The 71,333-nt window shown below is 32.3% G+C and overlaps 6 protein-coding genes across 17 annotated transcripts in view; 3 read left to right on the top strand and 3 right to left on the bottom strand.

Annotated features, from left to right (window-relative positions):
• Positions 1-1,157: 1,157 nt before the first annotated feature.
• On the bottom strand, positions 1,158-4,551 carry LOC145724793 (amidophosphoribosyltransferase-like). 2 transcript variants are annotated; one of them, XM_081973223.1, is made up of 9 exons: positions 4,351-4,551; positions 3,081-3,329; positions 2,749-3,019; positions 2,441-2,690; positions 2,202-2,383; positions 1,961-2,143; positions 1,684-1,905; positions 1,509-1,629; positions 1,158-1,447 (listed from the first exon to the last, which is right to left on the bottom strand). In XM_081973223.1, exons 2-9 carry the CDS (start codon positions 3,314-3,316, stop codon positions 1,287-1,289), a joined length of 1,626 nt encoding a protein of 541 aa, XP_081829349.1. In that variant the 5' UTR covers positions 3,317-3,329; positions 4,351-4,551; the 3' UTR covers positions 1,158-1,286. The 2 variants fall into 2 exon arrangements, with proteins under 2 accessions (XP_081829349.1, XP_081829350.1); XM_081973224.1 differs by having other exon boundaries at positions 2,202-2,380; positions 4,351-4,549.
• Positions 4,552-6,049: 1,498 nt separating this feature from the next.
• Paics (PAICS bifunctional enzyme) lies at positions 6,050-12,234 on the top strand. Its single transcript, XM_081973232.1, has 7 exons — positions 6,050-6,239; positions 8,266-8,469; positions 8,533-8,790; positions 8,841-8,966; positions 9,765-9,951; positions 10,195-10,441; positions 11,894-12,234. The coding sequence occupies exons 1-7, from the start codon at positions 6,221-6,223 to the stop codon at positions 12,134-12,136; spliced, it is 1,284 nt and encodes a 427-aa protein (XP_081829358.1). The 5' UTR covers positions 6,050-6,220; the 3' UTR covers positions 12,137-12,234.
• Positions 12,235-12,369: 135 nt separating this feature from the next.
• On the bottom strand, positions 12,370-29,723 carry LOC145724802 (RNA-binding protein 1-like). Of its 8 annotated transcripts, XM_081973238.1 has the most exons (6): positions 25,124-25,232; positions 21,250-21,627; positions 18,953-19,175; positions 17,062-17,172; positions 16,116-16,485; positions 12,370-12,966 (listed from the first exon to the last, which is right to left on the bottom strand). In XM_081973238.1, exons 2-5 carry the CDS (start codon positions 21,368-21,370, stop codon positions 16,437-16,439), a joined length of 504 nt encoding a protein of 167 aa, XP_081829364.1. In that variant the 5' UTR covers positions 21,371-21,627; positions 25,124-25,232; the 3' UTR covers positions 12,370-12,966; positions 16,116-16,436. The 8 variants fall into 8 exon arrangements, with proteins under 8 accessions (XP_081829364.1, XP_081829362.1, XP_081829363.1 ...); XM_081973236.1 differs by lacking the exon at positions 16,116-16,485; XM_081973237.1 differs by lacking the exons at positions 16,116-16,485; positions 25,124-25,232 and adding an exon at positions 24,461-24,626.
• Positions 29,724-29,902: 179 nt separating this feature from the next.
• Positions 29,903-59,702, top strand: C3G (C3G guanyl-nucleotide exchange factor). Its single transcript, XM_081973222.1, is given in 24 exon segments — positions 29,903-30,338; positions 30,341-30,370; positions 38,222-38,350; positions 39,267-39,447; positions 39,508-39,669; positions 39,742-39,844; positions 39,908-40,028; positions 40,093-40,225; positions 40,288-40,425; positions 40,684-40,853; positions 40,975-41,140; positions 42,530-42,786; positions 43,290-43,433; positions 43,604-43,627; positions 45,122-45,184; positions 45,681-45,900; positions 45,958-46,225; positions 46,288-46,435; positions 48,559-48,727; positions 48,786-48,926; positions 48,980-49,201; positions 49,264-49,542; positions 51,235-51,366; positions 51,449-59,702. Coding segments are annotated over 24 exon segments (3,615 nt in total). The 5' UTR covers positions 29,903-30,253; the 3' UTR covers positions 51,579-59,702.
• On the bottom strand, positions 30,418-37,751 carry LOC145724801 (uncharacterized). 2 transcript variants are annotated; one of them, XM_081973234.1, is made up of 5 exons: positions 37,705-37,751; positions 31,183-31,587; positions 30,987-31,130; positions 30,768-30,934; positions 30,418-30,597 (listed from the first exon to the last, which is right to left on the bottom strand). In XM_081973234.1, the coding sequence occupies exons 1-5, from the start codon at positions 37,734-37,736 to the stop codon at positions 30,500-30,502; spliced, it is 846 nt and encodes a 281-aa protein (XP_081829360.1). In that variant the 5' UTR covers positions 37,737-37,751; the 3' UTR covers positions 30,418-30,499. The 2 variants fall into 2 exon arrangements, with proteins under 2 accessions (XP_081829360.1, XP_081829361.1); XM_081973235.1 differs by lacking the exon at positions 37,705-37,751 and adding an exon at positions 31,782-31,937.
• A 1,462-nt stretch (positions 59,703-61,164) lies between the features above and the next one.
• The window catches only part of LOC145724795 (beta-1,4-glucuronyltransferase 1-like), a 13,347-nt gene continuing 3,178 nt past the window's right edge, over positions 61,165-71,333 (top strand). For 2 of the 3 annotated variants that reach the window (XR_014177084.1, XM_081973225.1), the window contains exons 1-4: positions 61,165-61,230; positions 66,353-66,710; positions 67,363-67,617; positions 71,143-71,333. The exon at positions 71,143-71,333 is cut by the window's right edge and continues 8 nt beyond it. Coding sequence is in view for 2 of the 3 variants with exons in the window: in XM_081973225.1 (XP_081829351.1) it covers positions 66,532-66,710; positions 67,363-67,617; positions 71,143-71,333 (625 nt within the window). In the remaining variant the exon portion in view is untranslated. The remainder of the gene's footprint in view (positions 61,231-66,352; positions 66,711-67,362; positions 67,618-71,142) is intronic. The other variant, XM_081973226.1, reaches the window with a different exon arrangement.

Genomic DNA, 71,333 nt, shown 5'->3' on the forward strand with positions numbered 1-71,333 from the left:
AACTGGTAGGTACCTAAGAACCTACTACTTTCCAAGAGGTACATCTTCCAACAAACCATTCAAATGTTCTTGTAAAAATTGTAAATACCCTTTACCATTGAGTCTTTCGTCTAGCACAAAATGCCCTATGAGGTTATTTCCAATAATACTAGCCCACACAATTATCGTAAACCTTTGCTGATGTTTAGTTTCAATAATGGCGTGTGGGTTTTCCTCATCCCACATCAATACCTCCACCTACCAGTGCATAAAAAAGTGGCTCCAGAAGGTGCCATTGATTTTCCAAAATAATCAATAATAAAGTGGTAAAAAATTAAAATAAAAATTTGACTTTTTCGGCTTTTGTCGGATATCTCCGGAAGTAATGGAAATTAAAAAAAAAATGTTGGAAAGCAACTTTGCTTCCATTTAATTAAAGCTCTATCAACTATAATTTCTGAGAGAGCAATGCTAATGCATCGAATTTGTAACACCCTGTATACTTTGTATATTGCTCACTTGTATACTTTACCACTAGCAGTTTTTTTATACTACTTTAGAATTAATTGTGTCTACAGTGTTTTAACGTTAAGATTGCAGTGACGTTTCAGGTTTAACCTAACCTAACTTAACGGTTTGGTTTTATGGATTAGTTGACATTTACTCTATTTTTTATCTCTGTGATATCACTTTTTTTCTGCTCTTTTTGGTATCGTATTAATTTTTTAGAGGTTTTATTACTTGTCAATTTAGTTGCGCACGTCCATAAAACAGAGTACTAGAAGCAGAATAAATTGTCACTGCACTAGTTTGGAAAAATAACCATTCTTAAAACTAAATGTACCTAGTAGGTAGCATGTAGTCATATGGGACAACTGGGATTTAAAAAAAGATTTTTTAATTTAAAAGTAAATTTTATTAATAACAAGTATAAGTATCAATAACGAAATAAATTATAATATAACAAAAGTTCTTATGCAATACGAAGTTATACAGTTAGTATAATAAATAAATTATTTTTTTTATGTTTATAATAATTTAAGTAGTAATTTTTTTGGCAATAGTACCTCGTTGTGACTTGCGAGAAGTATATTGCGTTTATAATATTTTTACGATAAAAATATCTTATCTAATATGATCTGCGCTGTTTTTGGACCAAATCATAATTCATAAAAATATTTGTACTTTTGACACTCCATTGCTTTTTATCAGATTTTATATATTTTTTGTAACACTTGTAGTATAAATACTTACTTAATATCTAACCAGAAATATCACGTAATATACGTAATTAATTATGTCACGTTTTACCAGTCTAATTCAGGATTTTTGATTGGATCTCCGCCTGGATAGACACCATTTAGGCAAGCAGTACAATGTCCAACTTTTGAATTGCTTTTGGTTTTAATGTCCGACCTTACAGCTTTAATCAGACCTGGTAGACTAAGGTATTCCAAACTATCAGCACCTAAAAGCACAAAAAAAATTATTAATACTTTTACTTACTACTATATCACAATGAAACTTACCAACATATTTAGCCAGTTCTTTCGAGTTCAGTTTGTTAGCAATCAATTCTTCACGAGTGGGTATGTTGATACCCATATAGCAAGGGTATTGTAGAGGAGGACTGGCTATTCTAATGTGTACCTAAAATTAGCAAATCGTTGTACAAACAGCATTTTTAAAACCGTAGCACAATACCTCAGTAGCACCGGCATTTCTCAACAATTTTATGATTGGTCCAATCGTGTTTCCTCTAACAATTGAATCATCAACTAAAATTATCCTTTTTCCTTTAACCATCCCCGATAACGCTCCAAACTTCTTAGCAACCAGCAATTGACGCAGTCTGTTAGTTGGCTGTATGAAAGAGCGACCAACGTACCGGTTTTTGCATAATACCTCACCAAAAGGAATTCCACTCTGTAAATTTGTTTTCTCAATATTTATAAGTCGTTGTTTATAGGTAATAGTTTACCTGTCTGGAATATCCATGAGCTGCCGCATTTCCAGATTCTGGAACTGCACTAACAATATCAGCTTCTACAGGATTTTCAATGGCCAATTGGCGGCCGCATTGTAATCTCACAGCGTACACCATCTGTCCTTCAAAGATTGAATCAGTTCTGGCAAAGTACACGTATTCAAATATGCAAAAAGCCTGTAATAATTAAGTGGAGTGCTTCTATGTCTTAACAGAGATAAGTGTAATGACTTACGGAAGCCCTATTATCTGGTCTGGGTACTATATCTATAGTTCTAATACCGTGACGGGACATTTCAATGATTTCTCCTGGATACACCTCTCTAACATATTGTGCTCCTATTGACAAGAAGCCGCAAGACTCTGACGATACCACCCAACCTTCAGCTTCATTCTCCTTGCAATAGTCGGATACTGCTAGAATTCATTAATTTGTATTCGCTTCTATGATTAGGATGATTAGGCAACACTCACGTTCATTGAAAGGTACAATTTTGCCCAAGCACAACGGTCTATTACCGTAAGGATCCCTGATAGCGTAAATTTTGTTCTTTAACATAATGACTAGAGAATAACTTAAAGGAGCCAATTGCATAAAGTGTCTAATTCTCGCAGGCCAATCTGGTTCTCCAGTTGGTTCTCCTTCTGGTGGGTTTAAGCACAAAGCTTGAGTAATCAGTTCGCTGTCGGAATGAGTGGACAACCCAACTCCATGTTCTAATACCTTTAGAAAAGTTACTCAATAAAAACCAAGTCTTTGAAAAGGATTTAAAAACTCTTACTTGTCTTCTAAGACTATCACAGTTAACTAATTCGCCGTTGTGTGCTACTGCCAAAGCTCCATGGGCCGTGTGAACAACAAAAGGTTGGCAATTGACTTCTTCGGAAGCAGCTGAAGTAGAATACCTGGTGTGACCGATTCCTATGTTGCCTTTCAGCCTTCTGATCGACTCGTCTGTAAACACATTGCTCACCATTCCCATTCCTTTCACTACGTTAAAGTGTTTAGAAGATTTTCCTTCGCTTGTAACTATACCCGCTGATTCTTGTCCTCTGCAAAATGAGTAATAAACTAATAACCAATCGTTCAGTTATACAAAAAAGTTAACTTTACCTGTGTTGTAAAGCTACAAGCCCCCAAGTAATAATTTGGGAAATTTCCAAATGGGTTGGCCATTCTCCAGTGCCAATTGCACCAAATACACCACACTCATGAGTTAAGCCTGATAAGGTTTCTCCTCTGTTTTTACGTTTGGAGTGTCCTACTGTACCTTCGGACACATCGTAGGTTATTTGACTGGTAGACAGGCGTTGTTCTAGGGTGTCAATTTGAGAACTGCAACCTGCCATTATTTAGTGTGACCTGCAATAAAAAATGTCAGTGATTTATGATCTGTGAATCTATTGTTTGTTGTCTGCAAAGTAAAAGATGAACCTAGAAATATTGACACAAATTATTTATAACTTATATCTTTAGTGCTGCTCTTAAGAGCAAGTAAGAAAAACATGCAAACTTGGCACAATATTCCTACTAGTGAATGGAAACATACGGAATTTATCAAAAAAATATTTTTGAACTGATAAAATTTACATATTATTGGTTGCAGTTGAACTAAGATCCGTTTGTTTGCTTTAATATTATTCTCTGTATTAGTGCAAGTTCAGATAATATTTAAATCTATAAATTTTACCAGCATCTTCTGCTGTCTCTTACATGTGTGATAATGCCCAAAAGTTCAAACTTACTCATTTTATATTAAATAATTGAGATTTTTTACTTCATATTACTGATACCAACTGATTTTTGTGATTCGCTTTCAGATTCTTTCAGAGCATGCACCACTTCTGCTATTAATATATTGAAACTTAGAACATTATAGCTAAAGAAATCAATATTATAATAAAACAGTTTTTTTTGTAAAATTATATTTAAATGTACTGTTATTTTAATGTTAGTAAAGTAAACAGAATTATATTACAGTTTTAGATAAAATGGATGTACTTAATGTATTATTATTTCATAGATTTAAGTTGTAACTGATTTAAAAAACTGTGATTTTTTTAAGCTCTAAGTAAATGAAATATATGTAAGGTATCACAAGGTACCTTCAGTCTATAGAACCCATCAATTTAAAAAAGTTTAAATTATGAAATTATATGTAACGTTTTCATATGTTTTTATCATTTTTTATTTCTACAATTGGCAAAGTCCTTAATTTGAATTTTACATTTTTGTACATATTGCGTATATATCTGAAATATCTTGGTAGTCCAAAACTTATTTATTATTTATTTTGTCGACAATCATTTTGTTCACTTTATTTTCAATTTTTATTATTATAATGAATAAATGAATAATAATATAATAAAAAACGTATCCTTACCTTTGTGATCCTAATACTGACGATACTATCCTGCTTTTAATATAATTAATATCACTTAATTTCAAACAAGCGTAGGTGGAATATAGCAATATGAGAAAGTTGATGTTGAGAAATTAAGAGCAATATGAATTCAGGATATAGGTATCTTCTTCTGGTCGTTCCACAACTTGAATAAGCCAACGTTGGATAGAATTCTTCAGTTTATAGGATTCAAAAGTTTGCATAATTGTTATTTATTGTAAACATATAAACGATTCAGTGATAACCCCCTGCGGTGTTTTTCTACTGATGGAGCCGAATCAATTTCGAAATAAATATTTGAGTTTTCATCAGCTGCCTGTTTATGAGAACATGTAGGGAGATAGGTACGTTTCACAATCGTAATAAATATAAAGCAGATTCTATGATATTTTGATATTTACCAATTGACTTTTGTTTTCATTCGCGGTTGGTAACAAGAAAAGACACGACTATTTGCAGGAATTATGATGAAATATACTTAAAAGTTATACTCAAATAGAAATAACAAAGATCAGTTTGTTCTATGAATCCAAAATGTTTATGCAACTTCCAGTTACATATAGTTGATACAAAAAAATGCTAATTTACCAAATTTACAAGAACAGTTTTGTTAAAAAAAATTTGTTCAAGTTAAAGTTAAATGTATTATTTTTATGGTATATTTATTGTAACAAAGTAGTTTTTTCTGATTTTCAATCGGAATTCACCATTTTTTCCGCATTTAGCCGGATTTGAACAGCTACACAAGTTCTCCTAAATTATCGACTCGGTTTTTAGATTTTAATGGTTTTTCCTTTTCTAGTATGTTTTGCAATGGCTTATGGACCACAATGTTTTATTATTTGTTTCTTACTGAACACTAAAGCAATTAACGCCTTTTCTTTCTTCAACGTTACTCCTCCAAGTTCAGCAGATACTATACATTTCACTCTCAACAAATCAGTGTGAATTATTCTAAAATCGTGCGAAAAAGTACACTTTTTTTAATAATTTTTAGTTCAAAAAGTTCTTCTTTTTGAACTAAAAAAACTAGGGCAACAAAGTATTTTTTGCACTATGCAATATTTGCTGTGCTTTTGTCATCAAACAAGTCGATTTTATAGAAAATGTATGCAACCCATGCAGAAAATTATTGTTTGCACTTACTTGTTAAACAAGTATAACTACTTTAACTTGATGTTAGTTAAATCACTTTATTTTACCTATAGGGGCTGTTTTTGATTAAAAAAAAAAGTTAGAAATAAATTAAAAATACATTTTTGCTTACTGAACTACTACTTTTATTTATCTAAATATGTAAGTATTAATAATACATTTTTGTTATGAAAACTTAAATGGAAAATAATACAATAAGTGGACTTAATAATCTAAATTGGTAAAAATAACTGTTCCTTGCGTAACGTCAACTCGTCATGAATTTTTACAAACAGGTTCTGTTAAAGTTGATCAGCCTTCAAACGACTAAAACCGTCATAAGTAAGTAGAATCAACATCAACAGACCTATATTTTTCAATAATATGGTATCAATAACCATTGGGTAACTTGTTATTCGTCATGCAAAATAATTTTATTAACAAATTTGTTTGTTTGAACTGTTATTATTCTGGCTGGTACAAAATCACGCATGCGAGCCTATAAAAATGTAATGACAAGATAAAAGTTCCAGTTGAAGTAAACACATGAGGTTAGGTTGTACTGGTAGTACTGCCGGTACGAAGTTTAGTTATAGGTTAGAACATAATAAAACCTGAAAAAATTAACCTACTTTTCAGGTACTGAAATATTGTGTACAGTGCATGTCCTATTAGTTTCTGCGGAATTATCTGAGTGTATTGTTATATCAAAACAATGACGGAAATCAAGCAAGGTGAGAATATTTCTGAATTCAAATCTTACTCAATAGGTACTGAATCTGAGGTGGTACTAGTAAAAAAAAATATTTTTGTAATGTACTGGTGTTTGTTTATTTAGCTGTGAAAGTACCATATAAAATGCAGTCAGTTTACAACACAAAGTGTTGAAACTGATTTTTTACTGTGTTTTTTTATACATATAATAAATTAAATGGAACAATACCTTCATGGTATTACCACGTATTTGTTTAAAAAAATATATATTACGTTTTTTTTCATGACCTTTGAAATAAGAAAAAGATGATTTTTTTTATATATTAAGTAAATATTTTAGTTTACCAGGAAAATTTGACCGGTAAATTACCAGTAAGTTACTGGTAAATTACAAATACTGTGTTTCTGGTAGTTCAAACTTTGACACCGCTTTTCTCCCTGACTGTATCAAATTTTGTAGTGTTTTTTCATGTTATTGGATAGAAAATTTAATGAGGATTCCAAAAATATGCTTAAAACAGTCATTTTCTTACTCCAAGTGGGTTTTACAGGCAATTTTGTTTCTGTTCTTTCACTCAGTATAAAAACTTTGACACCGCTTTTCTCACTGACTACCAAATTTGGAGTGTTTTTCCATGTTATTAGATAGGAAATTTAATGAGAATTCCAAAAATGTGCTTAATCCAATCACTTTTTTTATTCCAAGTGGATTTTACAGGGCAATTTTGTCCCCGACTCCGTGTTCAAATTTGAGACCACTATATCAACTGATTTAAATATTTGTTGCACCAAACCAGTTTTTCCTAAATAACACGAAAACACTGAAAGTTACAAAAAAATTGCAAGAGACCAAAAATGTTCCTAATCAACTCCTTAATTCAACACCGTTTTTGCTTTCAGTTTACAGAGTGTGCAAGAAAATTATGGTGGTTCACAATTTTTTTCATCCTGTACGCAATTTTTAAGATAGAATTTTTTACTCTACACCATGCTCAAAACGGCCCTTCTAAGTGGTGGAACCACCCTGAATTCCCAAAAATAACTGAGTTACAAGGTGTTCAAATTTCAAACCACAATTTCAGCTGATTTGAAAATTTGTTGCATCAAACTAGTTTTTAAATAACTTGAAAACGCTGAGAGTTACGTGAAATTTCAAGAAACCAAAAATGTTCCAAAATCAACTCCTGAACTCAGAACTGTAAGCTTCCAATATACCGGATGTGCATTAAAATTATTGTGATTGACTGTTTTTGGTCACCCTGTACGCTTCAACAACTTTTTGCTCAACACCACTGGAAAAAGAAGCTCATAAGGGTTAATTTGAGTGGTTCAACCTCCCTAAACTCCCAAAAATAACCGACTTACAGGGTGCTCAAATTTCAAACCACATTTTCAACTGATTTGATAATTTGTTGCATCAAACCAGTTTTTGCTAAATAACTCAAAAACTGTAAGTGTTACGAAAAATTTGAAAGAGAGCAAAAATGTTCGTAAAGAACTGCTAGACTCATTCCTGGGAGTTTCACAGTCCGTCAGTGCCGCTACTATACAGGGAGTGCATGAAAATTGTAGTGATTCAGATTTATGACTTTTCAAGCTAATGAGTCTGACAGGAAAATGGTCAATGTTTCAAGCAATCTTTAAAAAAATGTTGAGAAATTTGGTGATTACTCGAGTCCATTAGTTTCCCATTCCTCTCGGTCGTCTAAACACTCACAATGGAACACCCTGTATTTGATTTGCTTATTTGAAAACGCTCTTATTTTTGTGATTTAAAAAATATACCTATATTTTCATTAATTTTGGTGTTTGGAAAATTTCGATTACGGTTTTTTTTTTCTTAAAAATCGAAAATAAAGAGAAACAGTTTTGTATAGTTTTAAAACTACTAACTATTTGCACTAAAATTTATGATAACGCCCGCCATAATGCCCTAAGGTTGTTATAAACACTATAATCTACACCGTTTCCAAGGATTATGTATTCATAACGTATAGATAAACATTTTTTGAGTCTTTCCTAAACGTTTTGATTTGAACATTTCAGTTGGAGAGTACAAATTAGGTAAACTACTAATCGAAGGCAAAACCAAGCAAGTATACGAAATTCCTTCAGAACGAAATCACTGCCTGTTGCTTAGCAAAGATCGTATTACTGCCGGTGATGGAGTGAAAGCTCACGATCTTAAAGGAAAAGCCGTAGTCTCGAACAAAACCACATCCAAAGTCTTTGAAATACTGAACTCAGTAGGTAAGATTATTAGTTTTTACCAGTAGTACCTTTAGAAAGTAAGCTGGGATGTGTTCTTCTTAGGTGTTCCAACATCATTTGTAAAAGTAGCTGCAGAGACAGCTTTCATTTCAAAAAAATGTGAAATGGTTCCAATAGAATGGGTAACAAGACGTCTGGCAACCGGTTCATTTTTGAAAAGACATCCGGGTGTTCCAGAAGGTTACAGATTTGCTCCTGTCAAGTGCGAGACTTTCTTCAAAGATGATGCTAATCACGATCCACAGTGGTCAGAAGAGCAAATAATCAGTGCAAAGTTTCGATTTAATGGAAAATTAATCGGTAAGTTTAATCTACTACTTTATTCACTGTTACATTACGTACAATTTTAGATTCAAAGGAGGTAAATTACATGAGAAGGGTTGCAGTACTAGTTTTTGAGATATTGGAAAAAGTCTGGCAGACCAGAGATTGTGCTCTTATTGATATGAAAATTGAGTTTGGAGTAGACGATGATGGTAAGTGTATTGTGCTTAGAGTTATATCAAACTTAAAAATAGTCGTAGTAGGAATGTAATCAAAGAAACTTAGTGGAAGTGAAGTTTTGATTCCGCATAGTCTAAAGTCTCAAAACTATATATTTTATTTTCAAGTTACTAGTTTGGACATTTTTCCTGAATCACCCTGAATCTGATTTCAGATTTGACAAAATTTTGACACGTTTTGATTTTTTTGTCTATATTCCTGAGGTTGTAAAAGCTGGTTATGAAATTTTGAAAATTTGGTAAATTAAAGTTGGATAGTTGCAAATATTGAAATTGTATGTGTGTGTGACAAAATTGAGTTTTTTAAAGCTTTTTGTATACTATTACTTGTTTCTTTTGGTTATAAATAACACGAAAATTTCCATTTTGCAATAAAGTTCTTCTAATCGTATTTTTTCAATAGAACTGAACAAGGCATACAAACAAGCTTCTATATCATGTTTAAACCGAGTGACCTGCAATTACGCAGACCGATAAAAAATCAATTATAATTATTGCGACCCCCCGTTGGCATCATATCTGTAAAAGAGGATCTTTTTAAGCAATACTTGATAAAACTTTCCAGTGGAATTTGAACTTTTCTATACATTTCATATTGTAAGAAGATCAATAAACTAATTAGGGGTTAAGCAGATTAACAATTCTTGTCTTTAATAATGCAAGTGCATGTGCACAGATAGAATAATATGTTGATCCACATGTGCATTTTTGAAAACGTAATAATATAGATACTTCCAAAATAAAAATTTTTGACAAATGATGTGGTTTAAGGTAATATTCTTGTGGCTGATGTAATCGACTCAGACAGTTGGAGACTATGGCCTTCAGGAGATAAGAGACTGATGGTAGACAAGCAAGTCTATCGCAATCTTACTACCGTAACCGACAAAGATTTAGATACTGTTAAACGTAATTTCGAATGGGTTGTGGACCAATTGGATCACTTAATTCCCCCTAGGTATGTGTATATTTGAAATATCGCTTCAATTGTTTATTGTTTGGTATCTTTAAAAATATAAAAATTACCAAAAACTGTTCCCCAAAATGGAAAGAGTCAGTGTAAGTCAGAGTGTTACAACAGAAAATTTGTTGTCATATTTTTTATTACTGGCATAAACTTTCTATTTTATTATGTCTACAAGAATTGAAACTAACTTTTCGATCCAAGACACAGCAAATGATTTGATTAAATATTTTGCAGTAATCACTTGGTCGTAATCATTATGGGCAGTCTTAGTGACAAAGATCATTGCCACAAAATTAGAAAACATTGTCAAGACCTGGGATTAAACGTCGATATAAGGGTGTCATCTGCACATAAAACTACAGAAGAAACACTCGAAATTGTTAGCGGCTACGAGTCACTAAATATCAAGCTAGTGTTTATTGCGGTTGCTGGCAGATCTAATGGTTTGGGACCGGTTATATCTGGAAATACTGATTATCCTGTAAGTACTTGAAATTTCTAGAAAGTAGAATGTTAATTAGATATTTTGATATTGTAAAGAGTCGTTTTCTGACTTTAATTTTTAAATCAAGTATTCCAACTATGGTTGTCTTTATTAGAAATGGAATATTCTCATAAACTTATTTTTGAAAAAAAAACCAAGAAAATTTAAGGAATTTTAAGAGAATTCAAGAAAATGATGAAGAAAAAGGCTAATCAAAGCATATCAAAAGCAACAACTCATGGAATATGGACCAATTGGAAATTATAAAATGTCAAGTAGATGTGTTTCTTGGACTGTAAGTAGTCTTTACAGTGCCATGGAGCCAAATTTGACAGTTTTGACGTTAACGAACACTTTTATATTTTTCTTACGTCACGTGACAGCTGTCATAACTGTCGAAACCCGTTTACCAGTGACCGAAAACTATAAAATTAAAGATAGTTGCTATTTTGAAGAGCTGCACTGGAAATTGTGTTTAAAACTCCATTGAAGCCAAGAAACACTTTTATACTTTGCTTGCGTCACATGACAGCTGTCCTAACTGTCAAAACTCACTCAGCAGTGACCTGAAAGTATAAAATGCCAAATAGATGTAGTGTAGTGTTTTTTTGAGGAATTGCACAAATTTGTCAGTTTGATATAGTCGGATTTTGATCCATAAAACTATAAATATAAATTACAGTCTGATTTTATTCAAGCGGAAACACTATTTTGGATCGGTAATTTTGCGTCACAGCTGCGTGATTTTTGACAGCTGACGTAAAAAACATATCAGTGTCTGTTAATGTTACAACTGTTAAATTTAACTCTATAAAGCTATAAATACAACTTGCAATGCAATTTATGTCAAAGTTGAGGCTTCATTGAGGTGTAAATAGAAGTTTAACTCTATAGAATTACGAATCACATTTTGCGGCGTGTGATTCATAAAAGGACGCAACTATTTGTTTAACGAGTTTTGACAGCTGTCAGGTGACTATAAGCCTGTCATTGAACGTCAGAGCTTGTTCAGTTCGTCAAAGTAGTCCACGTTTTTCAAACCACACAAATTTGCCGAAATGACTACTGAGTTCAGAGTTATGGCTTTGGCATCGATGATTTGAATGTAATTTTTAAGCTTTTTCAAATGAAAAAGGCGTTTTAGAGTCTAAAAAATTGATATTTTTTTGGTATTTGGAGTGAATTTAAAACGCCAATATCACTGATTCAAATTTAAATTTTTGCATTTTATTTTTGGAATTTACATGAAATTTTATCAATATCGAAAAGTAGTAGTCCATATGCCCACAGTGGAGTAGTGAGTGTATTGGTTTTTTATTTCTCTTCTCCGTTTCATTAGAAGAGAAATGAAAAACAAATACACACATAAAAATCATTGCATTTTATAAAATATTGAAATAAACTTCAGCAAAATTAACTTTCAGATTGAATTAATTTTTTTTGGTTTAGGTGATCAATTGTCCTCCAGTGAAAAAAGACGATATGGATCGGGATATTTGGTCGAGTTTGAACGTTCCTAGCGGCTTAGGTTGTACTACTGTGCTCTATCCAGAAACTGCAGCCTTAGCGGCTGCTCAAGCCATCGCTTTGAGCGACTACATTGTATGGGCTAGATTAAGAGCGAAACGATTGAATCATTTGAAGAACTTACTGAAAGATGATGAGTTAGCGGACCACGATAATGTTCACTGAATATGTTTTAGAATAATGTTGCATTCCACGCCTGTTAATAATAAGTATAAAATATTGTTTTGCAAAACTCATTTACTAAATAAATCATAATTTAGATACTTCGTCTACTTTCTCTTCCACCAGATTTGTTTCGCAAAATTAAGTTTCTATTTTAAGATTAGATATTCAGTAAATAACACTCTGCATTTAACTTGGACAGATATTAAAAGGGCATGTAGACTGAAAATGCATGGTTCAACAATAGCATTATATTGTTTTATCAAATATGGTACGAAACTCATCTAAACTATAATCAAACTTCTATACCTACTACAGGTTAGTGAGTTAAATTATAATGCATACCGGATAAAAAGTAAGAGTATATCCAGATCGTATAGACAGTATCCTAAACTTAATTAATAATAGAACTGTGAAGTGTATGAATACTATAAATAATAAATGTAAAATATGGTAAAACTAAACAGGAAATACATACCTACAACTTGAAAAGATAAAGTTTTAGCTGCTTATATTTAACTGATTTTCCGTAAATGAACTTATTTTTCTTTGAATTTATTACTTAATATACGAAAAAAAGTTATGTATCAGAAAAAAAACATTTTGTACTTATATTTATTAAGATAGAAAGAAAGTAAATTTGTAGTTTTCATAGTCAAGTGTAAAATGTTGGTGTTGTTTAAAAAACCATAGTCCTTTCTCTACTATACCTAATTTATAACGAACGTATTGTCATCTAACGGCGGTCACGAGATTCACTTCGGCGGTCACGTGAATATGACCGGCGTCCACGTGATCGGGAACGAGATCTGGATCTTCTCGGCGATCGTGACCTACAAAGCGTAACTGGTTAAAGAGTCACTCCATGTTTTTATGTTTTATACATTTACTAAAATACACGTAGAAGTTTTATTAAAGTGGATCATTAAGATTTCTTTTCAGAAAATATAGCAAAACTTGCTAAAAATCATAAAGATATAAGTAGGTTTAGATAAGTCTTTAGTTTGTCTTTTTTTGGTTTCAGATTTTACATAAATGTAGATGTAGTAGAATCTCTATGACTCACTTTAATAAGACCATATAAGAGACTTAAAAACTGCTTTAAAACATGCACTAACATGAAAATAATAACAGTAATGGATCAATAGTTAAACGGAATTAGAATAACTTGTTCAACTTATGCAATAAATAATGATTAAGTAGTTTCAAATCAAATATTTAATAAAAATCCGCCTTTAATACAGTGAGTTCAAGTTTTCATTGGGATTACCCGATATCTTAGCAGTTCTTGAAGAACGGTTTTATCAATACTGTGCTCAGTTTGGTTTGTCAAAAAAATATAAATACTTTTTTGTAAACTGTAAGAACTATAAAGCAAAAACTAAAAAATATATAAAACTTTAACCCCCTGTATTTCTTTAACGAAGCTTTTCTCGAATATAGTTTATAATGCAAACTCATATTATTTTTTGATTCTCTATCGCTCTCTGAAGTTTCCGCTATGGAAACTGGACCACCCTGTATATTTCTTTACTCTGAATATTTTCTTGTGATGGTCCTGTTTGTACTACAATAGTTCTTTTCCAAATGCTTTACGCTTAACAGTGTTGTCGACGAGGGGTAGATCGCCGAAGTATTTTGGTGTACACACTCGAGGTATTATGAGGCACTTTTCCAGTATTACAAATCATTTTGAGGTATTTTTAAGGTATTTATAAGGCATTTCATAGAATTTTGAGGCATTGACTGTATATTTCAAAATGTTTTGCGATATTTTCATTGGAATTTTGAGCGAAATAAAGCCTAAATAAAGGGAATTTTGCGATATTTTAAGGTTAGTAAGTTTTTAAAGTTTAAATCACTATTTAACGGTCACGTGATTAATTTTGACAAATATCAACTGGCCTTTATAATGGTGCAAGCTCAGAATTGCATTATCAACGTCAAGTGACGTGTACTTTGCAATTTAATTTTTTACAACTGTCCAAATTTTATTTGTCAATTTTTCAAAGTTTAAACTGCGTTTTGAAGGTCACGTGACTATTTTTGACAATGTCAACTGGAGTTTACAATGTTGCAAGCTCAAAAAATTGAATTATCCAAGTCACGTGACGTGTATTTCGCGATTTAAGTTTTTACAACTGTCTAAATTTTATTTATCAATTTTCCAAAGTTTAAACTGCGTTTTGAAGGTCACGTCACTGTTTTTGACAATGTCAACTAGTTTTTACAGTGTTTGTGCTCAAAAATTGAATTATCAAAGTCACGTGACGTAGTTGTTACAATTTAAAGGCATCATCGGTCAGTTTAAATAATTTAAGGCATTTCAAGGTAATATGAAGCATTTTAGGCAGCTTTAAGGCATTATTACTACAAGGCATTTTGAGCAATAATAAAGCATTGTGAAGTATTTTAAAGGCATTTCAAGGTATTTTGTATGCAAAAAGGCATTTTGGTGTACCAAAAATTATCGGCCGTCTACCCCTCGGTTGTCGACGAGCACACTTATTTTAGGTATTCTCCATATTAATAGAAATATCTACAAGTATAAAAACCAAAAATTAAGACAGAAAATAGAAACAGAAACACGGTTCAATTTCTTCGAAAAATTCGTAATTATCAGTTTCATCTTTTTAGAAATTTAAATAAATAACTGTAGTTGTAGTGTTTGAAAGTACCGTAGTTTTCGTTTAACAAGAATCAATCGTGTTATGCAAAAACCAAATGACTTTATTAATTACTGAGATATCGACTTACCCTAGCATACTAACAAAAACAGGACAATGTAAATAAATTTGGTTCACCTAATCACTTGCAGCTTATTCTTGCAAAACGACGTTATCAATACTTTTTCTAGTTTGTATACCATTTTTTATCATTAATTGCACTGTAATTTTTTGACAGAAGATTTCAAAACTAAAAAGGTGTTCCAAAGTAAATGAACTGCGCGCCACCTCAACCCAGTAATTTTTGGGTCATTTTCAAACTAAACAGCAGATTTTGATTCAGTTTGGACTATAATTAAGCTTGATTGTCTGATGGGAAAAGCCTAGACTTTAGTGCACTATAACTGTACTCTACAGGGTGTGAAAAAAGCGCGTTAAAAAAAATTACATTTTTGAATAGTCTCTAATTAAACAATATTTGTTTTGGTTTCATTTTAACACAGTGAAGTGCTGTTTGTGCCTATTTCTCGGGACGTTTCCCAATTAGCGTCCTGTGTCTCAAGAAATATCGACTTGAGATTAAAGACATCAATTGGGAAACGCCCAAAAACGTACTGAGATATTGACCTAAACATAGCTTTTTTCCACTTTGCATACCGCAGTTATACTACATTGAAGTAAGTTTTTCAAAAAGCTAATAAATCAAGTCCAATAACAGTTAAAACCGCATTTAAGTTTAAAACTGTTCTAAATGATTAAATCTAAAGAGCCTACATAAAATAGCAAAGAATAACTAGATACTAGTCGGTTTTCTAGAGTGCAAATTGTATCAAAATTTTAATTGCTTTTCCTGTGGGAGTGAAGAAAAAACTGTATAAGAATTTAACTTTATAATTATCAACAATTAAAATCCCAAATATGCATTTGCGTCAACAAACAAAAAATTTTGTTTTAACTTGATCCATCACAAACTCACAAACACATAGCTTGATTAAACTGATATGAATAATAATCAATACAGTGTTAAGTCTCCATAAAGTTTTAAATAACCACACCAGGTACGCATTTCCCACAACAAATATAATTGTTGCAACAAAAATCCACCTCAACCTGGATCAAAATTTTCCTTTTTTTTAAGTAGTGTTTTGACATTCGAGTACATGCACAATTGGTTAATTTACTTTTTCTACTACGTCAGGGTAGTAACAAAAGTTTAAGAGCATCATAACACTACCATTAAAAGATTCTCCATAAAACTACAATATACGAAAGAATAATACATTCTTTATCTTAAGTATAGCCCACCAGACATTTACTTTGAATAGTAGTTGTTGTAGTAGTAGTAGAAAGCAGAAAATTAAAGCTGAAATTTCGGTGGTCAGTTGTAGTATTGTCGGATGCAGCGTTGCCACGATGATAGGAGCGAGATTCACGTGTAGTCGTGCAGCGTTGCAAATGGCGACAATGTGGGTGCAGCGTTGACCGAACGGGGAGGACGTTTTTTCAAAAATCGAAATACCGGCTGCGGCGCTTTAGAATTTGGTTTATGGGCGGTTTCACGCGATGTTTTTATAGATGATGAGGTGTTGTATTTTTCATAGAAATCCATGGGGACAGTAAGGAGGTGATGTGTTGTCTCAAGGGGGGATGAGTTGGTGGTAGAACAGCGCCATCGCTGACGATTTCCTGTAACGCCCACAAACCTGTTTACCTCCGTTCTTTCAAACCACACAAGCAGTTGTCTTCTTATAATTACCCTGTTTTATATTCACTAACTAAAATGATTGAATGAATGAAAATACAAAACTGTACTGGGTAAGGGTAAATATAAGAAAACCATACACATTTTGGCAAGTTTACTGAATTTAGATAATAGTGAGTTAATTTTCTCACAAAACCAGAACTTTTATTAAACATTTCAGAGAGCAGTATAGCTATAAGTATGTATTAAGAAGAATCACTATAAATGACCCTGTGAGGAATCCAAATTTGTAAAGAACTATCAAGTTAGGGATATTAATTAGAAATACCCTTCTAATAAATTGTTACATCATCGAGTTTTACTTTGATTTTCATCAGACATACTGAAAATCAAACTACATTAAGATTATTCACATAATAAACTTGCCAATGCAATAAACAGTTTCAATAAAACTGGATTTCAATAATAATAAATAAATCAAACATTCTTAAGTGTAAATAACAAAGTGACAAAAAAATAACAACTCTTGAAATAAAAGAAAAAATAGAAAAAATACTGACCTGTCTTTGGGGGAATAACCTCGCCTTCTGCCGCCTCCACCGCCACCGCCACCTCCTCTGCGAGATCTGCCACTTGACATTTCCACTCTAATTCTTGCACCACAACAGCGTCTGTAACAATATGTAACAGGTAAGTCAGATATTAATCCAATATGAAATATGTTTTTTGTCAATTTCCAGATGTGCAAGTCTAAAATAGGCTATAAATGTTTTATCTAGGTTAACATGTATGCTAAAACTATAAAAAAAAATCCCACTGTAAACATAGGCAGAAAGACCAAGTGGTCGATAGCCTTTTTTCTATTGAAAATAACGATTATTTATATATATATGTTTTATCTAGTAATTCAGTTCTTATATCAATTTGAGACTAATCAAGTTAGTAATAAAACCAAATGTCTCACTATAAAAGCTGTTATGTAGCACCATGGAAAACTGTATAAGTTCTGATTTAAAATGAGTATTTGTTTGGATTCTAGCTGGTTTTACTTTGTCGAAAGTGTAACCAACTTTGTTTCCTCAAATTAAGGCAAGAAGAATGAAATAAAAATTGTGCAATTTACTGAGGAGTGGGTGAGGAACACTTGGATATTCATTATAGTAGAATATAATGTAGGTCAGTTTTTTAATCATAACTTTTTGTTGCTTCATATGCTTTCAGAGAAATAAACACCTAATTTTATGGAGTTTTTGCTAGAGGTCATTTTTTTATTGTCACCCTGTATATTCTGTAGACTGTATTTATTCAATAAATTGTGTTACAGTGTCTAGTGTTTATTTTAAATTTTGATAAACAGCTTCTCAATCACTAAAAGGTAAAACAGTTTTATTTAATAATATTTTTTTTGTTTTATTGGTTAATCCATGGTAAAGCACAATACTAAACTTGTCAGTAAGTAGGTATAAATCTACAGTATTTACACAACATTTTTACTGAATTTTAAACTAATCTGGCAGATTTTGCTTTACTTCGACAAAAGATATATTATTATAGAATCTAACTTTATATGTTTTTTATAAAACAATACAATTTACTTGATTTTTAAAAACATTGACATTTGTAAACAGGTCTTAATTACTAAAATGGCATCTAAAAATACCTTGAGGCTTGAGGTAAATTCAAGTTTAGATTAGTGTGATTTAAAGAAACCATAAGCAAAAACCATCATTGAAAAGTAAGACCAAAACAGCTGGAAGTAACTGGAACTAGTAAATTAACTAGAGACTTTGGTAATGAGACTATAAGAAACTTGCTGAAACATTTGTCTAATTAAGCTAAAATCATCCCAAATAGATTCATAAAATATGAGAAGCCAAAAAATATTTTGTACTTATTTTCATATTCTTATCCTTTTGTCTAAAATCTGACAAGATTCATACAGTTTTAGTTTTATTACCTACTTAGCCAAAAACTGGAATACAAACCACTTTTCTAAAGACCACTTTTATAGATTCAGTTTAACTTTACTCTTCTATTGTTTAAACTCTAAAATTAGTATTGAATTGAAATCTAACAGTTAAACATCAGAGTGATATTTAATTGTAATCTATAAAACAGGCTTTAAGAATATAAGTAAGATAACCTCTTACTAGGAGTTTTACACCTTTATCCATTTTTTGCTTAATTTAATTACTTGAGCAGCTCTGTCTGAATTCACAACTGTAGAAATGAATGTGTTAGGCTGCAGTATAGTTGGTATGGTAATAGGTACTTATGTTGAAAACCAGCTTAAAATATGTATAAGTACCTAACCTAACTTAAGGGTTTAAGTTAAAACCTAAACCTAAAGTATACAACAATAAGCAGATGAACTAACATAAAAAATAAAAACTAAAGTTTTCTTGTATTTTATTTTTATTCAACAGTTTTTGGTAGCTCTGAAATACTTACGTTCCATCCAGTCCTCTGACAGCATCTTCAGCATCTCTGGAATCTTCAAATTCTACAAAAGCAAAACCGGGAGGATTGCGGGCCACCCAGACATTCCTTAAGGGGCCATATTTGCTAAATGCACTTTCTATTTCATGTTTACTGGCTGAGGATCCTAGGTTTCCTACATACACTTTGCAAGAAATGTCCCATTCCCTATAGCGAGACATGTCTGCTGTTTGACCTGCAAGAAAACAGAAATTAGTTCTATAGGAGGTTATGTATAGCTTTGGAATAAGGTTTGGATTCTTTCTTTGGTAAAAAAATGCCAGTAGATGAAGGACGGCATAAATCATGAGATTCCATAAATAATAGTGAACTTTTTACCTTTAATCTTTAAAAATATGTATTTGCAATATCACTGAGATTGTTGGTAGAAATGCAATAATTGAAATAACAACTTGGAAAAAGAAAAAGATAATATCTGATTTCCAAATTCGAAAATCAACTCTTTCCAAATTAGAATTATTACAAAATTGAAAATAATAAATATCACTGTCACTGTCATTAGTGCCACTGTCACAAAAAAATATATTTGTCTGTCAAAAGTGTCAAACGAAGGTTGTATCTGACAGACGACACATTTGGTCTATTCTTCTTTTTTTAAATTTTATTACAAAACAAGAAGTGATTACCATTCTATTAAGTCCGTTACTTTTCAACATTTATACTAGATCCTTCAAAGACAACCTAGTTGAAGACACAAGCGTTCTGCAATATGCTGATAAGATGGTTGTTTACTGTAGTGGAAAGGAGATTGATGCATGTCTAAATAAGCTCCAAGGGGTATTAATAAATATTGAGTATTGGTCAGATAGAAATACAAATAATATGGAGTTGTCAACGGAAAAGGAAGGGGGTGAAGGAGGTACGTTAATAGAAGGCTTCAATTCAGGAGTAAAGTAAATTGATTTTACTATGGAACACAAATATCAAGGCTTAAAATTTGACGGACAAATGAAATAGACTACTCACATAAATAATGTCTGTCAGAGAGCAGGTAAAGCTATTAATGTCGTGAAGGCTCTTACAAGGGTTTGGTGAGATGCAGACCCTGTGACGCTGTTGAATGGTTAATAAGGGTATGATTCGCTCACATTTGGAGTATGCTTGCCAGGCTATTTTCTCAACATCTCAACTTAATAGGAATAAGATTAGTAGGACTCTGAATTAGGCCTTAAGGATCCTCACGGGTTGTATGCGTTCTACTCCTGCAAATGTCCTGTTGACAGAGTGTGCCGAGATGCCAATGAATTTGAGATGGGACTGGGTTTGGGCAAAATATGCTCTGAAACATCTCGCTCGAGAGCGGAGTTTGGTCAGGGAAAGGATGCTGCAGTTTTATGGAGTATACAGTATACCATCGGGAACCTGGTGTATTGGGCCAATAGGTTGGTGCCACCGTACTTGGAGGGTGTTTGTCTGGCACTACAGTACATGGATAATATTAAAATATCTCGGAATCTGCCATGTTATGAATGTCAGATTATGAAAGTTCAGTTCATGGATTCTGGGATTCCAAAAGAACATTTGGGTGCTGAGCAGCTGTGCGATGAAATTGTCTTGAATACATTTCATGATTTTACTTTGTTGTACACAGATGCATCTGTGGATGGAGTTACTAATAAGAGTGGTTTTGGGGTGTACATACAATGCTTCAATGGGTTGGGGTATTCAAAGAAGAACAACTGATGCCATGGACATCTGCACCTCAGAGATATGATGGGCAATGGAGGCGGCTTTGGAGTGGTGTGCGGATCGGCGGATTCTGATTTTGTTGGATTCCAAAAGTGGATTGCAGAAAATCGCAAGAGTTGGTACCGATAATGCTAATGACTTGCACTTTGAAGACAAAAGAAAAAATTGGGGAGAAAAGTTGAATTTTTGTGGATAGCCGGCCATTCTAACATTAGAGGGAACGAAAAGGCTGACGAGCTTGCCAGGAGTGGAAGAGAGGACAATTTGGTGATTGGGGATAAATATACAGACTTATACGAATTTCTTGAGGGCTATTAAAGATCGTATATAAACTTCATGGATTAGTTCTTACAGAAGCATAGGTATACAAAAAGGGAGTGCATATTTGTGAGCGTGTTTGTCTGTAGGATGAGATCTGGACATTGTCGCATTCCAAAGCATAAGGCTAGAATAGGTATATTGGATTCCTCGGATTGATCTTGTGGAGTGGAAGGAGATTTGGATCATGTTTTCTTGAGATGTGAAAGTCAGGAAGTTAAATCCTTGTATGGTATACTTGCAGCCTTTTTCCCGACTCCTTTGCGTATGGCGGAAATTCTCAGTGAACCACAACATCCGGGATTCAGGAAAATTTATAGATTTTTGGAGGATGAACATTTGATTGGTGTGCTGGTTTTTCATGGCTGTTGCTTTGAGTGTTTTGGTTTGCTTGGAAGATTCATGCTTTTGCTTTGGACTTGTTGATTTCCCGCATTGTCATTATCTAATCCTTGGGAGTTGTCCCCAGTGTGTAATGTCCTAATTTTCTCAAAGAAAGAGTTTTTACGTGTAACCCTTTATTGCCAATCTGTTTGTAGGAGCAGTCCCGACGCGCTTCAGGCGCTCTCAATCTTGGCAGTTGTTGAAGCATCTTAGACAGGAAGAAGTTTGGCTGGATGCTGTTAAGAAAGAGGCCATTGAAACTCTCGAATAGAACAAAACAAGAAGTATCCTAATTTCTTTTACACTACTAATTAATAACGACAGCGAAGGCGGAGTGCTCAATCGGACGTGGGCGATATGGAAAATTCGCCCGAGTTTTACAGTCTATTTTTTCTATGACTAATTGGAATTCCTTACCAAATTTCACACAAATTAACACTCAATGTTTGAAACGTTTCCGCGTTTACATTATCACTTTTGACGCAGCCAAAGTTTGACCGGGGTCCCGGATTGTCACCGGACAGTTGATTAACTCCTGAAACTTGAACTGCTTTTTTATTGCCTCAAAACAGTCAAAACATAAGCCAAAATGCAATATTTTGATGCCAACTGTTAGTGAGGATGACAATCAGAAGAATTATTTTGTTTACGTTTTAGATTAGCTGTAATTGTTCTATTTCATATCGCACGCTGAAAATTGCCTGTGATTGGTCTATTTAATATCGCACAGTTGCGGAAAGCCTAGGATTCTCTATTCGTTCAACCGTTGGCAATTGCCTACTTATCTCTTCTCTAAACTCCTGTTAAGGAGTGAACCAATATCCCTGTATGAGTTGAAAAAATTTTTTTGTGAATGAAAAGGTAAACTCAGGAACTTAACAAAGTACAACAATGGTACTACGAGCATGTACGAGTACGACAATGCAAATGATGGTAAATCTTCTTTAAGAAAGAGTATACCAGGTGTCCAAGAGCACCCTGGACATAGGAGATTAACATGGGAAAACGGTTTTGATTTTTTTGCGCCTGTACGGTGGATTTGATTGAAAAATCGTATTAATGAAAGTTGTAGTACCTATCACGGGCTAGTTTTCTGTATTTTTTTCAGATCTCTAACTTGAGCCGTTTTGTCGTAAAACACGAACAAAAATACGAAAATTTAAACTTTTTACTTGCACTGTATAAGCGGTTGTCGAGCAACCGTACCAGCAACAATGATCTGTTTACCCGTTGCCCGACAACCGCCTATACAGTGCAGGCCAAAAGTTTAAATTTTCTCATTTTTGTTCGTGTTTTACGACAAAACGGCTCAAGTTAGAGATCTGAAAAAAATACAGAAAACTAGTCCGTGATAGGTACTACAACTTTCATTAATACGATTTTTCAATCAAATCAACCGTACAGGCGCAAAAAAATCAAAACTGTTTTCCCATGTTAATCTCCTATGTCCAGGATGCTCTTGGACACCTGGTATTTCTGAAAGCGCCTATTCGAGTAATCCCGTATCGATTTGATCTGTCAAATATCAAATTCAAATGTTAGCTGTCAAAAGTAAAAACAATTAATTGGAAATATGGGAATTTCTGGGTATATTATGAAATTTCCCTATAGAATTACCGAAAAGTTCCAGTTTTCCGCACGAAAATGGTGTTTAGTCGTATCAAAATGAACGCGAAAAGACTTCGGGAAATTCAACGTTTCAAAAAGCGGCCGTAAACCAAACCGTAAAGCGTTGTACTTTGGATTAAAACCATTTCAAACATGACTTCAACAACGAAATGCGGTAAACTCTCACAAGGTAAGCAAGATTTATGCTGTATTCTAGCTAGAAGTAGCATTAATTTGCAATGTTTTGTTTATTCTGAGGTGTTGCCTACAATTTTTCTATCATAGGAGTAAGAAAAACTTATTGGAAAATGCCTAACTTTAAGCTAATTGCAATCTGGGCCAAACAACTTTTTTATTTATTTTGGGTAGGCTTCAATGACCCCCCTGCAAGTTGTTTCATTTCCTGGTGTCTGACACAGTTTTTTAAATTTAGAAACTGCAGTTTGTTTTTGGATTGCATACTAGGTGTTTTGCAATATGTATTTAATTTGTCTGTGAAGAAAAATAGAAGTTAAGTACAAAGGAAAATAAAATAATACTTAGTGTGAGTTGTGAGTGTATCCAGAATCACCTACATTTTACAAAAAATGTCACTTTCCAATCACAAATCACAGAAATTTATAAAATTGCAGTTTTAAAAAAAGTACAGTTTGATTGTTTAGTTAAAAACCTTGTTTAAAGTGTTTTTACATAGATTCCATTGGGACAGTTTCTTTTTGTCTACAGTTTTTAATTTTGGTCTAGGTAAGACCCTTTTTTTCCTTTGGAACACCCTATAAATGATTGATTCATTGGATAGCTTTTTTTATGCTGGATAGCTTTTAAGGTAAGTAATGACTTTACTTATGCAATAAAATAAAATAATGCACAGCAAAAACTTGGACCTACCTTGCTCTAATACCATTTTAAATAATAAATATAAGTAACTGTTCAAGTTTAATAATTCTTCTTAATACATTAATTTTCCTATATTACTCTGTTTCTCAGATATTTAATAAAAAATATGGTTTTGTCATTGAAACACTGGTTTAAACATTATTTAAATTCTGGTCCTAAAAGGTTTGTTAATGTGATATTTTGGCCTTCGGTAGACATTATCACATGATTACTGCCACATAGAAAGGTCATAGGAAGGAAAAACCTACCCACAGGGTGATCCATGTTAACTAACTAGTCTGACTGATCATTCATCAAAACTGACAGAGAAATCATCTGTATTTTATTGTTTGGGAGAAAAGAACATTCAATTTAGAAGAAATCCATGTACTTATACTTTTTCTTGAGCAATACCAAAGTAATGTTATAGAAAGGTTTTATGTACAAAGTTGAACTTTTTCTTACTTGCTGCCCCTTGTCATATACAAATTAACCTCAAACAACTGAGACAACAAGATACAAACTGAACAACAGACCACCTCACTAATGTATCTGCATTAAGTCTTAACCTTGTCTTAAACTTACCCTTCGACTAACTGGAAATTTAACCATCTTTTAAAATAACACCATGTCAATTTGGTGCAAATGGAAGTAAAAGCTTTACACTTTTATGTTTTCATGTTTCCATTATTTCAGATTAAATTAGAACATTAAATGAGCATCTTCTAACTGCACCTTACATATTTTACTATTTGAAACTTTATGCCTTGGTACTGAATGACATCAGTTTACACACTGGATGTATTGAGTTCGAGTATATCTGATTATTACACACAAGATAAAGTGACGTCATTTTAGTTGAGCTGAAATTATGATAAAATTCTCACTTAAAACATTGTCCTGATCAGAGACAATAAATTTTGTTTCTAATCAGCAATTTTCTCTTCAGTCTTTGAATAAACCACACAAGTGGTTTTAGGGTTCATATTTTCACCAACCAGTAAATTATTCTTTGAATTTTTATGAAAACTACAGAATTGATGAGTGACCACATAATTTCAGTTTCTATAGAAACTATAGTAAAATCATATCAATAGATCAATAGATTGTAGTAAACATTTGATAATTTCAATTTACCACCTATTTTAAATATTTATGTACTTAATTATTGCCTAACTAAATAAGGGGTACATCTTTTAGAACCTAGATAGACTGTATTTTAATAATATGCCCTACTGCTTTACTCACCACATTTGTTAAACTGAAAAACTACCTTTATGATACAGTTTGACCACTATTGTATCAACAACAAATATCGCGAAATATGAAGGTTATTATTATTGCAATATCGTTTTGGATGGTTTAGTAGGGTCTGATAATAAACAATTCATGATAAGATTATAGGATTTTGTTTCTATTGAAGTAGACTCACAGTCTTGGTTGTGCTTTTTTGCACAAAAATGCTAAAAGTTTGAACCTGTGTGTGTAAATAATATTTTCTGCATAATGAAATTGGTTTTGGCGCAATTATTTTTTGCTCCGGTTGTTAAAAAAAGTGGAGTTATACTCGTAAAACAAATTGACTGTCATCATTATGGTGGTAAGCTATTTTGAATTATACACATTACTTTTGTGTTTATGTTTAATTATTCTAATTAGTTATAAATGTTTTAAACTTTATTAATTTTCCACTAATTATGCTACACCTAATAATATAAATTCATTATTTGTGATTTGACTGAAGCATTTTGGAAACAAAGGAAAAACTTTGCATAGAAGACCACTTAATCACATTGTTGGTGGTCCATATTTCTTGATTTGCTGCATTATTATACTCTGAATAACTAAAATGAACACTCCAGTGTTGTTATCATTAACTTGAGAAACACTATTGAAGTATATGAATTTATTTAATTCTTGATGATATAATATTCATTATTAACGTCACTTAGTTATTGGGAGTAAGTTACAACTTTTACAACAAAATTGTAAAAGTATATAATATAACTAAAATAACAAAAAGGCACATTGATACTATTAATTTTGGTATCAAACGTAGCTTAATACAAGTGTTTGTTTTTGTTGTTTTTGTACTGTATTCAGGCATAGTTAAACCCTATAAGCTTAAAAGGTTGTTATCAGTGATGACGATCGCGTTTGTAACACTCGACGTTGTTACTTTGCACTATAGACGCTGTTTTTCAAAATGTATGAAAATATTAGCATTCTAATAAAAATACTCTGCTAATTGTTATTTTAAAATAAAAACATTAGTAACAACAACAAAAATGACATCAACCATTGCAAATCAATGGTCTTGACAAGGATGGGACAAAACTACAGTGGATGTAATTTGATAGTCATAAGAATTCAGGAAAGTGGTCATGGAGTGGCGAGTTTTTAAGGATTAAACAAAAAGATACCCCAAAAAAATTGGTCAACGTTGACGCCTTCTAGCGGGCAAACGGCTAACCAATCGATTTTTATACGTCAATGGAAAGCTCATTTCATTGGCTGTCCATCAACGTATAAAAGTATATACAAAGTGCTTCAAATACACGTGTGTTCTTTACTGTTTAGTGATAGGATGCATCACAAACATTTTTTTACTTGTTTAAGGCTAATTTGACTATAGAAAATTAGGAAAACACGGTCACGTGACTTACTGATCTACCTGACGTAATGCTTGGAAATTTTTTGAAAAACTGTTTTTGCAAATGACAATTTTCGTAAGGGTCAAATTTGCCTGAAACACCGCCACTATCCTAATGGGTTTTGCGCGTTAGGTTGGCCAGTTGGTGCAAGCGAAAATCGACCTTAATGATTGTATTTCTACAGTTTTGCTACTACCCTAGATTTGGCAATCATTGTGCTAGGTTTGTGCCAAATATCAGGGCCGTATCTGCCCGATTTAAAAAAAATCCTTTAAAGATATTAGAGCCCTAACAGTCAAGGAAAACATTTGTAATAGTTAGCTTTGGCGCCCTCTGGCGGCCAAACGAAGCAACCTATCAACACAGGCGGCCATATTTTTTTGAAAGCCCATTTTATTTTCTATCCATTGACATATAAAGTCTATACAAAGTGTTGTGTGTGACAAAAAAGACAGTTTTGACTAACTACTAATTTAACCTTCATTAATTCAGTTATTTTGACAGTTACAGGGTGGTTCAATGTATCAATTTAAAAAGTGATTTTTTAAATAAGTGGCGTAATACAAACTTCTTGAATTTTGAACAGAGAATCAGACTGAATAGACTTTCTGTCCTTTTTTAGAACTGATTTTTTGACCACACTGTATTATATATTTTGACGTCTTTCTGCGCCCATTCCTAGAACAAACCTTGTCCAACATGACAAAACACAAAAACGAAGAAAAAACCTTTCCTGTTCCTGTCACGTTTAAGGGGGTAGCGTAGGAAGAGAAACAAGATCGTAGCTTAAGTATGTCTTCTTTATTAGGCAGTGAACACTGACCAAGAGGGGGTGTGTGGGTGTGTACGTCTAGTGGTAGGTGCGTAAGCCCTTCTGAAGTGTCGCCAAGTCGTCCAAGTGTAACGAGCCGTCCGGGCACTAGAAAGTTCGGACTGTCGCTCGTGACCTCCCTCTGGGGATGACCCCAGAGTTCGGTCCTCTTCGATGGCTTGAGACGCTGATTAAATACCCACATCGTGACCCCAATTTGCCGGTCTTGCTGATTCAGACAGTGCACTAGGGGAGACCGGGGCCCGACTAGGTAACGGAACTTAGTGCAATTTATGTTATTCGTGACATCTCCCCCTTCCAACAAGTGTTCGCCCCGAACACTAAAAGTCCATGTTTACAAAATCAACTCACTTATTTTCTATTCTTATTTTCTAATGCAGGTGGGGGAGTACTTTATTTAAACCAACCTATCATCAAATATTACTTCTTAAACTAACACATGTTACTTATCTTCTAGAAAAGGGGTGGAAAAACTTTATTGAACAAATATCTTAACTACTTCTCGATTTTTAAACGTTGCCATGTTTGCATACCCAAAAAACACTTATTCCTTTCGTTGGGTCACCTTTCTCAACCTTGTTGTTGCGTCCATCTTCTTGCCTTCTCATTTAAGCGTAAATTGTCCCCTGCATCGGGCACCATCTTCTAGTACCTTCTCTCGGCACTACATTGTCTAAGCGGAAATCCATCGCTTAGCTTCGACATCTTTGGTCCATTGCGTGCTCTCTTTTTAGCACACGTTGCTTTGGACTACTATACATCATTTCTAAGCCCATCTGGAGAACCTTCTTCAGCCCGTCATTTAAGGGACTCTGGGTGCACGCGGCTGTAGAACCGACGGTGCGGAACCCATCCGAAGATGCTGGTTTCTCCTAGGCTTGCTCCTCTTCTTCTCGCTTCTATAATCAGGTCAATTTGTCGATGGACGCAACGAGGTAATTAGGTGGCCCCTAAAGTCAACAATTAATTAGCAAACAAGCCCGACTCCAATAACATAAACAGACAACATGTATTTATAAACAAAACACCTTATACTTGCGCGATTTTGCTACCTCAGCAAAGTACCTAGGTCGGGAATGGCGTCACTGGTCTAGAAATCGAGATATTGTTATTGCATTAACTATACATACACTTATTTTATGAAACCTAGTTATCAAAAGTTCAGTTTTATCTTACCCAATACACTACAAACTAAAATGTGCTCCTATACACTAAAATGTTTAGGGCAACCTACAGGCCGCTCTTGATATAGCCCTACTCAGTTCAAGCAACTGCGGACCTGCAGGCTGGTCCTTCAAAACTCGTCTTGATTCTTCTGGGGTGTGCTTGAACTTGTGGGGGTGGGCATGGTTGAGTCGTCTTCCTGATCTCTCTTTCTTTCTCTCTCTTCTTTCTTCTGGTCTTTGCCTCTCTTCTTTTTCCTCTGTTATTCCTTCATCTTTTCCCTGTGACTTAATTGGCTTCAATTTGCGAGGGTGTGTCTATCAATATGAAGATTAATAGACGGGGATTGAACGGGGCGCCTCCACCATGTCACGTTTAAGGGGGTAGCGTAGGAAGAGAAACAAGATCGTAGCTTAAGTATGTCTTCTTTATTAGGCAGTGAACACTGACCAAGAGGGGGTGTGTGGGTGTGTACGTCTAGTGGTAGGTGCGTAAGCCCTTCTGAAGTGTCGCCAAGTCGTCCAAGTGTAACGAGCCGTCCGGGCACTAGAAAGTTCGGACTGTCGCTCGTGACCTCCCTCTGGGGATGACCCCAGAGTTCGGTCCTCTTCGATGGCTTGAGACGCTGATTAAATACCCACATCGTGACCCCAATTTGCCGGTCTTGCTGATTCAGACAGTGCACTAGGGGAGACCGGGGCCCGACTAGGTAACGGAACTTAGTGCAATTTATGTTATTCGTGACAATATGTATAAATTAAAATTCACCTAAAATGGGAAATATCTCAGAAACGGATACAGATGACATTAATACACGAAATATGTCTAGAATTTGACATAGAATACAAATATGAAAAAATATACAAGGTATCCTATTTTCCGGTATCCGGTTTTTTTAGACTCTCCAGTTGTGATAATTCAGGAAGTTAGTGGGTATTGTTAGGCTAGGTTAGGTTAGGTTAATTATTAGGAATTACTGGGCATTAAAAAAAATTAGTGGGCATTACTGGCATATTAAGAATTTGTGTAGAAAATTTTACCTTTATACACAGAGTGGACTATATTCACTTCACTTCCTGTTTTTTGTACATTTTGTACTGACTTTTGTTATGAGTTTACCACTAACTTAAAATACAGTCATTCCTGTGGACATCGTTACCCACCATTAATGCAACTACCATGCGAAATTGTTTATTTTCTGCAACCCACGGCAGTCGGTTTTATTTAAATCCTACAATAAAATCAGATCTGGATAATTTCCAATTTTCGAAACGTAAAAATAAGTTTTCTGACACTTTTCCAGTCGTTGCCTATCTATATTTATGTTTTATTATCTGTCCGTTGAGTAACGTTGCTTCTTATTGTTGTTAGGTGCTGTGTTGCGGTGATTAGTGTCTGTTTTCTTTAGCGATACCAAAGTATAACATTTTCTAGTAACACTAGATGTTTAACTGATTTGTTTTGCTGGGTACGAAATCATACACCCAATTAAGCGCTTATAGGCATAGTAATGTCGATAATAATGGTTCGCATCAAGTCATGTTTATATAATTAACTTGTGCATTCCCACTCTACAATAGCTAATCCAGAGTTTGATGATTTTTACAGTGTAATTTACTATCCATATTATAACTGATGCTGCACGACATTGCTTTATAAGTTTAAACTACAAAGCAGTCAGTTATAAAAATCTTTTTTTTTGAGTGAGACTTTAATAAAGGTATTGTGATGTATTATGATGGATATTACGTGGGTGAACCACATTCGTGGAAACGCAAATACAGAGTGAATCGAAAAGAACGTCTCAAAAAACGTCTCACGTCTCACGTCTGGAAGACTTAACTGGTATGTACTGTTTGTTTTCGAATTTAAAGTCAACCAAATACATCAAGTAAAAATGACCTGTAATTTATTTTGATGCACTTTTTAACAAACATACTAAGAATTTATATGTAAAGTGAAATGCGCAAAATTTCACCATAATTTATGTGAATATCCTCCAGGGGGAATTCTGTGTGTTGACGTCACTTTAGCAACCTCATCGTAGCCAAGTCCAAGCAGTGGGTTTCCATCTGTAAATCCAGTATTATTAATCAAGTTATACAAATACAAAGTATCCTAAATTTGACTGGAGTGCTGGTTAAATAGAAACAAAGTTGTGCATCTGCATATGCAGACCTTTCCGCAACTTTTTCCTGTTAATGTGTACACCCTGTATAACGTTTAAGTAAAACTTGCTTGCCTTTTCGTTTAATTCCTTTACTTTTATATTCATCATTGGATGATAGTCCGGTACCAGTTAATGGGTTCCTGTATGAACTAGAAGGTCGTTTCTCATCATTATAATTTTCTCGAGTGATCCTGTCTCCTCTAGGGGTTGCTATATTATCTGCAGGTGGATCGTCATTCCTAAAACAACACGAGTGTTAAAAAAAATCCAAAAGCTTAAAAATTTACTTACTTTGGGAATACATGACCTGCAGGTTCTTGTTTTCGGAATACACGTCTGGAAGGCGATCCGTTTACTGAGAAAATGGATGTTTGTAGTGTGGTGGGTACTACTTTTAAGGAAAATATGTCGCTCTGGTTCCTGACTATCTTTTCCCTGTAAATTGTCGCAAGGTTAGTGATAATCAAGTGTGATTGAATTTTAATACTTCTCTTCCAGGGGACAACAGGGCATTGAGTCGGAGGTTTTTTTGATTTGTTTAATTTCCACGATTTCTGGCTTGTCAACCTTCTTGCTTCTCGTAATTTCACAGCTTTCAATTTTGGTTATTTCCGTTTTAACAAACTTTCCTTTAACTGTTTCTTCAAGCTTTTTCGTTTCATTTTTTTTCTCTTCAAAGTTATCTTTAGAAGTTTTGTCAACAGATTCTTCTGATGATTGGCTGGTGGGTTCCTCATGTTGTTTAGATTCGCTAGATGTTTTGTGATGATCTTTTAGGTTTTCATCTGACAGCTGATCAATTTTTTCGGTTTTTATCAGTTTTTCTTCAGCTGGAACGTTTTCTGACAGTGATATTTGATCAATATTTAAGTCTTCCATAGTAGTTCTTAACCTGTGGTAATAAAAAATGAAGATTGTAAAGAGTCTTGCAGAAGCAGTGGGTGGAACTAGTATACTTTTAACCTTTATCAAATGCATTTTTGAATAATTGAATAGAAATTTCTAACCTGATGCTAATGATGTTAATTTCTTGAATGAAAGTAAAGTAAAAAGTGATGAAAATTAAGCTGAATATTATAGACTCACGTGTAACTATGAACAGGCACTTAACACTTGCTAATAAATTTTATCTTTTATCAAAAAAATATGTAAATTGTCTGCATTTTACTTGACAAACAGAACTGGCATCAGTCAGGTTGACTTTCTGTACCATTTCTAACAATTATCATAGTTGACTTATATATTTGGCAGAAACTTTTTACCTGCTTTATTCATTCAAATTGCTTGATAAGTTTTACATCAAAAAACTCTAATTTCTAGTTTCAGCTATGTCTTATGGAGGTAAAATATAAGTTAAAATAATATACATATACAAAAATTAAGTTCAAGAACTAGTTTAGGTACTTTTGCTTTTAAGTTTTTGATTTTTTCCTGTGTCATCTGAATTTGGAAGTTTCTTGACTTGAACTAAGCCAAGAAACTAAAATTAGTTTATGGGATTTGATATTTGACACACTTAAATTATTGATAAATAATGCCTTTTGGGAAAGTTGTATTAGAAATATGTATATTATTTTTTCATCATGAGGCAAAATAGTTAGGTATAAACTATTTAAATACACAGGGGCAGAACACTTTTTGCACAAATTGCAAAGTAGTTTTTCCAACTGGTTACATCAAAACAGTCATTAATTAATGAAACTAAATTGATCACTTAAGAGTTATACTCTTAAGTAAATAAACACTTATACTAATCTCCTATCAGTTATAACATGTGGGAGATTCGCTTACCGCCTACATAGTATTAAAGCAATAAGCAGTCATTATTTGGTATGACATCAAACTGACAAAGTAAATAAACAGGGTGCTATGCATTGCAAACACTATAATGAATGCACTTTTTCTGTAGAAATAATATTGTTTGTTATTAATCTATACTGACGTTTTTACTTAAAAAGGTCTTTCCTTTACATAAATTATCTTGAACAATTCTTGGGTAGACAATTTTCAACAATCAAGCCATTTTCAGCGACTATAACTTTCCACACAATACTTTTCCAAACTTGGGATCCAGTTTGTTAATATAATATTCGAAACGTGAGCAAATTTAATAAAAATTTTGATTATTGTCAAAAGGTTTCGGGTCAACTACTGACGTTGTAATGAAAGTGAAAGTTTTCTGATTGAGAATAACAATTTATGTATTGAATTCATGTACCAATTATTTTTATATATGTTTGAATTAAGGCTATTATTGTGGAAAGAGAGAAAATTACTTGAAAATGTTTGCTTCTTGTAATTCTAATTCATTTGGAAACAAATCACTATTTAATAAATTTAAGCATCATAAATCACTCATTTTAATCAACTCATTAATGAGCAAGAGATTTTTTTAGACCAGTTTTGAGGTTGTATCCATAATTATGGTATTAAAAACTGTTAATTATAATGACGTCATTGATGATATGACACTTTAAGGGTATAAATCAAGCAAGTAAATTATAATCTCAAGTCAAGCACAAGCAAACATAAAACGTTGATGCTGCGTACAGGACAGTAGTTAAGTATTGTATATCGCACAATTTTTATTATTGGAAGAAAATAGTGAAGAATGGACAGTAAACGCATCAAATGAAATTATTTTCTCAGTGCTCCTTTAGGTATAGCTACAAAGGCAGTTTAGATGGGTTTGTGTAAAAATGCCACTTGTGTATTTATATCACGTGCGGAGACGCAGCGCCAAGTGAATGATCAGATAAGGCTCAGTACAGGACCGTATATTCCATAGTTTGGTCAAAAAGATTTTTATTTGTTTTTAAAAGTTCTACATGTCTATATAATTTTTCGGTACTATCAATAATCATTAATATAATTTGTGTTCCAAATTTTTATTGGTATTAATAATCGTTATCTTGAGAATCATATTATTATACACATTTTTCACCATAATAATCATCATTTTTGGCAAAATAATATATTATTTGATAATTTATTTTTTCTTAACTTTACTGCTATATAAATCTAATTTTAGAATGTGACTGACCAGTTACAAACGAGAGAGAAATAGTGAGTCTTTGATGGTCGAATTGTAATTTTGGGGAACCCAATCCAACATGTACTACAAGTACTGAGTGCTTTATTGCCAGGATACCCTAAAAGTTTAATAAGAAATTAAGAATACATAGATAATGCTACCAGATGCATTAATACACAAATTTTTTCTCCGGTTGTTTGCATTTTACCTTATTTGGAAATTCATGGTACGGAAGGGCAAGTAACTCTACACTGTCGCGTATTTTGATGTTCTGCGTGCCATTCCGTACCAATAATTTCCGAACAGGAAAGATCAAACTACAAACCACGCATAACGGGAGTATCAGAGTTTATCAATTCAGATTATCTGTTTTAAGTTATCAAAACGATAACGATATTTTTATCTTTTGAATTGTTTTTATTGGTCAGTTTAGAATCAGTAATCATCAGGATCAGGATCATATTCTTCAAACGAAGAGAAACGTGACAGATACACAAAACGTGACTTGTTTTACCACATTCTGTTGAGAAACATGTATCATGCTTTTAGGAATTGAGTCTGGTTGGAGCAAAAATTATATACTAGTAAAAATGTTCTGCTTTGTGCTCAATTATACTAGAGACAAACAAACAGTTTCTGAGTTATTGGCCTTTTCTAAAGTAAAAAATGAGAAGTGGTCATGGTCCAACTAGCTATGAATATCTACTTCTGTTTTGCTGTTCAGATAAGAAAGAAATTGAATAGAAGTGATGATGCGTTACTAAAATGACAAAATACTCCAAATTATAGATGGATTTAAGTGAGCACAAAAGTTAGATGAATACAGTTTGGTGAACGTATTCTCAATCAAAGAATGTCACATACATTGCTTTTATTGATAACAAAGCAATGTTAAATATTTCATAATAATTCAGGACCAAAGTTGCATTGCTTTTTAAGACTTAATAGTGCTCCTTTATTGGAAGGAGATGTTTTCTATACCTGTAGGAACCTCAAAGAGCTGTCTGTAACATTTTTTTGCTGTGAGTACCTCCCCACTACTTTACAGTCTTTTCTTTTTATTTTTACAGAATCATTTATTAAGGCTTTTCTTCTTTTTTAACATATTTTTGTTCTTTTAAGTAAAAAATAAAGTTTTTGATTAACTACAAGAGCCAATTTGCAAGTAGATGTTGCAAAAAATACAAAATACAGGCAATTCTTTTAGATTAGAAATTATTTTGGAATAGACTTTGCGTAAAGGAACCACTTCACTTATTTTAGTAACTAACAGTTGCAATAAATGTAGTTTATGAGATTAACATCAAACTTTGGTAAATCTGGTCAACTTGCATTATCTTTTATTACTCTTGGGGTAGGTAGGTAGTAGGGTAGGGCAGTTACACATTTGACACTAAACTGATCAACTGAGAATACCGCTTTTTTTTAATCATAAAATATACTAAGCCCGCCTCTGTCTGTTGACTTAAGAATCTTCTATACCAGTTCAGGATTTTATGTGTCTGTATTTAGTACCACCCAGTGGCGCGGTGTCCAACGCGGATTGCACGTACCATGCACCTCGAACACATGTTTCTTATAAAACATGTTTAGAAAGATTTTTTAAAAATTTTAGTGAATTGAATCTCAATTTGAATAACATTCAGGGTCAAACGTGCTATAGTGTGCTCGAATTTATTTATTGTGTTTTATTGTACTTTGTTGAGGCAATTTTCAGTGTTTTTTTTCTGGATTCTCAGAAGTATTCAGTTCTAGTCAAGGTAGTACCTTTATTACTATTTTCATGTTGTTTGTTATGGCTGTGAGTCAGGCTAAGCAATATTCAGTGTGTTAGTAATTTTTTATAAATAGTGTACCCAAAGTGTTCAAGATTTTTGCACATTATAAAATTAAAAAAATTGGAGATGGATAGAATAGTTGTAAGCAGAGTCTACGTTTACCATTTTCTGGTATCAAATTTAGATACTTAAAAAGTTATGTGTTTTTAATCACTGTTTTATAAACCATAATTACTTTCTTGTCCTTGACTGATAATTTGAATTTGTTCCATTTTTAACCTTGTCAGAACTAACAATAATGAAGCAATAGTTTAAATTAAGCCTTAGTGTTTCCTAACTACAACCTTGACCACTAAACGGATTATTGGCTTACTTTTAATAACCATTCCTATCATTTAGTAAACACAAATTTCGGCCTGATGACTAACTTAATGTTGTTTACATTAGATGTACCTATATTTGTTTGATTTATGCTTAAAAAAATACAGTAAACCTATATTTACTTTATACCTACAATCGTATGATTAAACTAGATAATACGTTTTTTACTTTGCAATGCTTAGTTTCTATGATAAGCCAAATTTAAAAGTTGAATCACTAAAATCGTTAATAGTGCTATATTTTTTTTTTATTTATTAAAACCTGAATACTACGCGGTATAAAAAAAGAGCTACTCTTCAAATTGAAAATAACTTAAAGTTTGGTTTTCAAATTAGTTTTATCCGAGGTTTTATCATATATTATTGCGGTTTAATTATTAGTCCATGTTAAAAAGAAATTGGATGGGGATGGATGGATTTTCCCTCATATTTTCCAAACAAAACACCATTTTCCCATTGCTCGGTTATATTCGAATACATGATTTGTATTAAATCAGTAAACATTATTAAAAAGGTGGTTAATTGACGTTAAAATCAATACAAATTCCGGAAAACTAAAAAGTAAGAATTTTAACGGTCTTATTCAATTTGTCATAGAAAATTATCATGTCAAAATATCCGTTATTTGTAATAAATTGCCTGCTCATAATTGGAATTTCTTATCGGGTGCAGATTTCAGTTGAGTTTATTGACTTGAGTCAATGTCAATAATTTGAGAGTGATTCACTAGTATACTGTTTAAAATTAGCGTTAAGGTCTAGAAATATCATTCAAACCATGCAATATCTTCAGTTATCAATATAAACAATAAAGTTTAAATTTTGTGTGTGGGTGTGTGTGTGTGTTTTTAAAGTTCTCAAATCAGTCATCAATCAAGCTTTTTTCTGAAAATTCCGATAGGAATCAAAGTTTTTGAAGTTTTAAGACGGCATGTCATTATTGAAATCCAAACTGCTCAACTTAAAACTCCAATTAAAGCTATGTCCCCACTCTCCAGATTTCCATTTTGCTGGTTTTAACTAGAACAAGACCCTGTAGATTTTTCGTTATTTGAATTTTGTCTTCAACTTTGGTAACCAATTTTAGTCAATTAACACATCTAGCGTATAATTTTCAAGAAAGTGCTGGGGCCATAAGATTGGGAAAATTCATAATTTTTTATCAAAGTTAAAAACTTATTGAGACATTTATTTACCAAACGGTGTCTATATTTAAAAAGACTAAAAAGAGAGACAAAAAATGTACAAATCTACAGGGTGTGAGGTTTAAGAAAGCAAGTGGATAAATACTTTGCTAGAATTTCATAAACTTCATTAAATTGCAAATTATTCATATCTCTTTTGCTGCAATTCCATGATTGTAAATTGTATTCTTCTGATCCTTTTTTCATTTCAGAGTTTATTTAAATACCTTCTGGATTTTGTATTTTCGAGTAAATCTTTGATCATTAAAAATATTTGTATTATTGTGATGGTTCTTGGAATGTGGCTGTTTAGTAAAAGAGCAAATACTCTTCATACTTTGTTTATTTCAGAAATTTTTCCGGTCGATTATCGTTTGGATCAGTAAACATGAAAATCTTCTGTTAAAACTTTGGGCACCAAATTAACTTTCAGTTTACTTAGGAAAAGTAATTGGGATTATTTGTATTCGAAGAGTTTTACGAAATGTTGGTGAGCATAATTATGATTTCACTGTTATTATTATTTAATCACAGCAAATCTGGAAGTAAAATAAAATTATCAAACTAATGAATAGTCTTGACCTCTTGAATTTTGTCAATTTTTTGAATATGGTAGAATAATATCTGTACTTACTCACAACCAACTGTGTATCTTGAAGTTGTCATACATCATGGAAGAATTTTGTGACCCTGTACAAAAATGTTGTAAACAATATTTGAATAACACTTGTACATCTGTGTCCAAATGTAGTCAGAAGCTGATTTAATTAATGAGATTACGATGAACTAACACGTTTATATACAGCATTCCTTACCATTTAGGTTCGACATTCAAACAATCAAATGACGTATTTTTACGGACTGTTGAGTTGGCCGAACATATGCATGCAAATTAATTTTAAGCTAAATTACTTCAAATTCGTCACTACTTCCTGTCTATCTCGAGACCGATGTCTTCACACTTATAATTTGCAAGTGTTGGGTATTAACTACGTCTACGTCAGGCTTATTTTAGTATCCGGTTAAATTGGTACTGTGGGTTGGTTTTTGTGGTCAGTTTTCAGTCTGGAAACTACTATGCAAACATTTACAGAGTATTTTAAAATTAATGATTGTACTGATCAAATGTTAAAATAGAGTTTTTATTGCAGAGACTGAGGCCCCGTTACAAACCCCAAACTCATCTCCGTTGGCTGGATCTGGCCCTGGAGGTCATAAGCCATCCTTCAGGAGTAACAAATTGGCTAGAAGAGCCCGATCTTTTAAAGACGATTTTCTAGGTAAGTTTTTTTTATTCTACAGGAAGGTTGACAATATGTTTAATGAAAATCTAGATGATTCACGAACTGTTTGATTACTTTTTACAACACTGAGAAAACGTCACATTCTAAACCACACGCCAGCACAATAGTGGTAGTAGTACTGGCGTTAGACCTTTGACAACAAGCATAGGACAGTTACATGTTTAGTCAAATTTGAACCGTTCACAAAGTGTGCAAACACTTAGTTGCAAGTTGCTTAAATTACTTGTTTAATTTACTTTTGTGTCACCCTCTAATCTGTATACAGGAATTTACTTGAAAAATGAATGTCAACTGAGTTTATGTAAAAGATTTCAAACCTACCATATTTTGAATGTCTAAAATATGTGCTCTCTTTGTAAATCACTTTAATGGTGGAATAACTCCAGAAAAAAATATCAATCACATTATGTTAATTTAATGGTACTTCTTTACCTAAACGATTATTTTATTCTATACTTTATATAAAAAAAATGTTTGGGACATATTTACGACCAATGAATATTAATGAATTGCATCTTTATAGATAGTTCTGATACCTCGTACATTCCAATATTTAGTTGGGTCAACACATGTTCGATATTTTATTTATAGAAATGGTCTTTAATCTGTATTTTCAAAGTCGAGGTAATCTGACCACTAAGTTGATTCATATTGATTTAAAACATATAAACGAATTGCTAGTAAACAACGGTATTATGTTCTCGAAGTAAGTCAAATACTTATTATTCTCGATTATATCACTCTTTGTGGTTAAAAGTGGAACTATTCAAATTGAATGACAAATGTTGGTTAGATTTAATTCTCTGCAACTTGTTTAAGTCATAATGTAACCGAACAAGATTTGTTTGTGTCACAGCTAAAATGGTATTTTACTGATTTTTGTATGATTTAGGTAAAATTTCACAAATGAGGAGTCCAGGTTCTTCAGCCACTCTATCGTCCAGGGCTCAAAGTCCTAAAGGCCTTATAAAACCATCTCCAATTACTGCAGAGAAATTTTCAGAAGGAAAAGGGCCTATTAAGGATTTGGATGCATGGCAGAAGCAGATGGAGGTTGCGTTAAAACATTTACGGTAAAACCAATAACAATGTTTGAATTTTGAAGTAATTTTCAATTTCTGTGTTTATTGTAGAGATGTTGTTTCTAAGAACAAATTGGAAATGCTTCCCGGAAATGGAACAATAATTCTGGAAACTATTTGGTCGATTAATTTGTCGATAAAATCTTCTATTAACAACGATAAGAGTAATACAATAGAATCTGCAACGCATCGAGTTTATCAAACGGTGGCAAGGTGAGAATTCAAGTGGTTTTATTTATAATTAATTCTTGTTTCGGCAACCGCTGAGTAAATATAAATTTTTAGACTGATCAAGTTGTGTGATGATGCGCTTTTAGATAACCAAAGTTCAGAATTGAATAAGGAAAATGTTAATGAGATCGTCGAACAAGTGGAAAAGGCCGTTAAAGTAATTGTTTAAAAAAATTATATTTAGTTATATATGAAAGGTTTTAATCTGACTTATTTTTAGGAATTGATTGAGTTAGCACAAATAAAAATAAAACAGGAACAGTTGACATATAAAACTACTCCAAGGTCTTCATTTACTAATTGTAATTCGGAAAATCAAACGCAACGAAATTCTTTACCAGGTAATTTGTGATTATTGCTTGTTAAATTGCCTATTTGACCACCGTGATTTTAACATTTTCACAGACATTCCTTTGACACCAAGAGAACGAGAAATTTTAGCGCAGAACTCTACTTTACCAATCAGGAACAGTCACAGTACTGAGAGCATTTTAAGGGACTCGGATAGTCCGCCTCCAAAACCGCCTTTACCTGCTCAGTAAGCTGGTTTTCTCTTCTACAACATGTTCTCTAATTATTATAGTTAAGATATTATTACAGTTTGAGGAACAGACTTGACTCCAATAATTGCGTGACCCCACCACCGTTACCACCAAAGAAAAAGAACCAAAAAATGCATCACATTTTAGACGATTGTCCTACTGTACATAGTTCACCAATTTGCAATAGCTTAGAAAGGTACTGTATTTTTAATTATGGTTTTATACATATACGCCAAAACAATAAAACCACTCTTTACTTGAAATTAATAATTAGTTGCTTTAAATGCAGGGTGTTTTCAACAATAAATTTACAAGTAAAATAACTTAATTTCCGGATTCTGCGCCCAAAAGCCAGAAACATTTCTATCTGTCTTAATACGTCTTCTTCAACATAAATTTGTATTATTTATTTTGCTTCAAATGACAGAGGTTAATATTAGTGATGTAATTTTAGAGTGTCATTACGGTCAAAATCGCCAGAAGATTCCATTTCTTTATTGTCTGAAGAGACTGGTAGTATAGATTCTATGTTAAACCATTCGTCAAAGGAAGAAGATGAAATTAAGGTGCTTATGGAGTGTGATCAGGATATTTTGCTAGACAATCATACTTCAGATATTTATGGTAAGTTACTTTTCCTATACAAGTTAAATTCGACATTTTATTTAAAACAAATTTAAAATTTTGCATTTTTAAAAACTATACTCACAAATGTGACTGAAAAAATATGGTATACGATTTTTAGGTTCTAATTCATGGGAAGATTCGTCAAGTTCTGGAATATCAAATCATCATTTAGACATACAAGCTTCTTCTGTAAATGACTACCACCGGCTTTCAAATACCGATTCTGGAATCATGTCGGTTCGATCCAGCTACTCTAAAAGAAGTTCCCAGCAGAGTTCAGTCAGGTAGGCAATTTTACTTTTAAATCAATTTAAGTAATAACTAGAGTCCGGATTAAAAAGCACTAAAATCGTGAAAAAAAGCGCTTAAAAATCAAAATTATTTTCTTTAAAAAAGCATAAAAATCTGTAAAAAAAACTTTAAAAAAGCACAAAACCTTTTCAGACACTTTTTGAAGCTTTCAAACTGCTATAGAAGCATACGGAAGATTTTAGATTGTTTTAAAAACTTTCAAAATTCTTTTGAACTACTTGAGGAACATTTGTAAGGTTTTTGAACTGTTTAAAGAGCATATTGAAGGTTCTGGAATGCTTTAGAGGCATTTGGAAAGTCTTACACGGTTCTAGAATTTTTTGGAAGCTTATAGACTGGTTTGATGTCTTCTGGGACCTTCTAGATTAGTTGAAAAGCATTTGGAATCTTTTAGACTGTTCTAAAAACTTTTGGAAGCTTCTAGAATGTTTTGAAATCTTTTTAGACTACTTTAGGAGCATTAAAGGTTCTGGACTGCTTTTAAGACATTTTAATTGAACTACTCTAGAAGCTTTTAGACTGCCTTGAATTTTTTTGAGAGCTTCTAGACTAGTTGAAGATTATTTGGAAGCCTTATTTAGAGTGTTCTAAAAGCTTTTGGAAGCTTTTAGACTGTTTTGGAAGGCGTTAGACTGCTTGAGAAGCATTTTGGAGTTTCTGTAATGTTTTAAAACGTTTTAGACTACTTTAGAAGCATGTGGAAGGAGTTTGGACAGTTTAAAGAGCCTTGAAGGTTCTGGAGTGCCTTTAAGGCATTTGAAACTTTTGAAAGCTATTAAACTGCTCTAGAAGCATTCGGAAGCTTTTAGACTTCTTTTAGGCTGCTTTGTAAGCTTTTGCAAGGCATTTTAGAGCTTCTATAGTGTTTTGGAATGTTTTGTTTTTACATTTTTTTATACTACTTCAGGAGCACTTGGAAATTTTTTGGTCAGTTTAAATTTGTAAATTGATACTTCATTCAGACAAGAAGAAGCCTTCAATATCTCAATATAGCAAAAGTCATTATTACCACTTAAGGCCCAATGGCCCACTTGTGCGACATTACAGAACCAATAAGATTACGTCAAAACTCCTGCGTTTTTTTTGTCAAAGCAGTTATTAGTTGAATTTATTTTTAAAAAGTTGAAAATCTTGTTTTGTCAAAAACCGCTTAAACCATACAATAATAGCAGTAAATAAGCACAAAAAGAAGAAAAAAGCATTAAAAAAATCTGTCAAATTACGTGTTTTTGCGTAAATAGTTTACATTAGATGTCAAAGGTTGGTTGCTTTTATTATTTACAAAAAGCAAAATTTCTACAAATCCCGACTCTAGTAATAACTAAAGAAACAATTTTGTTTATAATTGTATTAATTTTCAGTGCGCAGTTTTCTACAACGCGACTACCTAGCGAAATTGCCATGGATAACGCGTCAATGTTTAAAACATTTTCTCAAAAATCGTCCAGTTCCAGTTCGACGTTAGTCGTGTCAAACAGCTCGCATTCCATATTGTCCCGACAGGGACTTGAAATAACTGGCAGTGATGTTCCGCCTGCTGTACCCGAAAAAACCAGAAGGAAAACAACAGAAAGGCAGCCTAGTCCGTACGATAATGTGCCAGAAATTGATCATTCAGGTAAGTGATCTATGTTTGGTTGGTGGATTTATTTTTTATGTCTTTCTGTTTTTTTATTTTGTGTTTTGAATGTTTTTGGTTTTTACTAACCTCTGTGGTGCTTTCGTAAGCTAAAAATCTATATCTAAATACCGAATTAATGAGAAATACATATATAAATAAACATCTAAAAAGTATCACAGCAGCGAGCATTAGGGCATTAACCCGCTTTACACATTAAATTTTATTTTAACCTAACCACCCTAAATTTACTTGTAAACTTCAATTTGACAGTTTACAAACAGAAGTGGGGTCAAGTAACATTTTTGTAAGGACTTTTAGTTTTCTATATTTGTTCTCTATCAGTTTTTTCCAATTTACGAAAATACGACAAGCGTAAGAAGTGTCATATTTACAATAAACACTCCTTTTCTAAAAAATTGTCAAAAAAAGCAGCTTTAAATTAATTTATTAGTCTATCCAGTTAAATCAGTGTTTGTCTAATAAAGTTTGATTTTTTGCAGATATACAAGCTGAAGTTATAGTGAGCTGTCATCAACACCAATTGCATCAGCATAGAAGCCAGACATCTGTCATTACAAACGACTTTAGTTCTGACGAAGTGGACGATGTTAAACCCCCACCTTTACCACCCAAAAAGAAGCACAGTGAGTATCTTCTTTTTATGAAGTAAATTAATTTTAGTCGTTTTCGTACTAATAAAGCAAAAACAGTCTTTTTAATTTGCTATCGGACAAATTTTAATCAAGAAAAACAATCAGATTGAACAGACTGTTTGAATAAGATTCGTTTTACTTATTGTTTTGTCTCGATACAGTGTTCCAGTCGGTGGCTTACAGTGGTGAGTGAAAGTCAGCAAGCCCAAGTTTTCTCGTTTTTTTCCCTAACATTTTCTATTGCAGCTTTTTGTCGTTTTTTACCTAAGCAGTGTTACTTCCTTTGAGTTTTTAATCACTTAATGTTTTTTACGTTTTTTTTTTAACTTCAAAACTGCTAGGGACGTAGGGTTTCTGGCATGAATATTGTGATCGTTGTATTCTCGTCCACACACACAATCTGTGACATGAACAACTAATGATGTATGTTTAGATTAGTTAGTGCTAGTTCAATGTTTTTTTGTGGGTTTTGGCGTCAAGTTTGGAGATAATCGCTAGTTCTGTCTAATTAGATGTTTTTTGCAGTACATATTCAATTTTTATTATTTTCTAATTTAATTTTCAGGCCGGGTTTACCCAACTTCTTAAATCTTTATTGCTAATACTTATTTCGTATTTTTTAATTGTTAATTTCTTTTTAAAATATGGTTTATGCAGATATTCCCAAAGTGATTCGTAATTCATACAAATTTTGACAAGTACAAAATGACATTTTAAACTTGTTTTTGTCCCAGATATTGAGAAAACTTTGTATGAGATCTACAAGCATTTCTTATTTTTATAAATCCATCTTCCCCACATCCGAACTCAAGAAACGTTTAAGGTTATGTTGTATATTTTTGTGACCTTTGTTGACAAGTTGGAAACTTTCAAGAGAGTGCAATAACAACTAAAATTACGAATTAAAGATTAAGAAGTTGTGTAAACAGCACAATTAAATAACACGGTTTTAACCGCTTAAGAATTAAAAATATAGAAGTTGGGTTAACCTGGCCTTAGTAATGAGTAATGACATACTATTTGAAAATTAGTTGTTACTAGAAAAGGAAAGTTTTCATATATTTGAACATTTATATAAGTTAGTAATGGAGGGTGATTCAGAAGCACAGAAAGAAGAAAACGTTTTAGAGACTACTAACTTTATAGATAGACTTTATCTAAATTTACAGCAATTTATACAAAGTAACACATTAATAAAGGATAATAGTAAGAACAGCCAAAAGGTTTAGTGCGTAACTAGTAATCTCAGTTTTATTTCAAAAACGGTTTTTGGAGCTGAAAGCCCCATTTGCGATTAAAATAAGATGCAGAAACAAAAACTCATTTGTCATCTATTAAAAACAAACAGTAAGACAACATTAATTATCATTAACCATTTAAAAAAAGTCTTATGACAAGTGTTTAGTATAAAACTAGTGTAGTACAGTACTGTCTCAATGATTTAATAGATACAGTACACTACTTTTAGCTATTTCATGTATCTTTCCACATATTACAAGGTCTCTAATCTCCCAAATATTTTACTGTACTTCACAAAATTCTATTTTTTGTTGAAACTTCTTCAAACTGTGATGTGAATTATTGTTAACTTGTGACTAACACTAGATGCTTTTGTATCGTGGCTACCAAAAAGGGAAAATTGCAACAGTTTCTTAAACCTGCGTATTTTGAATTTATAGGTTGGGGTATATACGAACGCATGGACTTTAAACGGATTTCGTTCTTTGTTTTAAAGGTTGTAGGTAAATATTACTTAAGAAAAACAATGTATTTAACATGTCGCAGATTATGTGCTAGAGAGGTTTTCCGTTTACATCGTAGTGGTTTAGTTACGTGCGGTCTTGTTCTTTGTGGTGTTTACATTCATTGTGTGTTTTAGATTCCAGAAACACAACACAAAAATTGACTATTGGGTCTGTTTTTTTTTGTTAAATTTCAGTAATTTTCTATAAATCAAGTTTGTCACATTTTTCAAACACGCTTAACACTTACTCTGACATTTTGCTGTATAAATTGAAACTACTTATGCTTTGCGTTCTGCAGTCAGCAGTGAACTCTACATTTTTGACATTCCTCATCTTAAATACCATTTTGCATGTTGTGGTTATGAACTGTGTTGTCATTAGATTTGGTATATCCCACCACTTTTTCTTCAAACTAGAACTGGAACCAGCAGCGTCCGTGCGCTGTGTGTTGGTTGTTCGCAACTAACTGTAAGCTTTACGATTTTTTTTATAGTCATGGCTTACATGGAAATGTTTGGAAACTGCTCTCACACCAACGATTCAGACTTTATGCGTCATTCAGTTCACATGGTCCAGTCGCAATGGGGCAATCCGTCAATGACCACTTTAGCAACTGCGCAGTCGTGTTCGTTCAGCCACGCGTCAATTCATAGCTCATCTAAAAGTATACAAGCGCAATCGTTGTGCTTACCATCACATTCCAGTCTGGACAGGTAATAACTTTATTTTTTTGAATTTTGAAATGTTTTTATGGACTTTTGTTGCTTCAGGGGACCCTCGCCTTTACAATCGCCAAATACAACTCTATCTTCTTCGTCCAGCAATGGTTCAGTAGTTCCTCCCGCTTTGCCGCCTAAACAAAAAATTAGAAAAGCGACCGCAAAATCTCCACCTCCTACACCCACTCCTCCTGCAACGTTTCTTCCTGAACCAAAAACAGCTAGTGCCTCACCATCTCCAAATAAACTGCATAGTTTACCTGATTTATTGGAACACACGACTGCCAAACCTTGTGAGGAAAAGACTGAACTGTCAGAAGTAAATAGATTTTTTCTTACGGTAACGTTTACTGATTTAAAATAAATCTTTGTATGTTTTAGGGGGAAATAAACGATTTAGATTTGATGGAAGAACTGAATGTAGATAAATATTTAATATTAAAGAAACCTGAAGAGGAAGGACCTGAAATACGGGGTGGAACTGTAGATGCTTTGATCATTCAAGCAACCAAAACAGCGAGGAATGGAGGTAAGATAAACATTATCTTACCTTATTATTATTATGGAATATGGGGTATTATGTGTATAGTTGTAGCTATTTTTTTGCAACTTTTCTACATTATTAGCGTACTGATACAATATATTTAGCTTTATTGCAATCAAGACATAACTTTTTGAGTATAAAGTTTTTGACGTCTTTAAGCTTGAATTATGCGATTAACATGATACCTTTTTTTAAATACAAGATATATAAGTTGAACATAGCCAAATTAAAATGAACTGTAGAGATTAATCAATAGTTTTTCAAATTAATAGTTTTCAAATTAAAAGAAGCCGGACTTACATGAATAAAGTCTTCACAAAGTTTCCTAGATTTTATGTCACCACATTTAAAACTTAAATGGATCGATATACCTTATTTTCATGTATGTTATTGTGTTATGGGTGTAACTTTGCCAACTTAATTTGCAATCAGCCCTAATTTTTAATTGAGCTATTTATGTATAATAAAAGTTAATATAGTCTGTTCGGTCACTTCTGACTGTTACGTCACAATCAGCAGCAAAAAACCAATGTCTGTGATTAAATGTGGTATTGATTGTCAAAATGTTTATAGTTTTAGGTTATAACTCAAGGTAGGGGCTACAATACAGAGTTAATATTACAACAATTGAACAATTCTTAAAAGTTTAGAACACTTGTATAGACCTCTGGCAAATTTCAACATCTCTAGAGGCTTCTGGCAATTTTTAGAAGGTATTCAGTCATATTTAGGGGCCTCTGACAATTTAAAACAATTTTTGAAAGGTTTAAGACACTTGTAGAGGCCTCTGGCATTTTTTAGAACGTTGTCAGTAGTATTTAGAGGGTTATGGAACATTCAAAATGATCCTAGAGGCCTCTGACAATTTAAAACAACTCTGAGAAGGCTTAAGACACTTGTAGAAGCTTCTGGCACTTTTTCGACAGTTGTCAATAGCATTTAGAGGTTTATGAAACTTTCAAAATGGTCCTAGAGACATGTGACAATTCAAAACAACTCTGAGAAGGTTTAAGACACTTGTAAAAGCTTCTGGTACTTTTTAGACCGTTGTCAGTAGTATTTAGAGGTTTATGAAACTTTCAAAATGGTCCTAGAGACATGTGACAATTCAAAACAACTCTGAGAAGGTTTAAGACACTTGTAAAAGCTTCTGGTACTTTTTAGACCGTTGTCAGTAGTATTTAGAGGTTTATGAAACTTTCAAAATGGTCCTAGAGACATGTGACAATTCAAAAACTCTGAGAAGGTTTAAGACACTTGTAGAAGCTTCTGGTACTTTTTAGACCGTTGTCAGTAGTATTTAGAGGTTCATGGAACTTTCAAAATGGTCCTAGAGGCCTCTGACAATTTAAAACAACTCTGAGAAGGTTTAAGACACTTGCAGAAGCCATAGTATATGACCAACCAATCAAACTTTATATACAATTGGAAAACTCATTTGGCTGAAAACTTTTTTCTAGCCTTTTCTTTTTTTTATTTTAGCCTTAGACTTTGTACGTTAGATTTTGACATGCTCAAAGCAACTCTTTTTAAAATAACAATAAGTTTTTTAAAATGACATCAGAAGCAAACAAAAATAGCGAATAAGTTTTGCAATGTTTAAAATTTGTAGAACATTTGAAATGCCTACCGGTTGGATTCGTCAACCAACAAACTCCAAATTATATAAGTAATAATAAGGCACTGCAGCTTTTTTACTAGTAGGTAAAGTGCTATTTTATTCACTCAAATGGATAAGTAGGACTTTAAAATTGGCAAAGAAACAAAAGTTATATCCTGTTTTTCTACATGAAAATCGAGATGAAAATATTTCAGACATATCTGAAGAAAACAATATTCTTTGGAGTTGACTCAACAGACAGAGATACGTTCAAGTCAATATAATAATTCTGTAGTGATTTTATTCACTACACTGTTAAAGAAATGTTTTTTTTCTTTCACTTTTTCTATGGAACATTAATTATAATTTGGCAATAAGTACATGAGATTAACAAAACATTTTAAAATCGAACCATATGTATAACCCCAACAAAACTTACTTTTTTGTCAAATTATTTTGTGTGTGTTGTGTGAGTGAGTGAATATTCTAATTCATAAAATGTTTGTAGTATTTGCATATCAAGAAGCGTTCCTCACGACCTACCGAACCTTCATCACACCAATCGATTTAATCATAAAACTAATCAGAAGATTCAATCACTTCTACTATCAAAACGACAAAAAGTCCAGGTACAGAGAGGCATTTGCCCTTATTGTTAGGGTGGTCAACGATCTTACGTAAGTTTTTTTATTACAAGAAATCTACTTGTTCTATTAAAACAATTAATTTTTCCAGATCTTTGGATTTGAATGAAAATTTGGCTATCAAATTAATGAACTTTGTGCAACACTTAATTTCTTGCGGTGAGCTCACTTTAGCTAAAGCTTTGAGAGTAAAATTGTTAGAGAGATATGAAGCTATGCAGAGAGTAATGAGGTAAAAATGACCGGTTAGAAATTTGGTCTGTTTTATAAATTGTGGTGTTTTAGGTATACTCATGTACTCACCAGTACGACGTTAAATACACGCACTTCTACCACTTTACTTGATTTTAAATCTGAGCAAATAGCTGAGCAGATGACCCTTTTGGATGCGGAGCTTTTTATGAAAATTGAAATCCCCGAAGTTTTAATTTGGGCGCAGGAGCAAAAAGAGGAGAGTAGTCCGAATTTGACTCGGTTTACTGAGCATTTCAACAAAATGTCTTATTGGTAAGTAATGTTTTTTTTTTGTTAACGCCATTCAGTTTTTAAGTTATTTGTAATCTATTTAGGGCGAGGACGAGAATTCTCACCGCTGAAACGAAAGAAATTCGCGAAAAGTATTTTTTGAAATTTATCAAAATCATGAAGCATCTTAGGAAAATTAACAATTTCAACTCGTACCTGGCACTGCTGAGCGCTCTTGACTCTGCACCAGTTAGACGATTAGAGTGGCAGAAACAAGTGCAAGAAGGGCTAAAAGAATACTGTGCCCTTATTGATAGCAGTTCTAGTTTTAGGGCGTATCGCACAGCTTTGTCGGACACGCAACCACCTTGTATACCATACATGTAAGTATTTTAACTTTCAAACCTGTATGAAATGTGGAGATTACTGACGTTTAAATACTGAATTTTATATAACATAGATAAGTTACTGTTCTCGCGGAGTGAGTTTACCCGTGCCTCACGAAGGTTACGTTATTTATAATCATATGAATCAAATCAAGTTTTCGTCAACAAACCTGTTGTGTTCATATTATAGAAAGGGGCGTGTCTAAAGCTTCGTCACGTTTAAAATTTTGCGTGTATTGTCAGTCAGAAAGTAGAGATCTTTGACTGCAAATTTGCACTAAAACAACCTTATACCAAAGCAAATCAAAAATATCTTGACCGAAATAACATTTTTTGTTTATGAGAAGTCTCCCTTTGGATCATAGAATTCCGTCTAAATTTGAAACCTAATTTATTTACCAAAATTTGCAAAGATGTATCACCAATATGTAGTATTTCTTTAACCTTAAGCTCTTGATTTAGGTTCTGGATGGTTACATGTTTCTCTAAAATAAATACAACAAATTAAAAATTCAATAAGACATTCTGAGTGATGCTGTAGTTTCTCATATCTCATTTTCAGGTTGCAATCCACTTATTTTATTTTAAACCTGCTGGAAAACATTTTAGATGCTTATTTTATTTTTTCTATGACTTTATTATTAATATGTTTGAAGAAATTTTTATGAAAAATCTATAATGCAACCCAAAAATCTCAGTCTCTGGAAACAATAAAATGTTAATAGATGTTTCTACAAAAGTAGATATATTTTACTATTATTAACATACTATCGTTGTAGATATCATATAATGAATTTCGAACATTCATTTTCATGCTTTCAGATAAATCAGTGGTCTTAACCCGTCGATAACGTCTCGATTTACGTTTTCTAGGTGAGGAAATCATAAGATTAATTGCTTGCTTTTTCCGAGTCGAATAAACAGTTTTGCAGGAAATTTTCAAAGCAGCTGCAACCTTCTAGTATCAAAAAAAGAAATACATCAGTAAGAATATGTAAGGTCGTAAAATTTCTTATTTTCTTCCTGAACAGATGATAAAGCTTCTAAAGGTCCTCCATTGCTTTTTTCCAATTCAAAATATTCACAAAGGTTAAGAATTAACTGCTGGGCTTGTCTGTGGAGAATTTTCCCAGGCATTTTCTAAAAAAATACTGTAATAGTAAGTAATTCCGAATTTAGGAAAAACCAAATGGCTAAATAAAAACCATAATAGACACTCCCACTTTTTTTTCAAAACAGGTTAGTAATTGTGCCAATTTTGGTTAGATCGTGACAGCCGACATAAAAAAAATAAAAATATTAATAATAATATTATGAAAGTACTTACAGAATGTTAAAAGCGTAGAAACAATAGCTCTTAAAAGAACTGTGGTGGTGTGGTAAATAGAAAACTTTATAAATGATTAACAACACAAAGAAACTGAAAAGAATTAATAGTAAACAAATCAAATAAATTTCGATGGTTTTCAAACTGACAATGACTGAAATAGAAGCGCTAATCAGTAAATGTTTATTTTGGAAGACATTCACTTAGATATTTACCCTTTCTGAAAGTGAACAATAGACAAGGATGAAGTCAATATTGCATGTCTACTTCTAAATCACAGGGGGATAACGCACGGGTAAACTCAGTCCGCGAGAACAGTAAGCTGTTTTTACTTAGAGTGTTAACCTGGAATATTTTTTTAGAGGATTAGTACTACAAGATCTGACTTTTGTACATATAGGAAACACTGATTTGTTACCCAACGGGATGATTAACTTCTCTAAACGATGGCAACAGTTCAACATCGTGGAAAACATGAAGAAGTTCAAAAATGAGTAAGTATTTTTTGAAACAATTATTTTTCTTCAAAATCCCTATAAGAAATAATCGGTAATAAAGTTTCGGCGTTATTTTCAGAACGTACACTTTCAAAAAGAACGAGAAAATAATCCAATTTTTCCAAAACTTTGATGATTGCATTGGGGAAGACGCTATGTGGAAACTATCAGAAAAAATTAAACCCCGCGGCGGCAAAAAAACGTATTGAATCTTTAACAAGGAATTTTTTGTTATGTTGATAAATCCACAGCTGGCTGTAGTGGAAGTCGAACCACGAGTTTTTAATTCGTGTTGATCTTAAAACGATGATTTTTGCCTTTGAACTCTCTGGGTAATAATACGCAAAATAGTGCCAATTGAACAACATATAAAGAAGCTTAGGCGATGACTTGACCCTTAAAGCAATATATTGAATAAATCGATTTTGTGCAATTATTATGCTAGGTAATAATAGTCACTAATGAGGTACAATGTTCACTGAATAAACACTTTATGCTAAACTTTTGTCAAAATATATCTGAAAGTGATTTCAACACTAACCAACACCCAATTAATATGAACACTACTGAACTTTTACGAACAAACAAAACATTAACAATTATATTCACGGGTTAGCTAGTATTAGATTAATCAAGGCTGCGTGTAAATGGATTTAGTTGGGTAGAATGCAGAATACTTTATTCCAACAATCAATTTTGTAAACAATTTTTTTCTAATTTTGACATGTAAAGTGACACTTTTCATAACCCTTGCCAGTGATACAACGTTTTACATTTCGCAATCAGTTGTGAAAAGTATGTAGGTATATCTACTATGAAAAAAATGGTTAACTCAATATTTGATTGTTTATATTCAATAAGATAATTATTCCTATTGAAAAATTATCATAAAAGTCAATAAGGTAATTGATTATAAGAAAGTGCATTGGAAAATTTATTGGAAATATGTAGGTGTATGAAACTTGGTGAAAAACTAATCTTTATAAATATTTATAACACAATTTGAGCAATTACTGATACTGCCTCCAGATGACAAAGATGTGTTTGCATTTGTATTTATTTGTGTATTTTGCACTAAAGCTTCTCCAAGAAACCTGGATGCAATTCTCCGCTTATTCTCTACGGAATTATCGACGTAACCTTCTGCCACTGCGTTGGACTTCCATCCTCCATGTTGCTTAATTTGTAAAAGATCTGCGCCAAAATCCGCAAGCAGTGTAGTCGATGATCTTCGAAAACAATGTATAGAGCTGGATTGGGTAATTTTAGAAACGCCGCTATATTTTTCAGTATATTTCCAAAAGTATTAATACCCACAGGTTGAGGTCCACATTTTCCGTTAGAATACTTAATAAAAAATCTGTCCTGTTTCATGTTTGGTGGTCGCAACGAAACGTACTTTTTTATAATTTCAATGAAGTTTAACCCGTCAATGTTTCCCGATGTTATTTACGACGTATGTTTGTCTTTGTGTTAGGAATTGTTACTTTAAAGTACTGTCCTTCATCAACGAGGTTATCCACGCGAATAAATGTTAATTCACTTTTCCGGCAAGCACCAGAGATGCCAATAATCAAGACCACCTAAAATAACAAATATCCGTTATTAAAAAATACGTTAGGTATTGTCATAAACAGGTACCTTAGTCATTAGGTAATGTGAATCGTCAGCTTTTGTGAGAAAATTAGCAATGTTTTCTTTCGTCAGGACATTTGACTTCTTAGGCTGATAATTTTTGGAGTGACGCTTTAAAAATGCAAGTAAACCAGTAAATTTCTTGATGTCCACATTTCATTTTAGAGATAGTTCCGTTCTTAACATAGAATAGAGGCTTCATAAGGTGGAATTCTTCATGGTCTTCTTTTCTTCGAACATTTTTATCTTTGCACCAAATTTGGCATATGCCAAATCATACTTTCCTTTCGATTTTGTCGGAATAACAGTGGATCTTTGGGCGGCTTCTTCAATATCTTTGTTAATATCACTTTCTTCGCTTGACATGGTTTTGGTACTTACTTTTTAATTACCAATGAAAAGTAACACCAAAAATCTGTGATCAAAAGTAATGTGTCTAGCTTGACATTAAATTATTTTGGGAATCTAGGCAACGGTACATAGTACACCTGCAATATTTTAAAAAGAGTACACCTGCATTATTTTAAAGTCTTTTAAGGTGATTTACAAGTATTATTCTGTATGATCGTATTCTGAACGCCGAGGTCAAAATTAGAAAAAAATCTTGTATGTAACACGTTGGGAAATTAAATTTTTGTGTACACAAAAACGTACTTTTCCCAACTGGTTACATAAATAGCTAGTGAATATTTTGCTTTAACCATACATTCTTAGCAAATTGAAATTTTGCGTTTTACCCCTTGCTTGCTTTTGGTAATAAGACTGATATAATTGGTGTTTACTATAAGATTTTAGGAATAACTGTCCGCACTTGAATGGTGATAACATAAATACGTACAGCTCGCAGTAAAAAAAAAAACAAACCAAATTACTTGAGTGAATTATCAGGCCTAAATTAGAAAATACATGGTTGTGTTGGCGTTTTTTATTATTAGAACATCACGCCTGCCATTTATGTAAGTAGAAACTTTTTACACTCTGCAAATATACCTCACATTTGTCAATTTAGCCACATCATCAATACGACTTAAGGAAATAATAATTTTCTAACTTTTATTTAGTGCAGGTGTGTGAAAATTTGTTAATCATACTTTACCAAAAATACCTATACTGACATAAAATGTAAAAAGGCTTCGTCTCAGCATCGTAATAGTAGGTTAACTGTAACGATCGTCTTTCAATTAATCTTAAGTAAACGTAACAAAATGTGAGTGCGTTTAGACTGTGATATTAATTACGCAAAAATTGTCCTATAAGTTGTCCATGGTTTAAAAAAGTATTTCCCGTTTAGTATTGACTTTCATTCAATTTATAAATTGCTAACTGGAAAAACAAAGTAACATAGAAATTTATTTGTCAATTTGAAATTTTTTCTAGACTCTAATGGGTCGACCCATGATTTCACATGCTCCTTGTTTGGAGAATACAAATCTTTACAGTTGAGAAATATGAGTATTTATGAGACAAACAAGCTGAACGAATGATTAAAAGTCATGATTTTTATTTAATTTCCAGATCTGAAATTACACAGAGTGTCCCTAAAATAACTGATGTTCAGGGTGATTGTTTATAACTTACACAATAACTAAATTTAGACAGTTTCAAAAGTTGAAATTGCAAACAGAGACATGTCACGTGACTTTTATAATCCAATTATTGAACTTGCAACACTGTAACGGCCAGTTGACACCTGTCAAAACAGTAACGTGACTATAAAAAATAGTTTGAACTGTGAAAACTTGCTAAATCAAATTTAGATAGATTGATTCCTGCTAATCTGAAATTGTAAGAGATATCACGTGACTTAAATAGTCAACTTTAGAGCTTGCAACACTTTAAAGGCCATTTGAAACCTGTCAAAACAGTCACGTGATCATACAAAAATAGTATAAACTGTGAAAATTTGCTAAATCAAATTTAGACAGTTGTAAAATCTGAAATTGTAAGAGATATGTCACGTGACTTAAATAAGTCAATTTTTGAGCTTGCATCACTGTAACGGCCAGTTGGTACATATCAAAACAGTCACGTGACCATAAAAAATAATATAAACTGTGAAAGTTGACATCATGAAAAAATCTTCCGATAGAGCAAATAAAATACAGGGTGATCTATTTAAAATAAGCAAATTTTGACATTAGATTGTGGCGATTTAGAAAAAATACTGCACCTTTGCTATTTTAATCTTTAATAGATCAAAATTTAGGAAGTTAGTTGTTTAGTAAAATATAAACATTCGCCTGTATATTGGTTTATCACAAATTCTTTAACCAAAACTAATGAAGGGGTGTTAAATCACAGTCTAAACAAACAAGCTTCAGTATTTAGGTTAAATTTAAAAACTCCTTTACGCAGAATTTCGCTTCTAGTCACGCCGGCTCACGAATATGTTTAAGAGGAAATTTTTATGTATACACATATTAAAGTAAGAAAATTCGCATTTAATTTTGAGATAGGTCATTTACAAGTTTTTAAATTATGTGGTCACGTCACTTTATTAGGGAGATTATACGAGAAGAGAGCTGTAAATAGAAAGGCGTTTCACGGATACGTTAATTCACTTCGAAATTTATGCCGTTGTGTTTGTAAGCATATTTTAAAATTACAATTTAATGAATCGACCACTAAGTATGTACGGTAAGTATTATAGTAGCAAATTCTTGGTAATAAGTAAGGTTTAAGATATGAGTGTGTAGGTGTTAACTAGTCCGAAATAACGAACGTCATATTTGCAGTAAAATCTTAGACTTTTTGGTTAACTATCTATATTATTTATGCGTTTTTTTTGGGTGTCCATTTTGTGGGTTAACATTTTTGTCCAAATGTTTGAAATCGAGATTTGTGCAACATAAAATTGTTCATACAGTGCGTTTTTTCTAACGCGCAACATAGGATTTTACGTGTTAAATTTTTAAGCCCATGTTAGACCATGTTATTTTGGAACTACAAGTATAAAACTTGACGGGTGGCTGTTTCGTACTCTGAAGCTTAAGTAAGTTTACCAATTCGGCCTAAAAAGTGTTAAAAAGCTTGCAAAAAATCATCTTTTTTGGATAAGGTTTTATCGTTTCTTACTCCCTGTATGCATTGTTGTTCTTTGTTGTTTTTGATACTGGCACGGCAGGTAGCAGGTAAAATTTGGCGTAGAAAGTAAATCAGGGTGATCATTAACTTTATATCAAGAAAGTTAAGAACAAAAGAAGTATTTTTATAACTGAATTGTTCAAAGTGACCTCCATTTGAAGCCAAACAGTATTCCAAACAATCATAAAATGCCCTTTTGACGTTCAAAAGATGTCGGGTCGTGATGCAGTCAAAATATGTCACTTTACCTGCTACCTGCCCTGCCAGTATAAAAACAACAAGGAACAACAATGCATACAGGGAGTATGGAACGATAAAATCTTTTCGAAAAAAAATGATTTTTTTCCAGTTTTTAATCACTTTTTAGACCAAATTGGTAGACTTACTTAAGCTTCAGGGTACTAAAGACACACCCGTCAAGTTATAGACTTGCAGTTCCAAAATAAAATGGTCTAACATGGGCTTAAAAATTTAACACGTAAAATCCTATGTTGCGCGTTAAAAAAAACGCACTGTATAAGATCAACAACAGATATAAATAAGCATTGTCGATAGATTTTTTTAATTGTAGCCGTCCTGGTGCGTTTTTGTCTTGAAAAGAAAAATTTAAAAAACCTTAAGGAGAAAGCTATACAGGGTTATTCACGTTATTCGACACAGAAGAATGTGACTAAACTATTCACTTTCAAAAAAGTTTTGATTCTGGGATGGATATAGATAGACCTATTGGAGGTATCTTTTAAAAATATTTTCAAGATTTACCGGTTGTCCCAAATGCAGAAAACGTATCAAAGTCATGTTTTTCCAAATGGAACACCTAGTATATTACCTTATTTTCAGAATCTACGTTGAAAATAAAAGGTAATTTCATTGATGTTTGATAGGTCTAAACTTTAGTTTCTCAAATATTCCTTAATTTGTAAAAATGTAGAACAAATAAGTAAGTATTTATTTAGCATCAATGCTACAAAAGATACATGTTATAAAAAGGTCACTTAACTATAAGAATAAACTAAAAGTTTTGAGTCTTATCTAAATGGGAACACTAATGTCTAAAACTAAACAAGCAATGTAAAAATAAAATAAAACACACACTCACAAATTAAAACTAAATAAATATTAACATTTAAACATTCAACCTTCCTTCCTTGTCAAAATCAAATAGAACCCCAACTATTTTATGGTTACAGTATTAAAGTATTAAGGTTTCATACCGCTAATTGTTAACGTTTTCTTGGAAAATCGACATTTCTTAAACTAGAGCTGACTTTGACTGATTTTTGATATCGTTCAAAGATCACTTGGTATTTTTTCCAATTACATATCTATCGTTGTAATCTAAGTAAAGCTTAGAATAAAATAGTGGCTTAATACTTTGTAAATTTGCTATACAATTTACAAAAATAATTCATAAAAATGTTTAAAACGGCTACCATTCGACTACAAACACAAACATACCAACTCCGTTTTTGAATCCTTCAGCAAAATTATTAAGTATCTTAATGGATATACTCCTAAAAATTTCGCTAATTCGCTATTTAAGCTGTCATTTAAAACAGTTTGAATCTGTGGTAATTTCTCAAGGGTATCAAAAATCACTCAAAACCGGTGTGAGTTCGAGAAATGTTGGCTTTCCGAGAAAACGCGAACAGTTAACCATAGAAGGATCGATATTTTTCGATAGATAATTAAATTTTGCATCTACTTTAACCATAAAATAGGTGTTCAATTGGATTTTGATAAGTTTTTAAAGTTTAAAGGTTGCAATTATTGGGTAAAAATTTTGAGACATCCTGTATGAGCTAGACAATTTCTCAACCATGAATCCTAAATCCTATCAAACATCAATAAAATTACCTTTTATTTTCAACGTAAATTTTGAAAATCAAATAAAATACTATAACTTTGATACTTTTTCATCCCAGAATCAAAACTCTGTTGAAAGTAAATACTTTAGTCATAATTTTCCGTGTCGAATAACGTGAATAACCCCGTATAATTGTCGGTTAGTTTCAATTACCTGGAGCGTTTGTGCAGATTGAGTCTTTTCAAAGCCTTTTCTGAACATTGTTTTCCATAGCTCTCTAGTTCCATTTATTTTAGCTGCATTATATTAGTTTTCTGTAAAGATTATGTTAGAGAATCATATAGATCTTCTATAAGCAGTTGGTACCATTATTTGCCTAATAATTTTATTTCGGTAACCACCATAATGTTCGTCATTTTGTCTGGCCTAGTTTAAACTCTGCTGATATTTTATAATTTCAAAAGAACGTACATATTTACAGAAGACCAAATGTAGCTGTGGCACTATCATTGGAATTTTTGAGTTTTGGCTCTCAGGTTTCGGAATCTAAAACCTTCTAAAGCAACAATTGGCTAAAGTCAGTGAACTGTATAACCTTCTCAGTATATTTCAACCTTCAGGACATTATCTTTGGTTATAAGCTATTTTATAAAAACAACAGTCAAATTAGATATAAATAAATCATTGCTCACTAAATGGATACCCAGTGTCAAATCTATACATACAGGATAATTTTAAGTTCAATCTTTCATTTAAAAAATTGATAATAATTTGAAATGACAGTGCTGGAAGCTTTGATGGAACTAATTAATGGTTGAAACTTGACACATCCTGTATTGAGTACCATTTATTTGCCAAATCACTTTTTTGTATAATTTGTTAGTTATAAAGTACGAATCTAACGGTAATTAATGAAAAATAGATGCATTCTAGGTTATAGGGTGCATGAGGGTGAAAACACTAGTCTTAAACTAGAGGAAATCAGAAATCAACCACTAAAATGATGCTCTTAGATACATATTTTAAAATTGCTTCGAGAATAATAAAATCGCATCTTTACTTTGTCTTTTATCTCACAATTTTAGTTGACGTTAATGTTAACCATAATAATAGAGGCCTAACTAAACTATAAGCCCTAGTTTTAGAGTAAGGGGTGATTGAATTCAGCTGATTTAGGTGTATCACGACACTAATCTTATGATATAATATTATGCTAATCAATTAGGTACAGAGCGTGTGAATACCCATAGCAAAGTCATCTCGTTTGATTTTTTTTATAATAATTTATTCGAAATAAATCAATTATTAAATTCTTTTTGGACCAGAAGTAAGTTACCAATCATTCACTGTTCAAGATCAGAAACTTTGCGTTATAAGAGATTTTATGAGATTTTTTATTTATCATCAATTGAAAGCGTTGTAAATAGACACAGTATTTATATAAAATTTTAATTTATTTTATAATTTAGTGTGAGTATCGTAGCTTTATGTTTTATGATTTGTTATACAAATCAGTATACCTATTTTTACTGTGTTATCGAGTTCTGGGTAATTTGTTATGTTATGCACTTGTTTTGAATTATTATTTATAAGATATACTCTCGTACGGTTTATTCACTGGCACTTTCTCTTTAAGCAAATCGTTATTGTGGATAATTTAGTAGGAGGGTGCACAATCTAACAAATAACCTTGTAATTTTACAGTTTTGTGACGATATTCGTTTATTATTGTACGTCCAAACATATTGATTGCTTTATTAAATTACTTTATAGTGTGATAAAATACATAGAAATGTCAGAGTATAAATTGTGTGTTTTTATCTTTATGTCCTACCTAATTCAGGATTTCATTACAGATTTCTTTGTGATTAGTACTTTAAATGATGCTTTGCCACTTTTTCAATTTTAATTATTAGTTTTCCAAATGTAAATCAAATTTTATAGGAAATTGAAAATGTCATCAAGTATGTTGAGAAAATTTATGGGGATTATTCTGTCAGTTTTTCACTTTTAGGAAAAAAATAAACTAAACTTAAAAAGTCTCCTACATTCGACACTGTGTGTATTATTTCCTTTTTAACGTTCTGTTTCAAGAAATTTTCTATTTTACAAAATTTGTGCCAGTAGTTCAAATATTTATTAAAAATTATCACTTTGTTTAATTGTTTAATCGGGCAATATTATAAAACAATAGTAAAATATACTCGCAAAACACGTTCACTGCTTGTGGTACACAGCAAGTGAAAATTAACGAAAAGTAGAGGTTCTTTTTACGACACTCGCACATAATGTGGGAGCTAATCTATATGTATTTACGTACCTACTTAAAAGCATTGACAATAAAAGGTGATAAGGGAAATAAATATCTCGAAGATGGTCGCATATACAGTATGTTGCACCAATAATACAGTGTTCTTAAAAAAACACATTTACCTGAAGAAATGATGAAATGATCCATTACTTGGGAATTTCAGAAACGGTAATGCAACTTGGTTAAATGGAAGAAAACTTGCAAAACTAAGTATTTTCAAAATCATGAAAAATACGACAGTTTTTTACATTATATCGTTTTTTTGGTTTTCATCCTGTATCAACGTAACAGTACCAATATAAAAAAAAACATTATTATTATTTATTATTATAATCATATACTAGAATTCTATTTGTAAAAAATAATTATGTTTATCATACTTCAAAAGCTAGTAATAATCGAAACTTTTATTGTTATTTCACTTCAACCGAAAGTTTACTAAATAAAAGTAATTATTATCATGGCGCAGAAGTGCATGTTCAGTTCAAGGTGGCATTGTGTATAAATATCTCGTAATCGTGTCTAATGTCAATTTAAACAAAATCACAACTAAATTTTTAGTCTTCAAAAATTATGTCATTAAGCACGTTTCTTTATTAATTATGACATGTGAGAAGTGATGGTATGTACTACTCATTTATTTATATTTTAGAAAAAAATGTTTCACACACTTAATATTTTCAAAAATTAATTTTGATATTTAGGAGAAAAGTTCTAAATTTTAACCAGAAAAGTAAACAAAACCCACTAAGAGATTTCTATTTTGGTTCGTCTTGTGTGTATAGGTATGTGCATATTTTGATTAAAAATTCTCAAAGTGTGCTAATTTCAGCTCTATTACTTACTGTATCTTCATTCTGTCTGCCATTCTAATTAATCATTTAGTCCGATCATATCGTTATCTAATCTTTCACACAAAAATCAATTCTGTGTGTCGCTAAATTCAAACCAGTTTGATAAATTTCGTCATGATAATTGTATCCGCGAACTTATTGTTTAAGAAAGTGATGTTCGACTTTTTGTTGTACGTATTTGTTTCTAAGTGAGATATTTTACTTTACGAACGTGAGTAAGTCTTTTGTACTTTCTAAGGTGATAGATACATTTGCATTTTATATTAAAATATGATTTGCCTGCTTGCAGTAATTTGAAAATTAAAATACATAGTTTTGTTGATAAATATATCGATGAGAAATTTTAAAAAATACGTCAGTGTTTCTTAAGTGTGACTCGTGAAAATTGACTTACTGAACTAAACTGCTCGTCAAGAATAATGGGACATAGAGTCCGGATTAAAAAGCACAAAAATCGTGAAAAAAAGCGCTTAAAAAGCAAAACGATTTTCTTTGTTGTAAAAAAGCACAAAACACTTTCAGAGACGCAATTTTTTTTTTTCAAAATGCTTTAGAAGCACGGAAGTTTTGAGACTGTTCTGAAAAGTTTCAAAAGTTTTTTGAACTACTTGAGAGAATTTGGAAGGTTTTTTGGACTGTTTAAACAGCATATTGAAGGTTCTAGAATGCTTTAGAGGCATTTGGAATCTCTTACACGGTTCACAAATTTTTTTGGAAGCTTTTAAACTGCTTTAATATCTTCTGGGAGCTTCTAGACTAGTTTAAAAGCTTTTGGAATCTTTTAGACTCTTCTAAATGATTTTGGAAACTTCTAGACTATTTTGAAAGACCACCTACTGCTTTAGAAGTATTTTGGTGTTTCTGTATAGTGTTTTAAAATCTTCTTAGACTACTTTAGGAGCATTGAAGGTTGTAGATTGCTTTTAAGACATGTGAATTTGAACTTTTGGAAGCTTTGAAACTGATCTAGAAGCATACGAAAGCTTTGAGACTGCTTTGAAATTTTTGAATAGCTTATAAACTAGTTGAAGTTTTATAAAATAAAATTTTTTAGTTGAAGTTTGTTTGGAAGCCTTTAGAGTGTTCTAAAAGCTTTTGGAAGCTTCTATACTATTTTGGAAGGCTTTAGACTGCTTCAGAAGCATTTTGGAGTTTCTGTATTGCTTTAAAACCTTTTTAGACTACTTTAGGATCATTTGGAAGGTGTTTGGACAGTTTAATAAGCCTTGAAGGTTCTGGACTGCCTTTAAGGCATTTCAAACCTTGTAGACGGTTTTAGAAACTTTTGGAAGCTGTTAAACTGCTTTAGAAGCATACGGCGGAAGCTGTTGAGAGCTTCTAGATAAATTGAAAAGCATTTGGAAAGAACAAAAAAGCACAAAGAGAACAAAAAAGCACAAAGAGAAGAAAAAAGCATCAACAAAATCTGTCGTGACGTGTTTTTGCATAAATCGTTCACATTATTATTTACAAAAAGCAAAATTTCTAGAAATCCGGAATCTAAGTATGAGATAATCTCTAGAGAACTTCCTGTCAGCCAAAATATCACCGAAAATATTATTATATGCACATCACTTGTTCAGAAGTTATAGCTAAAAACTTATAATGTTTCAAGGTGCCCCTTCAAGTAAAAATAAATCAATAGTTTGTAAAAACATTTTATATTTTTGAGTAAAAAATCTTATAAGAAATAGTAAACTGATTCTTTTACGCCTGGTTTTCCAACCGGATATTATCACTTTTTTTTTAAATAAGAGTTTTTTAATTATTTTTGGCCACATTAATTGGAGACAAAGTCAACCTTCAAAAAAACTGTTTGTTGCAGTTGATGTAGTTATTATTTCAATACAGAAATTCCATTTAAACAATATATCTCAAGTTCAAATATTTCCATGTGTTCCTAAAATTTTATTTTAACTTTGTTATCAGGTATCTCAAAAACGAAGCATTTTAACCTCATAAGAGATGTAATCAAATATTGTATGAAGATTTCTTCTTAATTTGTTGTATTTTATAATCTATTTTAAAATTTATTACATATGGAACGAAAGTTTGATGAATCGATCTTTATCTACTAACTGTTCACTTTTTTGTCTTGACTTGATGCACAGTGTTTGATATTGTGTTTGTCAGTAATCAATTTCATTTAGAGTCTAAAATTTCCAATTACTAACCCTATTACAGTACTAGTTCATCTTACTATGTTGTCATATCCAAAGATAAAACTATACTCAGCTTCTAATCTAATTTCTATTATTATAGGATTAAGAAGCAATTAAGGATGTATATTGAAATAGAAACGTTTATATTTTTATCTTCGAAAAATTTGAATCCAAAAATGTCATCTTATACCTTTATTAACCGGATAATATCTGATTATTAAACAACAAGGAAACTAAAATAATTTTTTATGCAGAAACTGGAGGTGTGCGTATGTATCAGATTTTGCTTAGCCAAACTGGTAAACAGGGTGGCTCATATAACTTTACAATAACAGGAGACTCGATGTATTTTAATATAAATTAAAAAAAATCAATTTACAACATATTGTGTATAACTTGGCATTGTTATTATCAAGTTTTTTGAAATAATAGTTATCAATGCTGTGCTAGCAACTTGAATTTAAGTTTGTAAAAGTTTACCTGTGTAACATTAATGATTCTTATTAGGTAAATATAGATTTCATGTAAAGGTTAGAGTTATCGATTTTTGGTTTTGACAGAGACAGCAAATTATTGTGACTCAGTTGTTCGTCTATAGATAGTAGGAAAACCATTCTAAGGTCTATTTTCAGGGTGGTAAAAAGCTCTTGATCGAAATTTGTAAATTCATAAGCCCTGTATTTTCTTTCAGTCTCTTGCTTAAATAAAATTATTAAAAGATATTTGCAACAATACTAAATAATTTAAGTGTGTTTAAATCAATCCAGTAAATACGTAAACAATTAAATATCAGCCATAAATATCGTTATATTCAATTTCTGTCATTTTTTTGACAATCTGACAGACAGGTTTAGTAATTTGCTCTTAATCTAATAATTATTCCCGGATGTCATATTAGTTATGCAAGGCACTTGCATTCAATGATAAGATTTTTTTACTAAAGTATTGATAATGTCGAGTTAGCTGATATGCAATTTGTTTTTAGGCCTACTAATATTGGATCTACCTGCAAATCAAAAAAATTTGGTATAATATAATTAGTAGTGCAATGTTTTTTGATAGAAGTAGGTACGTTTATACAGTGTGTCCCAAATTGGTTCTACATGTATTGGGATCTCCGTAACCCTAAGAGCTATAGAGTCGGTTAAATGGGGAAAGTGTTAAAGGATTTTTTGTGAAGCTTATTTCCGGTTTCCAAATTAAATTATCTTTCTCCGTTTTCCGGAAAATTGGGGAAAACGTCTGAGGCTGAATTTTAAACACTCTTTAACAAAGCCAAAGAGAGTTTTGAAACTAATAAATTACTAAGGCACTTTTTTACGTAGAACACGACGTAAATAGAAAACATCATTTGTTTCCGAGATATGGATGATAACTTTGTAAATTCATATGGCCGCCTTCAAGATGGCGTCCTCCATATCTCGGAAACCAATGACGATCGATTTTTTCTAATTACGTCATCGTGTTCTACGTAAAAAAGTGCCTTAATAATGTCTTAGTTTCAAAACTCTCTTTGGCTTTGTTAAAGAGTGTTTAAAATGAAGCCTCTGACGTTTTCCCAATTTTGTGGAAGACGGAAAAAGATAATTTAATTTTGAAACCGGAAATAAGTTTCACATAAAATTCTCTAAAACTTTCCCCATTTAAACGACTCTGTAGCTCTTACCGTTTTCGAGATCCCAATACATGTAGAAGCAATTTGGGATACACTGTATAAGGAATTACTTGTGTCAAACAATTAACAAACTGAGTATGCCCTAATAATAAAAGCCAACTTTAATCTAGCAGAAATAATACAAGAAATATAAGAAATATTACGAAGGTGTAAATTTTTCTTGAATTCCTACTTTGAACTCAGAATTTAGTTAAATTCCGACTTCAAACACAGAATTATGTTGCAATGTTGTCAAACTGACAAATTCTACTATTTCGGTTCGAAGACTGTTTGCAATGATGCTAAATTAACAAATTCTTCCAATTTAGTCGAAATGTCTTTGCAATGTTACCAAACTGACAAATTCGACTAATATAAAACGTTTCAATTGTTAAAAAAGTGAAACTGCACAAATTTTAGAGGGTTCAATAATCATGGAAATGAAAAAGAAATTTCTATTACTAGTAAAAAGAAATAGGTTTCTGTTAACAATAAAATGTTACAATTGAATGTAATATTACATTGTTCAGAATCAGAGCCAATCTACTGAAATAAAGTAGTTAGCTACAGCTACAAGCTACATTATTCTATTATTCAAGCTACAATTTGGATAGCTACTTTCTAAAAAAAGTAGTTAAGCTACAAAGTAACTGAAGCTACTAGTTGGTTTAATCTAGTTACTTCTTACAAATTATAATATAATACAGGGTGACCCAAAGGTGCGCAATTGGTTCATAACTATTTTGCTAGGCATTCTATCGACTTGTGGATTTCACCAACCACTGGGTCATCCTGTATGTATAACCAAATTTCCAATCAACTTAATAGTTGTGAGAATTGTATCTAGTAGCTTGTAAAGTTACTTCAAATGTAGCTTTATGAATACCAATGCCAAAATGCAGAAAGCTACAGCTACTTATTCGAAAAAGTAACTAGAATACTACAAACTACCCAAATTGGAGTTAAGTTCGTAGCTTAACTACTTAGTAGCTAGCTACTGCACGGCTCTGTTCAGAATACAAGGAATTTGAAAAATTAAGTATTTACTAATTACTTGTCATGTGTCAATCGTTCATGTGCTGATAACAATTTACACACATTATTTAGACGTAAGATCTATTTGCAGTGTTTTGAGGTAAGATTTAAGAAAACTTGTTACTATAACAATATATTAAGAACAATTTTCCAGAAAAATGTTAATAAATGTCTTGTTTGTCTGCCTAATTGTTTTCGATATTTGTAAAAAAATACTGAATATTAAGATGATTGTAATTTCAGATTTTATAATTCATCGTTAATTTTAGTTTGCATTAATGATAACACCCAATAATAATTTTGAGTCATGTCAACAGTATTTCTGAAGAAGCTTTATCAGATTAGTAAGATTATTTTGGGCGCCATAACCAAGCCTAACAACTTCATAGCACATGAATTTCTTAGACTTAACAATTAATGCTCTCACTGGTTTTGTTGCAGGTATCAAACTGCCAGTCGATTTATGAGAGAGCTCTAATATCGGACTTACCAGTGTTAAAACTATTGACAATGAAATCAAGATACTAATTCGATAAATGATAAACTACTATCAGTTTTCCACGCCGCAGAAATTAAGGCTTTTTATAACACAATTTATAGAATGTCTATAAAGTGATAAGATGGGAATTTTACGACGACTTCGTGATGTCGGCAGTTTGTACTTTGTATTTTTGGGATGTGTGGCAACGTCGTTGTATTTTTTATTACTGAGTAATTTTCAAACGACTGACAACTCGTCCAGTGTGTCATATTATGATAATTTGTCCAGGACAAACTTTCAGTACGAAGAAATATGCAGGTATGTATAACTTGATCATAATATAGTGGAAATATCATCTTTCATCTCTACAATCATTTTTATGTTGAATTTCTTGATATTTTTCAAAAATCTGCTATTTCATAAACTTTCGAAACTGCAGCAATAATCTATTGCGTTTATGATCCTGTATCATAAAAGTGTATTATTTTTGATTTATTGAAATATTGAAATCGAGAGGTAATTTTACGTAATAAGTAAATATAATTTTATAAAGAAGGATTAAAAGCAGATGATTATAAGTAAGTGGCTTCTGAACTGGAATCTTTACAATTTATTTACCTACTTGAGTGTATCCTGATAATTAAAATTATTTTCTTTATTTTGCTGTTTAAGTATGGAAAAATCAAGTCCTGGAGGTTATATTATTGCGGTAAATATCGATTAAAAATTGCTACCTGCTGCAATATTTTCCAAAAATATATCTGTAATTTTCAGACCTTAAAGTAATAGATACTCTTAAAGTAAATCAATTCAAACCTTTTAAGATAAGATGTTTTTTCGACCTGAAGGAATTCACCACTTGAACTGAGCTACTTATTGCTCTCTAATTTTACGTTCTTTGATCAATTGATAATGTAAAAAACCTCTTTACGGTCAAGAAATTGTCAAACATTGTTTTTAATGTTTTTAGAGAATGGAAAGATGCTCTGGAAAACCAAAAAACAGAAGAGAGCAAACTAAGCAGAAAAGTGGAGGTGCCTGTTTTGAATTCCGACTATTTAGATGACAGTACTGAACTGAAATCGTATTTTCACTGTGATAATAGCTATAAGGGTACAGTTGTAAGCCAAAGAGGAAACTACTACGCCATTTACAATTTTGTTAAAGCCGAAAAGGAATTTCGTTGCACTGAAAGTGTCACTTTATCTGCTCCAGGAGATTATAGGTAAGTTACATTTTTTTGTTCTTTAAATTTGTATTGTTTCTAGTGAACCAATATTTATTAGTGTAACCTATTATTTTAAGATAAATAAATAGATACGCAAAATTTCGGATTAGTCTACAATTGATTAGATTAAAATTAATATGAAAATTCATGTGTTATTGCTGAAACTAAAAAATATTTTCGAAATTTCTGATTTCTGATTATTTTTGCCTTATAAACATGCTTTTCTAAAATAAATAATGTATTATCTCAACATTATAATAATCAAAGCATACATTTTAATACTCACAGTGTTAAAAAAGTATTGTCATAATTGTTGAAACTGGTTTTAAATTATAATAAAAAAAAATCCTGATGTATTTGAAGTGATCTCAACGTATATTCTCAGAACAAAAACGATAATAATTGAATAAAAAATTTCCTATTATAAAATTATATTCGACTTGAATTTGAAATTAAGGTAACTAATATTTACGTAAGATTCATGACGTAAAAATGATAAAAAAGCCTTATTAATCGCCCTCTCTATTGAATTGAGGTAGAAAGTATCACCATACAGTAGGGAGAAAAGTTTGGTATTTCCTTATTTTTATACAAAATTTTGTTTAAAAAGTTGCTCAATAAGACAAATAGGTGATTTTAGCTAATGTGCTAATACTAATAATATTGCAAGAATTTTGAAGGCGGTATAAAGCGGAAAACACAAATTTAGTATAAATCATAAGGGAACAAGCATACGAAAATGCAATAAGCCATATAAATAATATTTCTCATTAGGCCTCTAAGGTTGTAGAAAAATTGAAATAGTACAAAAAAAAACAAGAAATATCACATTTTAAATATATTATTAATTAACCGTGATAACATATAAGTGTATTTTTCAGTGGAAATGGAATTTAAAAAAGCAGTTAGATGCACCCTGGCACTTTTTGCCTTGTAACTTCAAGGGGAGGCTCTTAAGGGTAAAAACACCTTAATACAATCTTGTAGAGGATGACATTTCCTACAAATATTCTTATTTATTTATTTTTTGTAACTCTTCAAATAGTAGAGATGGTGCACCCTATCACTTCTTGTCTTGTTCTTTTCTTTTTTTGATTGTCAATCATCAAATTTAATATTAAAGGTCACGTGACTGTTTTGAATGTCAAAATATTATTTGAACGGTCACGAAACCGTTTTTATGTTTAATCTGAGGGTTTTAATCTGAAGATTAAAACTGTCACGTGACGATTTTCAATCATCAAATATATTTTTAAAAGTCAAGTGTCTCTTTTTTTAACGTCAAAGCGAAATCGTATTTGAAAGATCACGTGACCGTTTTTCAGTTTCAGTCACGTTACTCCTTTTAAGGTGCAAATAGTCACGTGACTTATTGAAGATTAAAAACTGAATTGATAATGTTGGGTGACAGTTTCCAATGGCAAAATGCATGGATGTAAAATTTCCGGAAAATTAAATTTATGGAAATTTTTTCAGAAAATTTTCGGTAATTTTCCGAAAAAATTGTAAAATCTGAAAATTCAAAAAAAAATCGTTTTTTACATTTTTGTACTATTACCTTGAAGGTATTTAGTCAGTTGAGGTTAATTTTGAAAATAAAAAATTTTCACTTTAAATTTCTTGACAATTCTAGTTTTCAAGGTCAAACCAGACCATTTTGGATGTTCCTTAATCAAAGAGACGTTCCTGAGATATTGAGCAAAAACTTGACGCAAAAAACGAGAGTCAACTTTGCACCGTTTGCCCTCTAGCGGCTAAACGGGGCAACTTAGCCGTGCCCGCTCAACGTCACGTGATAGCCCCGTTCATTAGCTTTCTTTTGTTTTACGATGGTTTTATACAGGGTGTTTTAAATAAGCGAGTTATGGACACCCTGTATACTGACGGATTATCTAGGAATAAAGTATATGCAAATATCTACAAGATTCATATTTGGTATTTTTTTTTATAAAATTAAAATTAAACAAGTTACAAGGATGTTAACAATTAGTCGAAAACGAGTGGTCACTCAAGGGGCACAAGTCAAAAAATAACAAAACTACAGTTTGTACAACGTTGCCAAGTGATAAAATCTAACTTTTTTGCTATTTAAGATAGAGCGTTCGTCTCAACGTCATTTTATGCTAAAATTTCCTGGAAAACACGCTAGTGCAGTCGGTTTGACGATATCTCCAAAACTGACAGAGTTAACCATGTTTTAGCAAAAAGCTCGAGCTGTGTGAGAGGTACGTGAAATCTGACTGAGGATTTGAATTCAGCGACCCCAAATTAGTCGAAAACGAGTGGTCACTCAAGGGGCACAAGTCAAAAAATAACAAAACTACAGTTTGTACAACGTTGCCAAGTGATAAAATCTAACTTTTTTGCTATTTAAGATAGAGCGTTCGTCTCAACGTCATTTTATGCTAAAATTTCCTGGAAAACACGCTAGTGCAGTCGGTTTGACGATATCTCCAAAACTGACAGAGTTAACCATGTTTTAGCAAAAAGCTCGAGCTGTGTGAGAGGTACGTGAAATCTGACTGAGGATTTGAATTCAGCGACCCCAAATTAGTCGAAAACGAGTGGTCACTCAAGGGGCACAAGTCAAAAAATAACAAAACTACAGTTTGTACAGCGTTGCCAAGTGATAAAATCTAACTTTTTTGCTATTTAAGATAGAGCGTTCGTCTCAACGTCATTTTATGCTAAAATTTCCTGGAAAACACGCTAGTGCAGTCGGTTTGACGATATCTCCAAAACTGACAGAGTTAACCATGTTTTAGCAAAAAGCTCGAGCTGTGTGAGAGGTACGTGAAATCTGACTGAGGATTTGAATTCAGCGACCCCAAATTAGTCGAAAACGAGTGGTCACTCAAGGGGTCCAAGTCAAAAAATAACAAAATTACAGTTTGTGCGACGTTGCCAAGCGAGAAACCTAACTTTTTTGCTATTTAAGCTAGAGCGTGCGTCTCAACGTCATTTTATGCTAAAATTGACTAGAAAACACGCTGGTGTAGTCGGTTTGACGATATCTCCAAAACTGACAGAGTTAACCACGTTTTTGCAAAAAACTCGAGCTGTGTGAGAGCTACGTGAAATCTGACTGCGGATTTGGGATCAGCGACCCCAAATTAGTCGAAAACGAGTGGTGACTATTTTTAAGTTTGAAATGTCATTCTTAACGTCACGTGACAGATTTTGCATATAAACTGATATTTTTAATGCCACGTGACTTTTTTTTAAGGCGCAAAGAGTCACGTGATTCAGTGCAATCCAGCACTGGAAATCAGATTTTGGTCATGATCATCATGAAAAGTGACAAATGGAATAATTTTATTCCAAAGATAATTTCTATAGAAACCATCAATTGGTCAATTCTGTCGAAACTATCCTAAGAAGTTAAATTTATCCGGAAAGGAAAATACCGGTCCTAAACAATACAAACCTTTTACCGACAGCTTTTTTAGTATTTTATCACTCTTTCTGCAATAAAAACTATTAATACTAACGGTTGACAGTTATAATATGAGATATTTTCAGATTTTTAGATAACGTTATTCCATTAGTGGACCGATGGAACGGTCCAATTAGTATAGGACTTCACGCCCCAGGTCATGATTTTTTCACCACTCTGAAAGCTATAGCTTACCTAAGAAACTGTAACTCACATAAAATAAAAGAATTGGTCAGTTTCCATATAGTTTTTGAGCAGGAACACACGCCAGGACAAA

The sequence above is a fragment of the Ips typographus genome, linkage group LG2 (genome assembly GCF_016097725.1).
Source record: "Ips typographus isolate SLU linkage group LG2, UJ_Ityp_2.0, whole genome shotgun sequence".
NCBI classification, from domain to species: domain Eukaryota; kingdom Metazoa; phylum Arthropoda; class Insecta; order Coleoptera; family Curculionidae; genus Ips; species Ips typographus.

What these genes read in the sequence shown, in the direction of transcription:
- LOC145724793 (XM_081973223.1), bottom strand. Translation starts at nt 3,316, where the DNA reads ATGGCAGGTTGCAGTTCTCAAATTGACACCCTAGAACAACGCCTGTCT. An exon ending in GTGATAGTCTTAGAAGACAA is followed by an intron (nt 2,691 to 2,748) that starts GTAAGAGTTTTT and finishes ACTTTTCTAAAG; the next exon opens with GTATTAGAACATGGAGTTGG. An exon ending in CTCATGGATATTCCAGACAG is followed by an intron (nt 1,906 to 1,960) that starts GTAAACTATTAC and finishes ACAAATTTACAG; the next exon opens with AGTGGAATTCCTTTTGGTGA.
- Paics (XM_081973232.1), top strand. An exon ending in GTTTGGAGTAGACGATGATG is followed by an intron (nt 8,967 to 9,764) that starts GTAAGTGTATTG and finishes ATGTGGTTTAAG; the next exon opens with GTAATATTCTTGTGGCTGAT. An exon ending in CTGGAAATACTGATTATCCT is followed by an intron (nt 10,442 to 11,893) that starts GTAAGTACTTGA and finishes TTTTTGGTTTAG; the next exon opens with GTGATCAATTGTCCTCCAGT.
- LOC145724802 (XM_081973236.1), bottom strand. Translation starts at nt 21,370, where the DNA reads ATGAAAAACCAGCACACCAATCAAATGTTCATCCTCCAAAAATCTATA. An exon ending in AAGGAGTCGGGAAAAAGGCT is followed by an intron (nt 19,176 to 21,249) that starts GCAAGTATACCA and finishes GTTTTCTTGCAG; the next exon opens with GTCAAACAGCAGACATGTCT. An exon ending in GGTTATTCCCCCAAAGACAG is followed by an intron (nt 12,967 to 17,061) that starts GTCAGTATTTTT and finishes TACGCTTTGTAG; the next exon opens with GTCACGATCGCCGAGAAGAT.
- LOC145724801 (XM_081973234.1), bottom strand. Translation starts at nt 37,736, where the DNA reads ATGACAACTTCAAGATACACAGTTGGTTGTGA. An exon ending in AGATACACAGTTGGTTGTGA is followed by an intron (nt 31,588 to 37,704) that starts GTAAGTACAGAT and finishes TTATTACCACAG; the next exon opens with GTTAAGAACTACTATGGAAG. An exon ending in TGTTGTCCCCTGGAAGAGAA is followed by an intron (nt 31,131 to 31,182) that starts GTATTAAAATTC and finishes GACAATTTACAG; the next exon opens with GGAAAAGATAGTCAGGAACC.